Source organism: Schistocerca nitens, chromosome 4 (assembly GCF_023898315.1).
Source record: "Schistocerca nitens isolate TAMUIC-IGC-003100 chromosome 4, iqSchNite1.1, whole genome shotgun sequence".
NCBI lineage: Eukaryota > Metazoa > Arthropoda > Insecta > Orthoptera > Acrididae > Schistocerca > Schistocerca nitens.
In genome coordinates, this window is record NC_064617.1 from 3,106,545 (window position 1) to 3,178,633 (window position 72,089).

General features: G+C 41.8%; 3 non-coding genes across 3 annotated transcripts; all 3 read left to right on the forward strand.

Annotated features, from left to right (window-relative positions):
- Positions 1–6,315: 6,315 nt before the first annotated feature.
- Trnap-ugg (transfer RNA proline (anticodon UGG)) lies at positions 6,316–6,400 on the forward strand. Its single transcript has one exon. It is a non-coding gene; the product is annotated as a tRNA-Pro (tRNA).
- Positions 6,401–13,459: 7,059 nt separating this feature from the next.
- On the forward strand, positions 13,460–13,544 carry Trnap-ugg (transfer RNA proline (anticodon UGG)). Its single transcript has one exon. It is a non-coding gene; the product is annotated as a tRNA-Pro (tRNA).
- An 8,190-nt stretch (positions 13,545–21,734) lies between these two features.
- Positions 21,735–21,819, forward strand: Trnap-ugg (transfer RNA proline (anticodon UGG)). Its single transcript has one exon. It is a non-coding gene; the product is annotated as a tRNA-Pro (tRNA).
- The last annotated feature ends 50,270 nt before the right edge of the window (positions 21,820–72,089 follow it).

A 72,089-nucleotide genomic window follows, 5' to 3' on the forward strand; every position in this document is an offset into this window, starting at 1 on the left:
TTCATCGTGAATGGGAAGGTCCAAGGGATATAGTAAACCTGCAGAGGTGCATCGGAAAGTAAAACTGATGACACAGGAAACGCTCAAAACATAGATTGTAGGAAGACTCAGTATTCCTGTACTTAAGTCGGCATTGTGTCTCTTATATTTTATTCCGATGCAATTTCTGTGTTTCATCGTCAATGGGAAGATCCAGGGGATACAGTAAACCTGCAGAGGTGCATCGGAATGTAAAACTGGTGTAACAGGAAACGCTCAAATTATAGACACTAGGAAGACTCAGTCTTCCTGTACTTAAGTCGGCATTGTGTCTCTTATATTTAATTCCGATGCAATGTCTGTGTTTCATCGTCAATGGGAAGGTCCAAGGGATACAGTAAACCTGCAGAGGTGCATCAGAATGTAAAACTGGTGACTCAGGAAACGCTCAAAACATACATTGTAGGAAGACTCAGTATTCCAGTACTTAAGTCGGCATTGTGTCTCTTATATTTTAATCCGATGCAATTTCTGTGTTTCATCGTCAATGGGAAGGTCCAAGGGATGCAGTTATCCTGCAGAGGTGCATCGGAATGTAAAACTGGTGACACAGGAAACGCTCAAAACATAGACAGTAGGAAGACTCAGTCTTCCTGTACTTAAGTCGGCATTGTGTCTCTTGTATTTAATTCCGATGAAATTTCTGTGTTTCATCGTGAATGGGAATGTCCAAGGGATATAGTAATCCTGCAGAGGTGCATCGGAAAGTAAAACTGATGACACAGGAAACGCTCAAAACATAGACAGTAGGAAGACTTAGACTTCCTGTACTTCAGTCGGCATTGTGTCTCTTATATTTAATTCCGATGCAATTTTTGTTTTTCATCGTCTTGGGAAGGTCCAAGGGATACAGTAAACCTGCAGAGGTGCATCTGATTGTAAAACTGATGACACAGAAAACGCTCAAAACATAGACAGTAGGAAGACTCAGTCTTCCAGTACTTAAGTCGGCATTGTGTCTCTTATATTTACTTCCGATGCAATTTCTGTGTTTCATCGTCAATGGGAAGGTCCAAGGCATACAGTAAGCCTGCAGAGGTGCATCAGAATGTAAAACTGGTGACACAGGAAACGCTCAAAGCATAGAAAGTAGGGAGACTCAGTCTTCCTGTACTTCAGTCGGCATTGTGTCTCTTATATTTAATTCCGATGCAACTTCTGTGTTTCATCGTCAGTGGGAAGGTCCAAGGGATACAGTAAACCTGCAGAGGTGCATCGGAATGTAAAACTGGTGACTCAGGAATCCCTCAAAACATAGACAGTAGGAAGACTCAGTCTTTCTGTACTTAAGTCGGCATTGTGTCTCCTATATTTAATTCCGATGCGATTTCTGTGTTTCATCGACAATGGGAAGGTCCAAGGGATACAGTTAACCTGCAGAGGTGCATCGGAATGTAAAACTGGTGACACAGGAAACGCTCAAAACATTGTCCGTACATAGACTGTTATCTTGTACTTATGTAGGCATTGTGTCTCTTATATTTAATTCCGATGCGATTTCTGTGTTTCATCGACAAGCGGAAGGTCCAAGGGATACAGTAAACCGGCAGAGGTGCATCGGAATGTAAAACTGGTGACACAGGAAACGCTCAAGACATTGACCGTACGAAGACTGTTTTCTTGTACTTAAGTCGGCATTGTGTCTCTTATATTTAATTTCGATGCAATTTCTGTTTTTCATCGTCAATGGGAAGGTCCAAGGGATAAAGGAAACCTGCAGAGGTGCATCGGAATGTCAACCTGGTAACACAGGAAACGCTCAAAACATAGACAGAGGAAGACTCAGTCTTCCCACACTTAAGTCGGCATAGTGTCTCTTATATTTATTTCCTATGAAATGTCTGTGTTTCATCGTGAATGGGAAGGTCCAAGGGATATAGTAAACCTGCAGAGGTGCGTCAGAAAGTTAAACTGATGACACAGGAAACGCTCAAAATATAAACAGTAGGAGGACTTAGTCTTCCTGTACTTAAGTCGGCATTGTGTCTCTTATATTTAATTCCGATGCAATTTCTGTGTTTCATCGTCAATGGGAAGGTCCAAGGGATACAGTAAACCGGCAGAAATGCATCGGAATGTAAAACTGGTGACACAGGAAACGCTCAACACATAGACAGTAGGAAGACTCATTCTTCCTGTACTTAAATCGGCATTGTGTCTCTTATATTTAATTCCGATGCAATTTCTGTGTTTCATCGTCAATGGGAAGGTCCAAGGAATACAGTAAACCTGCAGAGGTGCATCGAAATGTAAAGCTAGTGACACAGGAAACGCTCAAAACATAGACAGTAGGAAGACTCTGTCTTCCTGTACTTAAGTCGGCATTGTGTCTCTTATATTTAATTCCGATGCAATTTCTGTGTTTCATCGTCAATGGGAAGGTCCAAGGCATACAGTAAGCCTGCAGAGGTGCATCAGAATGTAAAACTGGTGACAAAGGAAACGCTCAAAGCATAGAAAGTAGGGAGACTCAGTCTTCCTGTACTTCAGTCGGCATTGTGTCTCTTATATTTAATTCCGATGCAACTTCTGTGTTTCATCGTCAATGGGAAGGTCCAAGGGATACAGTAAACCTGCAGAGGTGCATCGGAATGTAAAACTGGTGACACAGGAATCGCTCAAAACATAGACAGTAGGAAGACTCAGTCTTTCTGTACTTAAGTCGGCATTGTGTCTCCTATATTTATTTCCGATGCGATTTCTGTGTTTCATCGACAATGGGAAGGTCCAAGGGATACAGTAAACCTGCAGAGGTGCATCGGAATGTAAAACTGGTGACACAGGAAACGCTCAAAGCATTGTCCGTACGTAGACTGTTATCTTGTACTTATGTAGGCATTGTGTCTCTTATATTTAATTCCGATGCGATTTCTGTGTTTCATCGACAAGCGGAAGGTCCAAGGGATACAGTAAACCGGCAGAGGTGCCTCGAAATGTAAAACTAGTGACACAGGAAACGCTCAAAACATAGACAGTAGGAAGACTAAGTCTTCCTGTACTTATGTTGGCATTGTGACTCTTATATTTAATTCCGATGCAATTTCTGTGTTTCATCGTCAATGGGAAGGTCCAAGGGATACAGTAAACCTGCAGAGTTGCATCGGAATGTAAAACTGGTTATACAGGAAACGCTCAAAACATAGACAGTAGAAAGACACGGTCTTCCTGTACTTAAGACGTCATTCTGTCTCTTATATTTCATTCCGATGCAATTTCTGTGTTTCATCGTCACTGTGAAGGTCCAAGGGATACGGTTATCCTGCAGAGGTGCATCGGAATGTAAAACTGGTGACACAGGAAACGCTCAAATTATAGACACTAGGAAGACTCAGTCTTCTTGTACTTAAGTCGGCATTGTGTCTCTTATATTTAATTCAGAAGCAATGTCTGTGTTTCATCGTCAACGAGAAGGTCCAAGGGATACAGTAAACCTGCAGAGGTGCATCAGAATGTAAAACTGGTGACTCAGGAAACGCTCAAAACATAGACTGTAGGAAGACTCAGTCTTCCTGTACTTAAGTTGGCATTGTGTCTCTTATATTTAATTCCGATGAAATTTCAGTGTTTCATCGTGAATGGGAAGGTCCAAGGGATATAGTAAACCTGCAGAGGTGCATCGGAAAGTAAAACTGATGACACAGGAAACGCGCAAAACATAGACAGTAGGAACGCTTAGTCTTCCTGTACTTAAGTCGGCATTGTGTCTCTTAAATTTAATTCCGATGCAATTTCTGTGTTTCATCGTCAATGGGAAGATCCAAGGGATACAGTAAACCAACAGAGGTGCATCGGAATGTAAAACTGGTGTAACAGGAAACGCTCAAATTATAGACAGTAGGAAGACTCAGTCTTCCTGTACTTAAGTCGGCATTGTGTCTCTTATATTTAATTCCGATGCAATGTCTGTGTTTCATCGTCAATGGGAAGGTCCAAGGGATACAGTAAACCTGCAGAGGTGCATCAGAATGTAAAACTGGTGACTCAGGAAACGCTCAAAACATAGATTGTAGGAAGACTCAGTCTTCCTGTACTTAAGTCGGCATTGTGTCTCTTATATTTTATTCCGATGCAATTTCTGTGTTTCATCGTCAATGGGAAGGTCCAAGGGATGCAGTTATCCTGCAGAGGTGCATCAGAATGTAAAACTGCTGACACAGGAAACGCTCAAAACATAGACAGTAGAAAGACTCAGTCTTCCTGTACTTAAGTCGGCATTGTGTTTCTTATATTTAATTCCGATGCAATTTCTGTGTTTCATCGTCAATGGGAAGGTCCAATGGATACAGAAAACCTGCAGAATTTCATCAGAATGTAAATCTGGTGACACAGGAAACGCTCAAAGCATAGAGAGTAGGAAGACTCAGTCTTCCTGTACTTAAGTCGGCATTGTGTCTCTTGTATTTAATTCCGATGAAATTTCTGTGTTTCATCGTGAATGGGAAGTTCCAAGGGATATAGTAATCCTGCAGAGGTGCATCGGAAAGTAAAACTGATGACAAAGGACACGCTCAAAACATAGACAGTAGGAAGACTTAGTATTCCTGTACTTCAGTCGGCATTGTGTCTCTTATACTTAATTCCGATGCAATTTCTGTTTTTCATCGTCAATGGGAAGGTCCAAGGGAAACAGTAAACCTGCAGAGGTGCATCAGAATGTAAAACTGTTGACACAGGAAACGCTCAACACATAGACATTAGGAAGACTCATTCTTCTTGTACTTAAGTCGGCATTGTGTCTCTTATATTTATTTCCGATGCAATTTCTGTGTTTCATCGCCAATGGGAAGGTCCAATGAATACAGTAAACCTGCAGAGGTGCATCGGAATGTAAAACTAGTGACACAGGAAACGCTCAAACATACGCAGTGGGAAGACTCAGTCTTCCTGTACTTCAGTCGGCAGTGTGTCTCTTATATTTAATTCCGATGCAATTTCTGTGTTTCATCGTCAATGGGAAGGTCCAAGGGAAACAGTGAACCTGCAGAGGTGCATCGGAATTTAAAACTGGTGACACAGCAAACGCTCCAAACATAGACAGTAGGAAGACTCAGTCATCCTGTACTTAAGTCGGCATTGTGTCTCTTATATTTCATTCCGATGCAATTTCTGTGTTTCATCGTCAATGGGAAGGTCCAAGGGAAACAGTAAACCTGCAGAGGTGCATCGGAATGTAAAACTGGTGACACAGGAAACGCTCAAAACATAGACAGTAGGAAGACTCAGTCTTCCTGTACTTAAGTCGGCATTGTGTCTCTTGTATTTAATTCCGTTGAAATTTCTGTGTTTCATCGTGAATGGGAAGGTCCAAGGGATATAGTAATCCTGCAGAGGTGCATCGGAAAGTCAAACTGATGACACAGGAAACGCTCAAAACATAGACAGTAGGAAGACTTAGTCTACCTGTACTTCAGTCGCCATTGTGTCTCTTATATTTAATTCCGATGCAATTTCTGTGTTTCATCGCCAATGGGAAGGTCCAAGGAATACAGTAAACCTACAGGGGTGCATCGGAATGTAAAACTAGTGACACAGGAAACGCTCAAAACATAGACAGTGGGAAGACTCTGTCTTCCTGTACTTAAGTCGGCATTGTGTCTCTTATATTTAATTCCGATGCAATTTCTGTGTTTCATCGTCAATGGGAAGGTCCAAGGAATTCAGTAAGCCTGCAGAGGTGCATCAGAATGTAAAACTGGTGACACAGGAAACGCTCAAAGCATAGAGTGTAGGAAGACTCAGTCTTCCTGTACTTCAGTCGGCAGTGTGTCTCTTATATTTAATTCCGATGCAATTTCTGTGTTTCATCGTCAATGGGAAGGTCAAAGGGAAACAGTGAACCTGCAGAGGTGCATCGGAATTTAAAACTGGTGACACAGGAAACGCTCAAAACTTAGACAGTAGGAAGACTCAGTCTTCCTGTACTTAAGTCGGCATTGTGTCTCCTATATTTAATTCCTATGCGATTTCTGTGTTTCATCGACAATGGGAAGGTCCAAGGGATACAGTAAACCTGCAGAGGTGCATCGGAATGTAAAACTGGTGACACAGGAAACGCTCAAATCATTGTCCGTACGTAGACTGTTATCTTGTACTTAAGTAGGCATTGTGTCTCTTATATTTAATTCCGATGCAATTTCTGTGTTTCATCGTCAATGGGAAGGTCCAAGGGATACAGGAAACCTGCAGAGGTGCATCAGAATGTAAAACTGGTGACACATGAAACGCTCAAATCATAGACAGTAGGAAGACTCAGTCTTCCTGTACTTAAGTCGGGCCGCCCGAAGTGGCCGAGCGGTTAAAGGCGCTGCAGTCTGGAACCGCAAGTCCGCTACGGTCGCAGGTTCGAATCCTGCCTCGGGCATGGATGTTTGTGATGTCCATAGGTTAGTTAGGTTTAACTAGTTCTAAGTTCTAGGGGACTAATGACCTCAGCAGTTGAGTGCTCAGAGCCAATTTTTTTTTACTTAAGTCGGCATTGTCTGTCTTATTTTTAATTCCGATGCAATTTCTGTGTTTCATCGTCAATGGGAAGCTCCACGGGATACAGTAAACCTGCAGAGGTGCATCGGAATGTAAATCTGGTGACACAGGAAACGCTCAAAGCATAGAGAGTAGGAAGACTCAGTCTTCCTGTACTTAAGTCGGCATTGTGTCTCTTGTATTTAATTCCGATGAAATTTCTGTGTTTCATCGTGAATGGGAAGTTCCAAGGGATATAGTAATCCTGCAGAGGTGCATCGGAAAGTAAAACTGAGGACATAGGAAACGCTCATAACATAGACAGTAGGAAGACTTAGTCTTCCTGTACTTCAGTCGGCATTGTGTCTCTTATATTTAATTCCGATGCAATTTCTGTTTTTCATCGTCAATGGGAAGGTCCAAGGGATACAGTAAACCTGCAGAGGTGCATCAGAATGTAAAACTATTGACACAGGAAACGCTCAACACATAGACATTAGGAAGACTCATTCTTCCTGTACTTAAGTCGGCATTGTGTATCTTATATTTAATTCCGATGCAATTTCTGTGTTTCATCGCCAATGGGAAGGTCCAAGGAATACAGTAAACTTGCAGAGGTGCATCGGAATGTAAAACTAGTGACACAGGAAACGCTCAAAACATAGACAGTGGGAAGACTCAGTCTTCCTGTACTTCAGTCGGCAGTGTGTCTCTTATATTTAATTCCGATGCAATTTCTGTGTTTCATCGTCAATGGGAAGGTCCAAGGGAAACAGTGAAACTGCAGAGGTGCATCGGAATTTAAAACTGGTGACACAGGAATCGCTCAAAACATAGACAGTAGGAAGACTCAGTCTTCCTGTACTTAAGTCGGCATTGTGTCTCTTATATTTATTTCCGATGAAATTTCTATGTTTAATCGTCAATGTGAAGGTCCAAGGAATACAGCAAACTGCAGAGGTGCATCGGAATGTAAGACCAGTGACACAGGAAACGCTCAAAACATAGACAGTAGGAAGACTCAATCATCCTGTACTTAAGTCGGCATTGTGTCTCTTATATTTCATTCCGATGCAATTTCTGTGTTTCATCGTCAATGGGAAGGTCCAAGGGAAACAGTAAACCTGCAGAGGTGCATCGGAATGTAAAACTGGTGACACGGGAAACGCTCAAAACATAGACATTAGGAAGACTCAGTCTTCCTGTACTTAAGTCGGCATTGTGTCTCTTGTATTTAATTCCGTTGAAATTTCTGTGTTTCATCGTGAATGGGAAGGTCCAAGGGATATAGTAATCCTGCAGAGGTGCATCGGAAAGTCAAACTGATGACACAGTAAACGCTCAAAACATAGACAGTAGGAAGACTTAGTCTACCTGTACTTCAGTCGCCATTGTGTCTCTTATATTTAATTCCGATGCAATTTCTGTGTTTCATCGTGAATGGGAATTTCCAAGGGATATAGTAATCCTGCAGAGGTGCATCGGAAAGTACAACTGATGACACAGGAAACGCTCAAAACAGAGACAGTAGGAAGATTTAGTCTTCCTGTACTTCAGTCGGCATTGTGTCTCTTATATTTAATTCCGATGCAATTTCTGTGTTTCATCGTCAATGGGAAGGTCCAAGGGATGCAGTTATCCTGCAGAGGTGCATCAGAATGTAAAACTGCTGACACAGGAAACGCTCAAAGCATAGAAAGTAGGGAGACTCAGTCTTCCTGTACTTCAGTCGGCATTGTGTCTCTTATATTTAATTCGGATGCAACTTCTGTATTTCATCGTCAGTGGGAAGGTCCAAGGGATACAGAAAACCTGCAGAGGTGCATCGGAATGTAAAACTGGTGACACAGGAATCGCTCAAAACATAGACAGTAGGAAGACTCAGTCTTTCTGTACTTAAGTCGGCATTGTGTCTCCTATATTTAATTCCGATGCGATTTCTGTGTTTCATCGACAATGGGAAGAAGGTCCAAGGGATACAGTAAACCTGCAGAGGTGCATCGGAATGTAAAACTGGTGACACAGGAAACGCTCAAAACATTGTCCGTACGTAGACTGTTATCTTGTACTTATGTAGGCATTGTGTCTCTTATATTTAATTCCGATGGGTTTTCTGTGTTTCATCGACAAGCGGAAGGTCCAAGGGATACAGTAAACCGGTAGAGGTGCATCGGAATGTAAAACTGGTGACACAGGAAACGCTCAAGACATTGACCGTACGAAGACTGTTTTCTTGTACTTAAGTCGGCATTGTGTCTCTTATATTTAATTTCGATGCCATTTCTGTTTTTCATCGTCAATGGGAAGGTCCAAGGGATAAAGGAAACCTGCAGAGGTGCATCGGAATGTCAACCTGGTAACACAGGAAACGCTCAAAACATAGTGAGTAGGAAGACTCAGTCTTCCTGTACTTATGACGGCATTGTGACTCTTATATTTAATTCCGATGCAATTTCTGTGTTTCATCGTCAATGGGAAGGTCCAAGGGATACAGTAAACCTGCAGAGTTGCATCGGAATGTAAAACTGGTGACACAGGAAACGCTCAAAACATAGACAGAGGGAGAATCAGTCTTCCCACACTTAAGTCGGCATAGTGTCTCTTATATTTATTTCCGATGAAATGTCTGTGTTTCATCGTGAATGGGAAGGTCCAAGGGATATAGTAAACCTGCAGAGGTGCGTCAGAAAGTTAAACTGATGACACAGGAAACGCTCAAAACATAGACAGTAGGAAGACTCAGTCTTCCTGTACTTAAGTTGGGCCGCCCGAAGTGGCCGTGCGGTTAAAGGCGCTGCAGTCTGGAACCGCAAGTCCGCTACGGTCGCAGGTTCGAATCCTGCCTCGGGCATGGATGTTTGTGATGTCCTTAGGTTAGTTAGGTTTAACTAGTTCTAAGTTCTAGGGGACTAATGACCTCAGCAGTTGAGTCCCATAGTGCTCAGAGCCATTTTTTTTTACTTAAGTCGGCATTGTCTGTCTTATATTTAATTCCGATGCAATTTCTGTGTTTCATCGTGAATGGGAAGCTCCACCTGATACAGTAAACCTGCAGAGGTGCATCGGAATGTAAATCTGGTAACACAGGAAACGCTCAAAGCATAGAGAGTAGGAAGACTCAGTCTTCCTGTACTTAAGTTGGCATTGTGTCTCTTGTATTTAATTCCGATGAAATTTCTGTGTTTCATCGTGAATGGGAAGTTCCAAGGGATATAGTAATCCTGCAGAGGTGCATCGGAAAGTAAAACTGATGACAAAGGACACGCTCAAAACATAGACAGTAGGAAGACTTAGTATTCCTGTACTTCAGTCGGCATTGTGTCTCTTATATTTAATTCCGATGCAACTTCTGTATTTCATCGTCAGTGGGAAGGTCCAAGGGATACAGTAAACCTGCAGAGGTGCATCGGAATGTAAAACTGGTGACACAGGAATCGCTCAAAACATAGACAGTAGGAAGACTCAGTCTTTCTGTACTTAAGTCGGCATTGTGTCTCCTATATTTAATTCCGATGCGATTTCTGTGTTTCATCGACAATGGGAAGAAGGTCCAAGGGATACAGTAAACCTGCAGAGGTGCATCGGAATGTAAAACTGGTGACACAGGAAACGCTCAAAACATTGTCCGTACGTAGACTGTTATCTTGTACTTATGTAGGCATTGTGTCTCTTATATTTAATTCCGATGGGTTTTCTGTGTTTCATCGACAAGCGGAAGGTCCAAGGGATACAGTAAACCGGTAGAGGTGCATCGGAATGTAAAACTGGTGACACAGGAAACGCTCAAAACATTGACCGTACGAAGACTGTTTTCTTGTACTTAAGTCGGCATTGTGTCTCTTATATTTAATTTCGATGCCATTTCTGTTTTTCATCGTCAATGGGAAGGTCCAAGGGATAAAGGAAACCTGCAGAGGTGCATCGGAATGTCAACCTGGTAACACAGGAAACGCTCAAAACATAGTGAGTAGGAAGACTCAGTCTTCCTGTACTTATGACGGCATTGTGACTCTTATATTTAATTCCGATGCAATTTCTGTGTTTCATCGTCAATGGGAAGGTCCAAGGGATACAGTAAACCTGCAGAGTTGCATCGGAATGTAAAACTGGTGACACAGGAAACGCTCAAAACATAGACAGAGGGAGAATCAGTCTTCCCACACTTAAGTCGGCATAGTGTCTCTTATATTTATTTCCGATGAAATGTCTGTGTTTCATCGTGAATGGGAAGGTCCAAGGGATATAGTAAACCTGCAGAGGTGCGTCAGAAAGTTAAACTGATGACACAGGAAACGCTCAAAACATAGACAGTAGGAAGACTCAGTCTTCCTGTACTTAAGTTGGGCCGCCCGAAGTGGCCGTGCGGTTAAAGGCGCTGCAGTCTGGAACCGCAAGTCCGCTACGGTCGCAGGTTCGAATCCTGCCTCGGGCATGGATGTTTGTGATGTCCTTAGGTTAGTTAGGTTTAACTAGTTCTAAGTTCTAGGGGACTAATGACCTCAGCAGTTGAGTCCCATAGTGCTCAGAGCCATTTTTTTTTACTTAAGTCGGCATTGTCTGTCTTATATTTAATTCCGATGCAATTTCTGTGTTTCATCGTGAATGGGAAGCTCCACGGGATACAGTAAACCTGCAGAGGTGCATCGGAATGTAAATCTGGTGACACAGGAAACGCTCAAAGCATAGAGAGTAGGAAGACTCAGTCTTCCTGTACTTAAGTTGGCATTGTGTCTCTTGTATTTAATTCCGATGAAATTTCTGTGTTTCATCGTGAATGGGAAGTTCCAAGGGATATAGTAATCCTGCAGAGGTGCATCGGAAAGTAAACCTGATGACAAAGGACACGCTCAAAACATAGACAGTAGGAAGACTTAGTATTCCTGTACTTCAGTCGGCATTGTGTCTCTTATATTTAATTCCGATGCAACTTCTGTATTTCATCGTCAGTGGGAAGGTCCAAGGGATACAGTAAACCTGCAGAGGTGCATCGGAATGTAAAACTGGTGACACAGGAATCGCTCAAAACATAGACAGTAGGAAGACTCAGTCTTTCTGTACTTAAGTCGGCATTGTGTCTCCTATATTTAATTCCGATGCGATTTCTGTGTTTCATCGACAATGGGAAGAAGGTCCAAGGGATACAGTAAACCTGCAGAGGTGCATCGGAATGTAAAACTGGTGACACAGGAAACGCTCAAAACATAGACAGTAGGAAGACTTAGTCTACCTGTACTTCAGTCGCCATTGTGTCTCTTATATTTAATTCCGATGCAATTTCTGTGTTTCATCGCCAATGGGAAGGTCCAAGGAATACAGTAAACCTACAGAGGTGCATCGGAATGTAAAACTAGTGACACAGGAAACGCTCAAAACATAGGCAGTGGGAAGACTCTGTCTTCCTGTACTTAAGTCGGCATTGTGTCTCTTATATTTAATTCCGATGCAATTTCTGTGTTTCATCGTCAATGGGAAGGTCCAAGGAATTCAGTAAACCTGCAGAGGTTCATCGGAATGTAAAACTAGTGACACAGGAAACGCTCAAACATAGACAGTGGGAAGACTGAGTCTTCCTGTACTTCAGTCGGCAGTGTGTCTCTTATATTTAATTCCGATGCAATTTCTGTGTTTCATCGCCAATGGGAAGGTCCAATGAATACAGTAAACCTGCAGAGGTGCATCGGAATGTAAAACTAGTGACACAGGAAACGCTCAAACATAGACAGTGGGAAGACTCAGTCTTCCCACACTTAAGTCGGCATAGTGTCTCTTATATTTCATTCCGATGCAATTTCTGTGTTTCATCGTCAATGGGAAGGTCCAAGGGAAACAGTAAACCTGCAGAGGTGCATCGGAATGTAAAACTGGTGACACAGGAAACGCTCAAAACATAGACAGTAGAAAGACTCAGTCTTCCTGTACTTAAGTCGGCATTGTGTCTCTTGTATTTAATTCCGTTGAAATTTCTGTGTTTCATCGTGAATGGGAAGGTCCAAGGGATATAGTAATCCTGCAGAGGTGCATCAGAAAGTCAAACTGATGACACAGGAAACGCTCAAAACATAGACAGTAGGAAGACTTAGTCTACCTGTACTTCAGTCGCCATTGTGTCTCTTATATTTAATTCCGATGCAATTTCTGTGTTTCATCGCCAATGGGAAGGTCCAAGGAATACAGTAAACCTACAGAGGTGCATCGGAATGTAAAACTAGTGACACAGGAAACGCTCAAAACATAGGCAGTGGGAAGACTCTGTCTTCCTGTACTTAAGTCGGCATTGTGTCTCTTATATTTAATTCCGATGCAATTTCTGTGTTTCATCGTCAATGGGAAGGTCCAAGGAATTCAGTAAGCCTGCAGAGGTGCATCAGAATGTAAAACTGGTGACACAGGAAACGCTCAAAGCATAGAGTGTAGGAAGACTCAGTCTTCCTGTACTTCAGTCGGCAGTGTGTCTCTTATATTTAATTCCGATGCAATTTCTGTGTTTCATCGTCAATGGGAAGGTCAAAGGGAAACAGTGAACCTGCAGAGGTGCATCGGAATTTAAAACTGGTGACACAGGAAACGCTCAAAACATAGACAGTAGGAAGACTCAGTCTTCCTGTACTTAAGTCGGCATTGTGTCTCCTATATTTAATTCCTATGCGATTTCTGTGTTTCATCGACAATGGGAAGGTCCAAGGGATACAGTAAACCTGCAGAGGTGCATCGGAATGTAAAACTGGTGACACAGGAAACGCTCAAATCATTGTCCGTACGTAGACTGTTATCTTGTACTTAAGTAGGCATTGTGTCTCTTATATTTAATTCCGATGCAATTTCTGTGTTTCATCGTCAATGGGAAGGTCCAAGGGATACAGGAAACCTGCAGAGGTGCATCAGAATGTAAAACTGGTGACACATGAAACGCTCAATTCATAGACAGTAGGAAGACTCAGTCTTCCTGTACTTAAGTCGGGCCGCCCGTAGTGGCCGAGCGGTTAAAGGCGCTGCAGTCTGGAACCGCAAGTCCGCTACGGTCGCAGGTTCGAATCCTGCCTCGGGCATGGGTGTTTGTGATGTCCATAGGTTAGTTAGGTTTAACTAGTTCTAAGTTCTAGGGGACTAATGACCTCAGCAGTTGAGTCCCATAGTGCTCAGAGCCAATTTTTTTTTACTTAAGTCGGCATTGTCTGTCTTATTTTTAATTCCGATGCAATTTCTGTGTTTTATCGTCAATGGGAAGCTCCACGGGATACAGTAAACCTGCAGAGGTGCATCGGAATGTAAATCTGGTGACACAGGAAACGCTCAAAGCATAGAGAGTAGGAAGACTCAGTCTTCCTGTACTTAAGTCGGCATGGTGTCTCTTGTATTTAATTCCGATGAAATTTCTGTGTTTCATCGTGAATGGGAAGTTCCAAGGGATATAGTAATCCTGCAGAGGTGCATCGGAAAGTAAAACTGATGACATAGGAAACGCTCAAAACATAGACAGTAGGAAGACTTAGTCTTCCTGTACTTCAGTCGGCATTGTGTCTCTTATATTTAATTCCGATGCAATTTCTGTTTTTCATCGTCAATGGGAAGGTCCAAGGGATACAGTAAACCTGCAGAGGTGCATCAGAATGTAAAACTGTTGACACAGGTAACGCTCAACACATAGACATTAGGAAGACTCATTCTTCCTGTACTTAAGTCGGCATTGTGTATCTTATATTTAATTCCGATGCAATTTCTGTGTTTCATCGCCAATGGGAAGATCCAAGGAATACAGTAAACTTGCAGAGGTGCATCGGAATGTAAAACTAGCGACACAGGAAACGCTCAAAACATAGACAGTGGGAAGACTCAGTCTTCCTGTACTTCAGTCGGCAGTGTGTCTCTTATATTTAATTCCGATGCAATTTCTGTGTTTCATCGTCAATGGGAAGGTCCAAGGGAAACAGTGAACCTGCAGAGGTGCATCGGAATTTAAAACTGGTGACACAGGAATCGCTCAAAACATAGACAGTAGGAAGACTCAGTCTTCCTGTACTTAAGTCGGCATTGTGTCTCTTATATTTATTTCCGATGAAATATCTATGTTTAATCGTCAATGTGAAGGTCCAAGGAATACAGCAAACTGCAGAGGTGCATCGGAATGTAAGACCAGTGACACAGGAAACGCTCAAAACATAGACAGTAGGAAGACTCAATCATCCTGTACTTAAGTCGGCATTGTGTCTCTTATATTTCATTCCGATGCAATTTCTGTGTTTCATCGTCAATGGGAAGGTCCAAGGGAAACAGTAAACCTGCAGAGGTGCATCGGAATGTAAAACTGGTGACACGGGAAACGCTCAAAACATAGACATTAGGAAGACTCAGTCTTCCTGTACTGAAGTCGGCATTGTGTCTCTTGTATTTAATTCCGTTGAAATTTCTGTGTTTCATCGTGAATGGGAAGGTCCAAGAGATATAGTAATCCTGCAGAGGTGCATCGGAAAGTCAAACTGATGACACAGTAAACGCTCAAAACATAGACAGTAGGAAGACTTAGTCTACCTGTAATTCAGTCGCCATTGTGTCTCATATATTTAATTCCGATGCAATTTCTGTCTCATCGTGAATGGGAATTTCCAAGGGATATAGTAATCCTGCAGAGGTGCATCGGAAAGTAAAACTGATGACCCAGGAAACGCTCAAAACACAGACAGTAGGAAGATTTAGTCTTCCTGTACTTCAGTCGGCATTGTGTCTCTTATATTTAATTCCGATGCAATATCTGAGTTTCATCGTCAATGGGAAGGTCCAAGGGATACAGTAAGCCTGCAGAGGTGCATCAGAATGTAAAACTGGTGACACAGGAAACGCTCAAAGCATAGAGTGTAGGAAGACTCAGTCTTCCTGTACTTCAGTCGGCAGTGTGACTCTTATATTTAATTCCGATGCAATTTCTGTGTTTCATCGTCAATGGGAAGGTCCAAGGGAAACAGTGAACCTGCAGAGGTGCATCGGAATTTAAAACTGGTGACACAGGAACCGCTCAAAACATAGACAGTAGGAAGACTCAGTCTTCCTGTACTTAAGTCGGCATTTTGTCTCTTATTTTTAATTCCGATGCAATTTCTGTGTTTCATCGTCAATGGGAAGGTCCAAGGGATACAGTAATCCTGCAGAGGTGCATCAGAATTTAAAACTGCTGACACACTAAACGCTCAAAACATAGACAGTAGAAAGACTCAGTCTTCCTGTACTTAAGTCGGCATTGTGTTTCTTATATTTAATTCCGATGCAATTTCTGTGTTTCATCGTCAATGGGAAGGTCCAATGGATACAGAAAAGCTGCAGAGATGCATCAGAATGTAAAACTGGTGACACAGGAAACGCTCAAAACATAGACATTAGGAAGACTCAGTCTTCCTGTACTTAAGTCGGCATTGTGTTTCTTATATTTAATTCCGATGCGATTTCTGTGTTTCATCGACAATGAGAAGGTCCAATGGATACAGTAAACCGGCAGAGATGCATCGGAATGTAAAACTGGTGACACAGGAAACGCTCAAAACATTGACCGTACGAAGACTGTTTTCTTGTACTTAAGTCGGCATTGTGTCTCTTATATTTAATTTCGATGCAATTTCTGTGTTTCATCGTCAATGGGAAGGTCCAAGGGATACAGGAAACTTGCGGAGGTGCATCGGAATGTCAAACTGGTAACACAGGAAACGCTCAAAGCATAGAGAGTAGGAAGACTCAGTCTTCCTGTACTTAAGTCGGCATTGTGCCTCTTATATTTAATTCCGATGCAATTTCTGTGTATCATCGTCAATGGGAAGGTCCAAGGGATTCAGTAGACCTGCAGAGGTGCATCGGAATGTAAAACTGGTGACACAGGAAACGCTCAAAACATAGACAGTAGGAAGACTCATTCTTCCTATACTTAAGTCGGCATTGTGTCTCTTATGTTTATTTCCGATGAAATTTCTGTGTTTCATCGTGAATGGGAAGGTCCAAGGGATATAGGAACCCTGTAGAGGTGCATCGGAAAATAAAACTGGTGACACAGGAAACGCTCAAATTATAGACAGTAGGAAGACTCAGTCTTCCTGTACTTAAGTCGGCATTATGTCTCTTATATTTAATTCCGATGCAATTTCTGTGTTTCATCGTCAATGGGAAGGTCCAAGGCATACAGTAAGCCTGCAGAGGTGCATCAGAATGTAAAACTGGTGACACAGGAAACGCTCAAAGCATAGAGAGTAGGAAGACTAAGTCTTCCTGTAGTTCAGTTGGCATTGTGTCTCTTATATTTAATTCCGATGCAATTTCTGTGTTTCATCGTCAACGGGAAGGTCCAAGGGATACAGTAAACCTGCAGAGGTGCATCGGAATGTAAAACTGGTGACACAGGAAACGCTCAAACCATAGACAGTAGGAAGACTCAGTCTTTCTGTACTTAAGTCGGCATTGTGTCTCCTATATTTAATTCCGATGCGATTTCTGTGTTTCATCGACAATGGGAAGGTCCAAGGGATACAGTAAACCTGCAGAGGTGCATCGGAATGTAAAACTGGTGACACAGGAAAAGCTCAAATCATTGTCCGTAAGTAGACTGTTATCTTGTACTTATGTAGGCATTGTGTCTCTTATAATTAATTCTGATGCGATTTCTGTGTTTCATCGACAAGGGGAAGGTCCAAGGGATACAGTAAACCGGCAGAGGTGCATCGGAATGTAAAACTGGTGACACAGGAAACGCTCAAGACATTGACCGTACGAAGACTGTTTTCTTGTACATAAGTCGGCATTGTGTCTCTTATATTTAATTTCGATGCAATTTCTGTGTTTCATCGTCAATGGGAAGGTCCAAGGGGAACAGTAAACCTGCAGAGATGCATCGGAATGTAAAACTGGTGACACAGGAAACGCTCAAAACATAGACAGTAGGAAGACTCAGTCTTCCTGAACTTAAGTCGGCATTGTGGCTCTTATATTTATTTCCGTGAAATTTCTATGTTTCATCGTCAATGGGAAGGTCCAAGGGATACAGTAAACCTGCAGAGGTGCATCAGAATGTAAAACTGGTGACACAGGAAACGCTCAACACATAGACAGTAGGAAGACTCATTCTTCCAGTACTTAAGTCGGCATTGTGTCTCTTATATTTAATTCCGATGCAATTTCTGTGTTTCATCGTCAATGGGAAGGTCCAAGGAATACAGTAAACCTGCAGAGGTGCATCGGAATGTAAAACTAGTGACACAGGAAACGCTCAAAACATAGACAGTAGGAAGACTCAGTCTTCCTGTACTTAAGTCGGCAATGTGTCTCTTATATTTAATTCCGATGCAATTTCTGTGTTTCATCGTCAATGGGAAGGTCCAAGGGAAACAGTAAACCTGCAGAGGTGCATCGGAATGTAAAACTGGTAACACAGGAAACGCTCAAAACATAGACTGTAGGAAGACTCAGTCTTCCTGTACTTAAGTCGGCATTGTGTATCTTATATTTAATTCCGATGCAATTTCTGTGTTTCATCGTCAATGGGAAGGACGAAGGGATACAGTAAACCTGCAGAGGTGCATCAGAATGTAAAACTGGTGACACAGGAAACGCTCAACACATAGACAGTAGGAAGACTCATTCTTCCTGTACTTAAGTCGGCATTGTGTATCTTATATTTAATTCCGATGCAATTTCTGTGTTTCATCGTCAATGGGAAGGTCCAAGGAATACAGTAAACTTGCAGAGGTGCATCGGAATGTAAAACTAGTGACACAGGAAACGCTCAAAACATAGACAGTAGGAAGACTCTGTCTTCCTGTACTTAAGTCGGCATTGTGTCTCTTATATTTAATTCCGATGCAATTTCTGTGTTTCATCGTCAATGGGAAGGTCCAAGGCATACAGTAAGCCTGCAGAGGTGCATCAGAATGTAAAACTGGTGACACAGGAAACGCTCAAAGCATAGAGAGTAGGAAGACTAAGTCTTCCTGTAGTTCATTCGGCATTGTGTCTCTTATATTTAATTCCGATGCAATTTCTGTGTTTCATCGTCAATGGGAAGGTCCAAGGGATACAGTAAACCTGCAGAGGTGCATCTGAATGTAAAACTGGTGACACAGGAAACGCTCAAAACATAGACAGTAGGAAGACTCAATCTTTCTGTACTTAAGTCGGCATTGTGTCTCCTATATTTAATTCCGATGCGATTTCTGTGTTTCATCGACAATGGGAAGGTCCAAGGGATACAGTAAACCTGCAGAGGTGCATCGGAATGTATAACTGGTGACACAGGAAACGCTCAAAACATTGTCCGTACGTAGACTGTTATCTTGTACTTATGTAGGCATTGTGTCTCTTATATTTAATTCCGATGCGATTTCTGTGTTTCATCAACAAGGGGAAGGTCCAAGGGATACAGTAAACCAGCAGAGGTGCATCGCAATGTAAAACTGGTGACACAGCAAAACGCTCAAGGCATTTACCGTACGAAGACTATTTTCTTGTTCTTAAGTCGGCATTGTGTCTCTTATATTTAATTTCGATGCAATTTCTGTGTTTCATCGTCAATGGGAAGGTCCAAGGGAAACAGTAAACCTGCAGAGATGCATCGGAATGTAAAACTGGTGATACAGGAAACGCTCAAAACATAGACAGTAGCAAGACTCTGTCTTCCTGTACTTAAGTCGGCATTGTGTCTCTTATATTTATTTCCGTGAAATTTCTACGTTTCATCGTCAATGGGAAGGTCCAAGGGATACAGTAAACCTGCAGAGGTGCATCAGAATGTAAAACTGGTGACACAGGAAACGCTCAACACATAGACAGTAGGAAGACTCATTCTTCCAGTACTTATGTCGGCATTGTGTCTCTTATATTTAATTCCGATGCAATTTCTGTGTTTCATCGTCAATGGGAAGGTCCAAGGAATACAGAAAACCTGCAGAGGTGCATCGTAATGTAAAACTAGTGACACAGGAAACGCTCAAAACATAGACAGTAGGAAGACTCAGTCTTCCTGTACTTATGTCGGCAATGTGTCTCTTATATTTAATTCCGATGCAATTTGCTGTGTTTCATCGTCAATGGGAAGGTCCAAGGGAAACAGTAAACCTGCAGAGGTGCATCGGAATGTAAAACTGGTGACACAGCAAACGCTCAAAACGTAGACAGTAGGAAGACTCAGTCTTCCTGTACGTAAGTCGGCATTGTGTCTCTTGTATTTAATTCCGATGAAATTTCTGTTTTTCATCGTGAATGGGAAGGTCCAAGGGATATAGTAATCCTGCAGAGGTGCATCGGAAAGTAAAACTGATGACACAGGAAACGCTCAAAACATAGACAGTAGGAAGACTTAGTCTTCCTGTACTTCAGTCGGCATTGTGTCTCTTATATTTAATTCCGATGCAATTTCTGTTTTTCATCGTCAATGGGAAGGTCAAAGGGATACAGTAAACCTGCAGAGGTGCATCAGAATGTAAAACTGTTGACAAAGGAAACGCTCAACACATTGACAGTAGGAAGACTCATTCTCCCTGTACTTAAGTCGGCATTGTGTCTCTTATATTTAATTCCGATGCAATTTCTGTGTTTCATCGTCGATGGGAAGGTCCAAGGAATACAGTAAAGCTACAGAGGTGCATCGGAATGTAAAACTAGTGACACAGGAAACGCTCAAAACATAGACAGTAGGAAGACTCTGTCTTCCTGTACTTAAGTCGGCATTGCGTCTCTTATATTTAATTCCGATGCAATTTCTGTGTTTCATCGTCAATGGGAAGGTCCTAGGGATACAGTAAGCCTGCAGAGGTGCATCAGAATGTAAAACTGGTGACACAGGAAACGCTCAAAGGATAGAGTGTAGGAAGACTCAGTCTTCCTGTACTTCAGTCGGCAGTGTGTCTCTTATATTTAATTCCGATGCAATTTCTGTGTTTCATCGTCAATGGGAAGGTCCAAGGGAAACAGTAAACCTGCAGAGGTGTATCGGAATGTAAAACTAGTGACACAGGAAACGCTCAAACATAGACAGTGGGAAGACTGAGTCCTCCTGTACTTCAGTCGGCAGTGTGTCTCTTATATTTAATTCCGATGCAATTTCTGTGTTTCATCGCCAATGGGAAGGTCCAATGAATACAGTAAACCTGCAGAGGTGCATCGGAATGTAAAACTAGTGACACAGGAAACGCTCAAACATAGACAGTGGGAAGACTCAGTCTTCCCACACTTAAGTCGGCATAGTGTCTCTTATATTTCATTCCGATGCAATTTCTGTGTTTCATCGTCAATGGGAAGGTCCAAGGGAAACAGTAAACCTGCAGAGGTGCATCGGAATGTAAAACTGGTGACACAGGAAACGCTCAAAACATAGACAGTAGAAAGACTCAGTCTTCCTGTACTTAAGTCGGCATTGTGTCTCTTGTATTTAATTCCGTTGAAATTTCTGTGTTTCATCGTCAATGGGAAGGTCCAAGGAATACAGTAAACCTACAGAGGTGCATCGGAATGTAAAACTAGTGACACAGGAAACGCTCAAAACATAGGCAGTGGGAAGACTCTGTCTTCCTGTACTTAAGTCGGCATTGTGTCTCTTATATTTAATTCCGATGCAATTTCTGTGTTTCATCGTCAATGGGAAGGTCCAAGGAATTCAGTAAGCCTGCAGAGGTGCATCAGAATGTAAAACTGGTGACACAGGAAACGCTCAAAGCATAGAGTGTAGGAAGACTCAGTCTTCCTGTACTTCAGTCGGCAGTGTGTCTCTTATATTTAATTCCGATGCAATTTCTGTGTTTCATCGTCAATGGGAAGGTCAAAGGGAAACAGTGAACCTGCAGAGGTGCATCGGAATTTAAAACTGGTGACACAGGAAACGCTCAAAACATAGACAGTAGGAAGACTCAGTCTTCCTGTACTTAAGTCGGCATTGTGTCTCCTATATTTAATTCCTATGCGATTTCTGTGTTTCATCGACAATGGGAAGGTTCAAGGGATACAGTAAACCTGCAGAGGTGCATCGGAATGTAAAACTGGTGACACAGGAAACGCTCAAATCATTGTCCGTACGTAGACTGTTATCTTGTACTTAAGTAGGCATTGTGTCTCTTATATTTAATTCCGATGCAATTTCTGTGTTTCATCGTCAATGGGAAGGTCCAAGGGATACAGGAAACCTGCAGAGGTGCATCAGAATGTAAAACTGGTGACACATGAAACGCTCAATTCATAGACAGTAGGAAGACTCAGTCTTCCTGTACTTAAGTCGGGCCGCCCGTAGTGGCCGAGCGGTTAAAGGCGCTGCAGTCTGGAACCGCAAGTCCGCTACGGTCGCAGGTTCGAATCCTGCCTCGGGCATGGGTGTTTGTGATGTCCATAGGTTAGTTAGGTTTAACTAGTTCTAAGTTCTAGGGGACTAATGACCTCAGCAGTTGAGTCCCATAGTGCTCAGAGCCAATTTTTTTTTACTTAAGTCGGCATTGTCTGTCTTATTTTTAATTCCGATGCAATTTCTGTGTTTCATCGTCAATGGGAAGCTCCACGGGATACAGTAAACCTGCAGAGGTGCATCGGAATGTAAATCTGGTGACACAGGAAACGCTCAAAGCATAGAGAGTAGGAAGACTCAGTCTTCCTGTACTTAAGTCGGCATGGTGTCTCTTGTATTTAATTCCGATGAAATTTCTGTGTTTCATCGTGAATGGGAAGTTCCAAGGGATATAGTAATCCTGCAGAGGTGCATCGGAAAGTAAAACTGATGACATAGGAAACGCTCAAAACATAGACAGTAGGAAGACTTAGTCTTCCTGTACTTCAGTCGGCATTGTGTCTCTTATATTTAATTCCGATGCAATTTCTGTTTTTCATCGTCAATGGGAAGGTCCAAGGGATACAGTAAACCTGCAGAGGTGCATCAGAATGTAAAACTGTTGACACAGGTAACGCTCAACACATAGACATTAGGAAGACTCATTCTTCCTGTACTTAAGTCGGCATTGTGTATCTTATATTTAATTCCGATGCAATTTCTGTGTTTCATCGCCAATGGGAAGATCCAAGGAATACAGTAAACTTGCAGAGGTGCATCGGAATGTAAAACTAGTGACACAGGAAACGCTCAAAACATAGACAGTGGGAAGACTCAGTCTTCCTGTACTTCAGTCGGCAGTGTGTCTCTTATATTTAATTCCGATGCAATTTCTGTGTTTCATCGTCAATGGGAAGGTCCAAGGGAAACAGTGAACCTGCAGAGGTGCATCGGAATTTAAAACTGGTGACACAGGAATCGCTCAAAACATAGACAGTAGGAAGACTCAGTCTTCCTGTACTTAAGTCGGCATTGTGTCTCTTATATTTATTTCCGATGAAATATCTATGTTTAATCGTCAATGTGAAGGTCCAAGGAATACAGCAAACTGCAGAGGTGCATCGGAATGTAAGACCAGTGACACAGGAAACGCTCAAAACATAGACAGTAGGAAGACTCAATCATCCTGTACTTAAGTCGGCATTGTGTCTCTTATATTTCATTCCGATGCAATTTCTGTGTTTCATCGTCAATGGGAAGGTCCAAGGGAAACAGTAAACCTGCAGAGGTGCATCGGAATGTAAAACTGGTGACACGGGAAACGCTCAAAACATAGACATTAGGAAGACTCAGTCTTCCTGTACTGAAGTCGGCATTGTGTCTCTTGTATTTAATTCCGTTGAAATTTCTGTGTTTCATCGTGAATGGGAAGGTCCAAGAGATATAGTAATCCTGCAGAGGTGCATCGGAAAGTCAAACTGATGACACAGTAAACGCTCAAAACATAGACAGTAGGAAGACTTAGTCTACCTGTACTTCAGTCGCCATTGTGTCTCATATATTTAATTCCGATGCAATTTCTGTCTCATCGTGAATGGGAATTTCCAAGGGATATAGTAATCCTGCAGAGGTGCATCGGAAAGTAAAACTGATGACCCAGGAAACGCTCAAAACACAGACAGTAGGAAGATTTAGTCTTCCTGTACTTCAGTCGGCATTGTGTCTCTTATATTTAATTCCGATGCAATATCTGAGTTTCATCGTCAATGGGAAGGTCCAAGGGATACAGTAAGCCTGCAGAGGTGCATCAGAATGTAAAACTGGTGACACAGGAAACGCTCAAAGCATAGAGTGTAGGAAGACTCAGTCTTCCTGTACTTCAGTCGGCAGTGTGACTCTTATATTTAATTCCGATGCAATTTCTGTGTTTCATCGTCAATGGGAAGGTCCAAGGGAAACAGTGAACCTGCAGAGGTGCATCGGAATTTAAAACTGGTGACACAGGAACCGCTCAAAACATAGACAGTAGGAAGACTCAGTCTTCCTGTACTTAATTCGGCATTTTGTCTCTTATTTTTAATTCCGATGCAATTTCTGTGTTTCATCGTCAATGGGAAGGTCCAAGGGATACAGTAATCCTGCAGAGGTGCATCAGAATTTAAAACTGCTGACACACTAAACGCTCAAAACATAGACAGTAGAAAGACTCAGTCTTCCTGTACTTCAGTCGGTATTGTGTCTCTTATATTTAATTCCGATGCAATTTCTGTTTTTCATCGTCAATGGGAAGGTCCAAGGGATACAGTAATCCTGCAGAGGTGCATCAGAATGTAAAACTGCTGACACACTAAACGCTCAAACCATAGACAGTAGAAAGACTCAGTCTTCTTGTACTTAAGTCGGCATTGTGTTTCTTATATTTAATTCCGATGCAATTTCTGTGTTTCATCGTCAATGGGAAGGTCCAATGGATACAGAAAAGCTGCAGAGGTGCATCAGAATGTAAAACTGGTGACACAGGAAACGCTCAAAACATAGACATTAGGAAGACTCAGTCTTCCTGTACTTAAGTCGGCATTGTGTTTCTTATATTTAATTCCGATGCGATTTCTGTGTTTCATCGACAATGAGAAGGTCCAATGGATACAGTAAACCGGCAGAGATGCATCGGAATGTAAAACTGGTGACACAGGAAACGCTCAAAACATTGACCGTACGAAGACTGTTTTCTTGTACTTAAGTCGGCATTGTGTCTCTTATATTTAATTTCGATGCAATTTCTGTGTTTCATCGTCAATGGGAAGGTCCAAGGGATACAGGAAACTTGCGGAGGTGCATCGGAATGTCAAACTGGTAACACAGGAAACGCTCAAAGCATAGAGAGTAGGAAGACTCAGTCTTCCTGTACTTAAGTCGGCATTGTGCCTCTTATATTTAATTCCGATGCAATTTCTGTGTATCATCGTCAATGGGAAGGTCCAAGGGATTCAGTAGACCTGCAGAGGTGCATCGGAATGTAAAACTGGTGACACAGGAAACGCTCAAAACATAGACAGTAGGAAGACTCATTCTTCCTATACTTAAGTCGGCATTGTGTCTCTTATGTTTATTTCCGATGAAATTTCTGTGTTTCATCGTGAATGGGAAGGTCCAAGGGATATAGGAACCCTGTAGAGGTGCATCGGAAAATAAAACTGGTGACACAGGAAACGCTCAAATTATAGACAGTAGGAAGACTCAGTCTTCCTGTACTTAAGTCGGCATTATGTCTCTTATATTTAATTCCGATGCAATTTCTGTGTTTCATCGTCAATGGGAAGGTCCAAGGCATACAGTAAGCCTGCAGAGGTGCATCAGAATGTAAAACTGGTGACACAGGAAACGCTCAAAGCATAGAGAGTAGGAAGACTAAGTCTTCCTGTAGTTCAGTTGGCATTGTGTCTCTTATATTTAATTCCGATGAAATTTCTGTGTTTCATCGTCAACGGGAAGGTCCAAGGGATACAGTAAACCTGCAGAGGTGCATCGGAATGTAAAACTGGTGACACAGGAAACGCTCAAACCATAGACAGTAGGAAGACTCAGTCTTTCTGTACTTAAGTCGGCATTGTGTCTCCTATATTTAATTCCGATGCGATTTCTGTGTTTCATCGACAATGGGAAGGTCCAAGGGATACAGTAAACCTGCAGAGGTGCATCGGAATGTAAAACTGGTGACACAGGAAAAGCTCAAATCATTGTCCGTAAGTAGACTGTTATCTTGTACTTATGTAGGCATTGTGTCTCTTATAATTAATTCTGATGCGATTTCTGTGTTTCATCGACAAGGGGAAGGTCCAAGGGATACAGTAAACCGGCAGAGGTGCATCGGAATGTAAAACTGGTGACACAGGAAACGCTCAAGACATTGACCGTACGAAGACTGTTTTCTTGTACATAAGTCGGCATTGTGTCTCTTATATTTAATTTCGATGCAATTTCTGTGTTTCATCGTCAATGGGAAGGTCCAAGGGAAACAGTAAACCTGCAGAGATGCATCGGAATGTAAAACTGGTGACACAGGAAACGCTCAAAACATAGACAGTAGGAAGACTCAGTCTTCCTGAACTTAAGTCGGCATTGTGGCTCTTATATTTATTTCCGTGAAATTTCTATGTTTCATCGTCAATGGGAAGGTCCAAGGGATACAGTAAACCTGCAGAGGTGCATCAGAATTTAAAACTGGTGACACAGGAAACGCTCAACACATAGACTGTAGGAAGACTCATTCTTCCAGTACTTAAGTCGGCATTGTGTCTCTTATATTTAATTCCGATGCAATTTCTGTGTTTCATCGTCAATGGGAAGGTCCAAGGAATACAGTAAACCTGCAGAGGTGCATCGGAATGTAAAACTAGTGACACAGGAAACGCTCAAAACATAGACAGTAGGAAGACTCAGTCTTCCTGTACTTAAGTCGGCAATGTGTCTCTTATATTTAATTCCGATGCAATTTCTGTGTTTCATCGTCAATGGGAAGGTCCAAGGGAAACAGTAAACCTGCAGAGGTGCATCGGAATGTAAAACTGGTAACACAGGAAACGCTCAAAACATAGACTGTAGGGCCCGCATCTCGTGGTCGTGCGGTAGCGTTCTCGCTTCCCACGCCCGGGTTCCCGGGTTCGATTCCCGGCGGGGTCAGGGATTTTCTCTGCCTCGTGATGGCTGGGTGTTGTGTGCTGTCCTTAGGTTAGTTAGGTTTAAGTAGTTCTAAGTTCTAGGGGACTTATGACCACAGCAGTTGAGTCCCATAGTGCTCAGAGCCATAGACTGTAGGAAGACTCAGTCTTCCTGTACTTAAGTCGGCATTGTGTATCTTATATTTAATTCCGATGCAATTTCTGTGTTTCATCGTCAATGGGAAGGACGAAGGGATACAGTAAACCTGCAGAGGTGCATCAGAATGTAAAACTGGTGACACAGGAAACGCTCAACACATAGACAGTAGGAAGACTCATTCTTCCTGTACTTAAGTCGGCATTGTGTATCTTATATTTAATTCCGATGCAATTTCTGTGTTTCATCGTCAATGGGAAGGTCCAAGGAATACAGTAAACTTGCAGAGGTGCATCGGAATGTAAAACTAGTGACACAGGAAACGCTCAAAACATAGACAGTAGGAAGACTCTGTCTTCCTGTACTTAAGTCGGCATTGTGTCTCTTATATTTAATTCCGATGCAATTTCTGTGTTTCATCGTCAATGGGAAGGTCCAAGGCATACAGTAAGCCTGCAGAGGTGCATCAGAATGTAAAACTGGTGACACAGGAAACGCTCAAAGCATAGAGAGTAGGAAGACTAAGTCTTCCTGTAGTTCATTCGGCATTGTGTCTCTTATATTTAATTCCGATGCAATTTCTGTGTTTCATCGTCAATGGGAAGGTCCAAGGGATACAGTAAACCTGCAGAGGTGCATCTGAATGTAAAACTGGTGACACAGGAAACGCTCAAAACATAGACAGTAGGAAGACTCAATCTTTCTGTACTTAAGTCGGCATTGTGTCTCCTATATTTAATTCCGATGCGATTTCTGTGTTTCATCGACAATGGGAAGGTCCAAGGGATACAGTAAACCTGCAGAGGTGCATCGGAATGTATAACTGGTGACACAGGAAACGCTCAAAACATTGTCCGTACGTAGACTGTTATCTTGTACTTATGTAGGCATTGTGTCTCTTATATTTAATTCCGATGCGATTTCTGTGTTTCATCAACAAGGGGAAGGTCCAAGGGATACAGTAAACCAGCAGAGGTGCATCGCAATGTAAAACTGGTGACACAGCAAAACGCTCAAGGCATTTACCGTACGAAGACTATTTTCTTGTTCTTAAGTCGGCATTGTGTCTCTTATATTTAATTTCGATGCAATTTCTGTGTTTCATCGTCAATGGGAAGGTCCAAGGGAAACAGTAAACCTGCAGAGATGCATCGGAATGTAAAACTGGTGATACAGGAAACGCTCAAAACATAGACAGTAGCAAGACTCTGTCTTCCTGTACTTAAGTCGGCATTGTGTCTCTTATATTTATTTCCGTGAAATTTCTACGTTTCATCGTCAATGGGAAGGTCCAAGGGATACAGTAAACCTGCAGAGGTGCATCAGAATGTAAAACTGGTGACACAGGAAACGCTCAACACATAGACAGTAGGAAGACTCATTCTTCCAGTACTTAAGTCGGCATTGTGTCTCTTATATTTAATTCCGATGCAATTTCTGTGTTTCATCGTCAATGGGAAGGTCCAAGGAATACAGAAAACCTGCAGAGGTGCATCGTAATGTAAAACTAGTGACACAGGAAACGCTCAAAACATAGACAGTAGGAAGACTCAGTCTTCCTGTACTTATGTCGGCAATGTGTCTCTTATATTTAATTCCGATGCAATTTCTGTGTTTCATCGTCAATACGAAGGTCCAAGGGAAACAGTAAACCTGCAGAGGTGCATCGGAATGTAAAACTGGTGACACAGCAAACGCTCAAAACGTAGACAGTAGGAAGACTCAGTCTTCCTGTACGTAAGTCGGCATTGTGTCTCTTGTATTTAATTCCGATGAAATTTCTGTTTTTCATCGTGAATGGGAAGGTCCAAGGGATATAGTAATCCTGCAGAGGTGCATCGGAAAGTAAAACTGATGACACAGGAAACGCTCAAAACATAGACAGTAGGAAGACTTAGTCTTCCTGTACTTCAGTCGGCATTGTGTCTCTTATATTTAATTCCGATGCAATTTCTGTTTTTCATCGTCAATGGGAAGGTCAAAGGGATACAGTAAACCTGCAGAGGTGCATCAGAATGTAAAACTGTTGACAAAGGAAACGCTCAACACATTGACAGTAGGAAGACTCATTCTCCCTGTACTTAAGTCGGCATTGTGTCTCTTATATTTAATTCCGATGCAATTTCTGTGTTTCATCGTCGATGGGAAGGTCCAAGGAATACAGTAAAGCTACAGAGGTGCATCGGAATGTAAAACTAGTGACACAGGAAACGCTCAAAACATAGACAGTAGGAAGACTCTGTCTTCCTGTACTTAAGTCGGCATTGCGTCTCTTATATTTAATTCCGATGCAATTTCTGTGTTTCATCGTCAATGGGAAGGTCCTAGGGATACAGTAAGCCTGCAGAGGTGCATCAGAATGTAAAACTGGTGACACAGGAAACGCTCAAAGGATAGAGTGTAGGAAGACTCAGTCTTCCTGTACTTCAGTCGGCAGTGTGTCTCTTATATTTAATTCCGATGCAATTTCTGTGTTTCATCGTCAATGGGAAGGTCCAAGGGAAACAGTAAACCTGCAGAGGTGTATCGGAATGTAAAACTGGTGACACAGGAAACGCTCAAAACATAGACAGTAGGAAGACTCAGTCTTCCTGTACATAAGTCGGCATTGTGTCTCTTATATTTATTTCCGATGAAATTTCTATGTTTCATCGTCAATGGGAAGGTCCAAGGGATACAGTAAGCCTGCAGAGGTGCTTCGGAATGTAAAACTAGTGACACAGGAAACGCTTAAAACATAGACAGTAGGAAGACTCAGTCTTCCTGTACTTAAGTCGGCATTGTGTCTCTTATATTTAATTCCGATGCAATTTCTGTGTTTCATAGTCAATGGGAAGGTCCAAGGGATACAGTAAACCTGCAGAGGTGCATCAGAATGTAAAACTGTTGACACAGGAAACGCTCAACACATAGACAGTAGGAAGACTCATTCTTCCTGTACTTAAGTCGGCATTGTGTCTCTTATATTTAATTCCGTTGCAATTTCTGTGTTTTATCGTCAATGCGAAGGTCCAAGGAATACAGTAAACCTGCAGAGGTGCATCGGAATGTAAAACTAGTGACACAGGAAACGCTCAAAACATAGACAGTAGGAAGATTCTGTCTTCCTGTACTTAAGTCGGCATTGTGTCTCTTATATTTAATTCCGATGCAATTTCTGTGTTTCATCGTCAATGGGAAGGTCCAAAGGATACAGTAAGCCTGAGGAGGTGCATCAGAATGTAAAACTGGTGACACAGGAAACGCTCAAGGCATAGAGTGTAGGAAGACCCAGTCTTCCTGTACTTAAGTCGGCATTGTGTCTCTTATATTTATTTCCGATGAAATTTCCATGTTTCATCGTCAATGGGAAGGTCCAAGGGATACAGTAAACCTGCAGAGGTGCATCGGAATGTAAAACTGGTGACACAGGAAACGCTCAAATCATAGATAGTAGGAAGACTCAGTCTTCCTGTACTTAAGTCGGCATTGTGTCTCTTGTATTTAATTCCGATGAAATTTCTGTGTTTCATCGTGAATGGGAAGGTCCAAGGGATATAGTAATCCTGCAGAGGTGCATCGGAAAGTAAAAATGATGACACAGGAAACGCTCAAAACATAGACAGTAGGAAGACTTAGTCTTCCTGTACTTCAGTCGGCATTGTGTCTCTTATATTTAATTCCGATGCAATTTCTGTTTTTCATCGTCAATGGGAAGGTCCAAGGGATACAGTAAACCTGCAGAGGTGCATCAGAATGTAAAACTGTTGACACAGGAAACGCTCAACACATAGACAGTAGGAAGACTCATTCTTCCTGTACTTAAGTCGGCATTGTGTCTCTTATATTTAATTCCGATGCAATTTCTGTGTTTCATCGTCAATGGGAAGGTCCAAGGAATACAGTAAACCTGCAGAGGTGCATCGGAATGTAAAACTAGTGACACAGGAAACGCTCAAAACATAGACAGTAGGAAGACTCAGTCTTCCTGTACTTAAGTCGGCAATGTGTCTCTTATATTTAATTCCGATGCAATTTCTGAGTTTCATCGTCAATGGGAAGGTCCAAGGGAAACAGTAAACCTGCAGAGGTGCATCGGAATGTAAAACTGGTAACACAGGAAACGCTCAAAACATAGACTGTAGGAAGACTCATTCTTCCTGTACTTAAGTCGGCATTGTGTATCTTATATTTAATTCCGATGCAATTTCTGTGTATCATCGTCAATGGGAAGGACCAAGGGATACAGTAAACCTGCAGAGGTGCATCAGAATGTAAAACTGGTGACACAGGAAACGCTCAACACATAGACAGTACGAAGACTCATTCTTCCTGTACTTAAGTCGGCATTGTGTATCTTATATTTAATTCCGATGCAATTTCTGTGTTTCATCGTCAATGGGAAGGTCCAAGGAATACAGTAAACTTGCAGAGGTGCATCGGAATGTAAAACTAGTGACACAGGAAACGCTCAAAACATAGACAGTAGGAAGATTCTGTCTTCCTGTACTTAAGTCGGCATTGTGTCTCTTATATTTAATTCCGATGCAATTTCTGTGTTTCATCGTCAATGGGAAGGTCCAAGGCATACAGTAAGCCTGCAGAGGTGCATCAGAATGTAAAACTGGTGACACAGGAAACGCTCAAAGCATAGAGAGTAGGAAGACTAAGTCTTCCTGTAGTTCATTCGGCATTGTGTCTCTTATATTTAATTCCGATGCAATTTCTGTGTTTCATCGTCAATGGGAAGGTCCAAGGGATACAGTAAACCTGCAGAGGTGCATCTGAATGTAAAACTGGTGACACAGGAAACGCTCAAAACATAGACAGTAGGAAGACTCAATCTTTCTGTACTTAAGTCGGCATTGTGTCTCCTATATTTAATTCCGATGCGATTTCTGTGTTTCATCGACAATGGGAAGGTCCAAGGGATACAGTAAACCTGCAGAGATGCATCGGAATGTAAAACTGGTGACACAGGAAACGCTCAAAACATTGTCTGTACGTAGACTGTTATCTTGTACTTATGTAGGCATTGTGTCTCTTATATTTAATTCCGATGCGATTTCTGTGTTTCATCAACAAGGGGAAGGTCCAAGGGATACAGTAAACCAGCAGAGGTGCATCGGAATGTAAAACTGGTGACACAGCAAAACGCTCAAGGCATTTACCGTACGAAGACTATTTTCTTGTACTTAAGTCGGCATTGTGTCTCTTATATTTAATTTCGATGCAATTTCTGTGTTTCATCGTCAATGGGAAGGTCCAAGGGAAACAGTAAACCTGCAGAGATGCATCGGAATGTAAAACTGGTGACACAGGAAACGCTCAAAACATAGACATTAGGAAGACTCAGTCTTCCTATACTTAAGTCGGCATTGTGTCTCTTATATTTATTTCCGTGAAATTTCTACGTTTCATCGTCAATGGGAAGGTGCAAGGGATACAGTAAACCTGCAGAGGTGCATCAGAATGTAAAACTGGTGACACAGGAAACGCTCAACACATAGACAGTAGGAAGACTCATTCTTCCAGTACTTAAGTCGGCATTGTGTCTCTTATATTTAATTCCGATGCAATTTCTGTGTTTCATCGTCAATGGGAAGGTCCAAGGAATACAGAAAACCTGCAGAGGTGCATCGTAATGCAAAACTAGTGACACAGGAAACGCTCAAAACATAGACAGTAGGAAGACTCAGTCTTCCTGTACTTAAGTCGGCAATGTGTCTCTTATATTTAATTCCGATGCAATTTCTGTGTTTCATCGTCAATGGGAAGGTCCAAGGGAAACAGTAAACCTGCAGAGGTGCATCGGAATGTAAAACTGGTGACACAGGAAACGCTCAACACATAGACTGTAGGAAGACTCAGTCTTCCTGTACTTAAGTCGGCATTGTGTCTCTTATATTTAATTCCGATGCAATTTCTGTGTATCATCGTCAATGGGAAGGACCAAGGGATACAGTAAACCTGCAGAGGTGCATCAGAATGTAAAACTGGTGACACAGGAAACGCTCAACACATAGACAGTACGAAGACTCATTCTTCCTGTACTTAAGTCGGCATTGTGTATCTTATATTTAATTCCGATGCAATTTCTGTGTTTCATCGTCAATGGGAAGGTCCAAGGAATACAGTAAACTTGCAGAGGTGCATCGGAATGTAAAACTAGTGACACAGGAAACGCTCAAAACATAGACAATAGGAAGACTCTGTCTTCCTGTACTTAAGTCGGCATTGTGTCCCTTATATTTAATTCCGATGCAATTTCTGTGTTTCATCGTCAATGGGAAGGTCCAAGGCATACAGTAAGCCTGCAGAGGTGCATCAGAATGTAAAACTGGTGACACAGGAAACGCTCAAAGCATAGAGAGTAGGAAGACTAAGTCTTCCTGTAGTTCATTCGGCATTGTGTCTCTTATATTTAATTCCGATGCAATTTCTGTGTTTCATCGTCAATGGGAAGGTCCAAGGGATACAGTAAACCTGCAGAGGTGCATCTGAATGTAAAACTGGTGACACAGGAAACGCTCAAAACATAGACAGTAGGAAGACTCAATCTTTCTGTACTTAAGTCGGCATTGTGTCTCCTATATTTAATTCCGATGCGATTTCTGTGTTTCATCGACAATGGGAAGGTCCAAGGGATACAGTAAACCTGCAGAGGTGCATCGGAATGTAAAACTGGTGACACAGGAAACGCTCAAAACATTGTCCGTACGTAGACTGTTATCTTGTACTTATGTAGGCATTGTGTGTCTTATATTTAATTCCGATGCGATTTCTGTGTTTCATCAACAAGGGGAAGGTCCAAGGGATACAGTAAACCAGCAGAGGTGCATCGGAATGTAAAACTGGTGACACAGCAAAACGCTCAAGGCATTTACCGTACGAAGACTATTTTCTTGTACTTAAGTCGGCATTGTGTCTCTTATATTTAATTTCGATGCAATTTCTGTGTTTCATCGTCAATGGGAAGGTCCAAGGGAAACAGTAAACCTGCAGAGATGCATCGGAATGTAAAACTGGTGACACAGGAAACGCTCAAAACATAGACATTAGGAAGACTCAGTCTTCCTATACTTAAGTCGGCATTGTGTCTCTTATATTTATTTCCGTGAAATTTCTACGTTTCATCGTCTATGGGAAGGTCCAAGGGATACAGTAAACCTGCAGAGGTGCATCAGAATGTAAAACTGGTGACACAGGAAACGCTCAACACATAGACAGTAGGAAGACTCATTCTTCCAGTACTTAAGTCGGCATTGTGTCTCTTATATTTAATTCCGATGCAATTTCTGTGTTTCATCGTCAATGGGAAGGTCCAAGGAATACAGAAAACCTGCAGAGGTGAACCGTAATGCAAAACTAGTGACACAGGAAACGCTCAAAACATAGACAGTAGGAAGACTCAGTCTTCCTGTACTTAAGTCGGCAATGTGTCTCTTATATTTAATTCCGATGCAATTTCTGTGTTTCATCGTCAATGGGAAGGTCCAAGGGAAACAGTAAACCTGCAGAGGTGCATCGGAATGTAAAACTGGTGACACAGTAAACGCTCAAAACGTAGACAGTAGGAAGACTCAGTGTTCCTGTACGTAAGTCGGCATTGTGTCTCTTGTATTTAATTCCGATGAAATTTCTGTGTTTCATCGTGAATGGGAAGGTCCAAGGGATATAGTAATCCTGCAGAGGTGCATCGGAAAGTAAAACTGATGACACAGGAAACGCTCAAAACATAGACAGTAGGAAGACTTAGTCTTCCTGTACTTCAGTCGGCATTGTGTCTCTTATATTTAATTCCGATGCAATTTCTGTTTTTCATCGTCAATGGGAAGGTCAAAGGGATACAGTAAACCTGCAGAGGTGCATCAGAATGTAAAACTGTTGACAAAGGAAACGCTCAACACATTGACAGTAGGAAGACTCATTCTTCCTGTACTTCAGTCGGCATTGTGTCTCTTATATTTAATTCCGATGCAATTTCTGTTTTTCATCGTCAATGGGAAGGTCCAAGGGATTCAGTAGACCTGCAGAGGTGCATCGGAATGTAAAACTGGTGACACAGGAAACGCTCAAAACATAGACAGTAGGAAGACTCATTCTTCCTATACTTAAGTCGGCATTGTGTCTCTTATGTTTATTTCCGATGAAATTTCTGTGTTTCATCGTGAATGGGAAGGTCCAAGGGATATAGGAACCCTGTAGAGGTGCATCGGAAAATAAAACTGGTGACACAGGAAACGCTCAAATTATAGACAGTAGGAAGACTCAGTCTTCCTGTACTTAAGTCGGCATTATGTCTCTTATATTTAATTCCGATGCAATTTCTGTGTTTCATCGTCAATGGGAAGGTCCAAGGCATACAGTAAGCCTGCAGAGGTGCATCAGAATGTAAAACTGGTGACACAGGAAACGCTCAAAGCATAGAGAGTAGGAAGACTAAGTCTTCCTGTAGTTCAGTTGGCATTGTGTCTCTTATATTTAATTCCGATGCAATTTCTGTGTTTCATCGTCAACGGGAAGGTCCAAGGGATACAGTAAACCTGCAGAGGTGCATCGGAATGTAAAACTGGTGACACAGGAAACGCTCAAACCATAGACAGTAGGAAGACTCAGTCTTTCTGTACTTAAGTCGGCATTGTGTCTCCTATATTTAATTCCGATGCGATTTCTGTGTTTCATCGACAATGGGAAGGTCCAAGGGATACAGTAAACCTGCAGAGGTGCATCGGAATGTAAAACTGGTGACACAGGAAAAGCTCAAATCATTGTCCGTAAGTAGACTGTTATCTTGTACTTATGTAGGCATTGTGTCTCTTATAATTAATTCTGATGCGATTTCTGTGTTTCATCGACAAGGGGAAGGTCCAAGAGATACAGTAAACCGGCAGAGGTGCATCGGAATGTAAAACTGGTGACACAGGAAACGCTCAAGACATTGACCGTACGAAGACTGTTTTCTTGTACATAAGTCGGCATTGTGTCTCTTATATTTAATTTCGATGCAATTTCTGTGTTTCATCGTCAATGGGAAGGTCCAAGGGAAACAGTAAACCTGCAGAGATGCATCGGAATGTAAAACTGGTGACACAGGAAACGCTCAAAACATAGACAGTAGGAAGACTCAGTCTTCCTGTACTTAAGTCGGCATTGTGGCTCTTATATTTATTTCCGTGAAATTTCTATGTTTCATCGTCAATGGGAAGGTCCAAGGGATACAGTAAACCTGCAGAGGTGCATCAGAATGTAAAACTGGTGACACAGGAAACGCTCAACACATAGACAGTAGGAAGACTCATTCTTCCAGTACTTAAGTCGGCATTGTGTCTCTTATATTTAATTCCGATGCAATTTCTTTGTTTCATCGTCAATGGGAAGGTCCAAGGAATACAGTAAACCTGCAGAGGTGCATCGGAATGTAAAACTAGTGACACAGGAATCGCTCAAAACATAGACAGTAGGAAGACTCAGTCTTCCTGTACTTAAGTCGGCAATGTGTCTCTTATATTTAATTCCGATGCAATTTCTGTGTTTCATCGTCAATGGGAAGGTCCAAGGGAAACAGTAAACCTGCAGAGGTGCATCGGAATGTAAAACTGGTGACACAGCAAACGCTCAAAACGTAGACAGTAGGAAGACTCAGTCTTCCTGTACGTAAGTCGGCATTGTGTCTCTTGTATTTAATTCCGATGAAATTTCTGTTTTTCATCGTGAATGGGAAGGTCCAAGGGATATAGTAATCCTGCAGAGGTGCATCGGAAAGTAAAACTGATGACACAGGAAACGCTCAAAACATAGACAGTAGGAAGACTTAGTCTTCCTGTACTTCAGTCGGCATTGTGTCTCTTATATTTAATTCCGATGCAATTTCTGTTTTTCATCGTCAATGGGAAGGTCAAAGGGATACAGTAAACCTGCAGAGGTGCATCAGAATGTAAAACTGTTGACAAAGGAAACGCTCAACACATTGACAGTAGGAAGACTCATTCTCCCTGTACTTAAGTCGGCATTGTGTCTCTTATATTTAATTCCGATGCAATTTCTGTGTTTCATCGTCGATGGGAAGGTCCAAGGAATACAGTAAAGCTACAGAGGTGCATCGGAATGTAAAACTAGTGACACAGGAAACGCTCAAAACATAGACAGTAGGAAGACTCTGTCTTCCTGTACTTAAGTCGGCATTGCGTCTCTTATATTTAATTCCGATGCAATTTCTGTGTTTCATCGTCAATGGGAAGGTCCAAGGGATACAGTAAGCCTGCAGAGGTGCATCAGAATGTAAAACTGGTGACACAGGAAACGCTCAAAGGATAGAGTGTAGGAAGACTCAGTCTTCCTGTACTTCAGTCGGCAGTGTGTCTCTTATATTTAATTCCGATGCAATTTCTGTGTTTCATCGTCAATGGGAAGGTCCAAGGGAAACAGTAAACCTGCAGAGGTGTATCGGAATGTAAAACTGGTGACACAGGAAACGCTCAAAACATAGACAGTAGGAAGACTCAGTCTTCCTGTACATAAGTCGGCATTGTGTCTCTTATATTTATTTCCGATGAAATTTCTATGTTTCATCGTCAATGGGAAGGTCCAAGGGATACAGTAAGCCTGCAGAGGTGCTTCGGAATGTAAAACTAGTGACACAGGAAACGCTTAAAACATAGACAGTAGGAAGACTCAGTCTTCCTGTACTTAAGTCGGCATTGTGTCTCTTATATTTAATTCCGTTGCAATTTCTGTGTTTCATAGTTAATGGGAAGGTCCAAGGGATACAGTAAACCTGCAGAGGTGCATCAGAATGTAAAACTGTTGACACAGGAAACGCTCAACACATAGACAGTAGGAAGACTCATTCTTCCTGTACTTAAGTCGGCATTGTGTCTCTTATATTTAATTCCGTTGCAATTTCTGTGTTTTATCGTCAATGCGAAGGTCCAAGGAATACAGTAAACCTGCAGAGGTGCATCGGAATGTAAAAGTAGTGACACAGGAAACGCTCAAAACATAGACAGTAGGAAGATTCTGTCTTCCTGTACTTAAGTCGGCATTGTGTCTCTTATATTTAATTCCGATGCAATTTCTGTGTTTCATCGTCAATGGGAAGGTCCAAAGGATACAGTAAGCCTGAGGAGGTGCATCAGAATGTAAAACTGGTGACACAGGAAACGCTCAAAGCATAGAGTGTAGGAAGACTCAGTCTTCCTGTACTTAAGTCGGCATTGTGTCTCTTATATTTATTTCCGATGAAATTTCCATGTTTCATCGTCAATGGGAAGGTCCAAGGGATACAGTAAACCTGCAGAGGTGCATCGGAATGTAAAACTGGTGACACAGGAAACGCTCAAATCATAGATAGTAGGAAGACTCAGTCTTCCTGTACTTAAGTCGGCATTGTGTCTCTTGTATTTAATTCCGATGAAATGTCTGTGTTTCATCGTGAATGGGTAGGTCCAAGGGATATAGTAATCCTGCAGAGGTGCATCGGAAAGTAAAAATGATGACACAGGAAACGCTCAAAACATAGACAGTAGGAAGACTTAGTCTTCCTGTACTTCAGTCGGCATTGTGTCTCTTATATTTAATTCCGATGCAATTTCTGTTTTTCATCGTCAATGGGAAGGTCCAAGGGATACAGTAAACCTGCAGAGGTGCATCAGAATGTAAAACTGTTGACACAGGAAACGCTCAACACATAGACAGTAGGAAGACTCATTCTTCCTGTACTTAAGTCGGCATTGTGTCTCTTATATTTAATTCCGATGCAATTTCTGTGTTTCATCGTCAATGGGAAGGTCCAAGGAATACAGTAAACCTGCAGAGGTGCATCGGAATGTAAAACTAGTGACACAGGAAACGCTCAAAACATAGACAGTAGGAAGACTCAGTCTTCCTGTACTTAAGTCGGCAATGTGTCTCTTATATTTAATTCCGATGCAGTTTCTGAGTTTCATCGTCAATGGGAAGGTCCAAGGGAAACAGTAAACCTGCAGAGGTGCATCGGAATGTAAAACTGGTAACACAGGAATCGCTCAAAACATAGACTGTAGGAAGACTCAGTCTTCCTGTACTTAAGTCGGAATTGTGTATCTTATATTTAATTCCGATGCAATTTCTGTGTATCATCGTCAATGGGAAGGACCAAGGGATACAGTAAACCTGCAGAGGTGCATCAGAATGTAAAACTGGTGACACAGGAAACGCTCAACACATAGACAGTACGAAGACTCATTCTTCCTGTACTTAAGTCGGCATTGTGTATCTTATATTTAATTCCGATGCAATTTCTGTGTTTCATCGTCAATGGGAAGGTCCAAGGAATACAGTAAACTTGCAGAGGTGCATCGGAATGTAAAACTAGTGACACAGGAAACGCTCAAAACATAGACAGTAGGAAGATTCTGTCTTCCTGTACTTAAGTCGGCATTGTGTCTCTTATATTTAATTCCGATGCAATTTCTGTGTTTCATCGTCAATGGGAAGGTCCAAGGCATACAGTAAGCCTGCAGAGGTGCATCAGAATGTAAAACTGGTGACACAGGAAACGCTCAAAGCATAGAGAGTAGGAAGACTAAGTCTTCCTGTAGTTCATTCGGCATTGTGTCTCTTATATTTAATTCCGATGCAATTTCTGTGTTTCATCGTCAATGGGAAGGTCCAAGGGATACAGTAAACCTGCAGAGGTGCATCTGAATGTAAAACAGGTGACACAGGAAACGCTCAAAACATAGACAGTAGGAAGACTCAATCTTTCTGTACTTAAGTCGGCATTGTGTCTCCTATATTTAATTCCGATGCGATTTCTGTGTTTCATCGACAATGGGAAGGTCCAAGGGATACAGTAAACCTGCAGAGGTGCATCGGAATGTAAAACTGGTGACACAGGAAACGCTCAAAACATTGTCCGTACGTAGACTGTTATTTTGTACTTATGTAGGCATTGTGTCTCTTATATTTAATTCCGATGCGATTTCTGTGTTTCATCAACAAGGGGAAGGTCCAAGGGATACAGTAAACCAGCAGAGGTGCATCGGAATGTAAAACTGGTGACACAGCAAAACGCTCAAGGCATTTACCGTACGAAGACTATTTTCTTGTACTTAAGTCGGCATTGTGTCTCTTATATTTAATTTCGATGCAATTTCTGTGTTTCATCGTCAATGGGAAGGTCCAAGGGAAACAGTAAACCTGCAGAGATGCATCGGAATGTAAAACTGGTGACACAGGAAACGCTCAAAACATAGACATTAGGAAGACTCAGTCTTCCTATACTTAAGTCGGCATTGTGTCTCTTATATGTATTTCCGTGAAATTTCTACGTTTCATCGTCAATGGGAAGGTCCAAGGGATACAGTAAACCTGCAGAGGTGCATCAGAATGTAAAACTGGTGACACAGGAAACGCTCAACACATAGACAGTAGGAAGACTCATTCTTCCAGTACTTAAGTCGGCATTGTGTCTCTTATATTTAATTCCGATGCAATTTCTGTGTTTCATCGTCAATGGGAAGGTCCAAGGAATACAGAAAACCTACAGAGGTGCATCGTAATGCAAAACTAGTGACACAGGAAACGCTCAAAACATAGACAGTAGGAAGACTCAGTCTTCCTGTACTTAAGTCGGCAATGTGTCTCTTATATTTAATTCCGATGCAATTTCTGTGTTTCATCGTCAATGGGAAGGTCCAAGGGAAACAGTAAACCTGCAGAGGTGCATCGGAATGTAAAACTGGTGACACAGGAAACGCTCAACACATAGACTGTAGGAAGACTCAGTCTTCCTGTACTTAAGTCGGCATTGTGTATCTTATATTTAATTCCGATGCAATTTCTGTGTATCATCGTCAATGGGAAGGACCAAGGGATACAGTAAACCTGCAGAGGTGCATCAGAATGTAAAACTGGTGACACAGGAAACGCTCAACACATAGACAGTAGGAAGACTCATTCTTCCTGTACTTAAGTCGGCATTGTGTATCTTATATTTAATTCCGATGCAATTTCTGTGTTTCATCGTCAATGGGAAGGTCCAAGGAATACAGTAAACTTGCAGAGGTGCATCGGAATGTAAAACTAGTGACACAGGAAACGCTCAAAACATAGACAATAGGAAGACTCTGTCTTCCTGTACTTAAGTCGGCATTGTGTCTCTTATATTTAATTCCGATGCAATTTCTGTGTTTCATCGTCAATGGGAAGGTCCAAGGCATACAGTAAGCCTGCAGAGGTGCATCAGAATGTAAAACTGGTGACACAGGAAACGCTCAAAGCATAGAGAGTAGGAAGACTAAGTCTTCCTGTAGTTCATTCGGCATTGTGTCTCTTATATTTAATTCCGATGCAATTTCTGTGTTTCATCGTCAATGGGAAGGTCCAAGGGATACAGTAAACCTGCAGAGGTGCATGTGAATGTAAAACTGGTGACACAGGAAACGCTCAAAACATAGACAGTAGGAAGACTCAATCTTTCTGTACTTAAGTCGGCATTGTGTCTCCTATATTTAATTCCGATGCGATTTCTGTGTTTCATCGACAATGGGAAGGTCCAAGGGATACAGTAAACCTGCAGAGGTGCATCGGAATGTAAAACTGGTGACACAGGAAACGCTCAAAACATTGTCCGTACGTAGACTGTTATCTTGTACTTATGTAGGCATTGTGTCTCTTATATTTAATTCCGATGCGATTTCTGTGTTTCATCAACAAGGGGAAGGTCCAAGGGATACAGTAAACCAGCAGAGGTGCATCGGAATGTAAAACTGGTGACACAGCAAAACGCTCAAGGCATTTACCGTACGAAGACTATTTTCTTGTACTTAAGTCGGCATTGTGTCTCTTATATTTAATTTCGATGCAATTTCTGTGTTTCATCGTCAATGGGAAGGTCCAAGGGAAACAGTAAACCTGCAGAGATGCATCGGAATGTAAAACTGGTGACACAGGAAACGCTCAAAACATAGACATTAGGAAGACTCAGTCTTCCTATACTTAAGTCGGCATTGTGTCTCTTATATTTATTTCCGTGAAATTTCTACGTTTCATCGTCTATGGGAAGGTCCAAGGGATACAGTAAACCTGCAGAGGTGCATCAGAATGTAAAACTGGTGACACAGGAAACGCTCAACACATAGACAGTAGGAAGACTCATTCTTCCAGTACTTAAGTCGGCATTGTGTCTCTTATATTTAATTCCGATGCAATTTCTGTGTTTCATCGTCAATGGGAAGGTCCAAGGAATACAGAAAACCTGCAGAGGTGAACCGTAATGCAAAACTAGTGACACAGGAAACGCTCAAAACATAGACAGTAGGAAGACTCAGTCTTCCTGTACTTAAGTCGGCAATGTGTCTCTTATATTTAATTCCGATGCAATTTCTGTGTTTCATCGTCAATGGGAAGGTCCAAGGGAAACAGTAAACCTGCAGAGGTGCATCGGAATGTAAAACTGGTGACACAGTAAACGCTCAAATCGTAGACAGTAGGAAGACTCAGTGTTCCTGTACGTAAGTCGGCATTGTGTCTCTTGTATTTAATTCCGATGAAATTTCTGTGTTTCATCGTGAATGGGAAGGTCCAAGGGATATAGTAATCCTGCAGAGGTGCATCGGAAAGTAAAACTGATGACACAGGAAACGCTCAAAACATAGACAGTAGGAAGACTTAGTCTTCCTGTCCTTCAGTCGGCATTGTGTCTCTTATATTTAATTCCGATGCAATTTCTGTTTTTCATCGTCAATGGGAAGGTCAAAGGGATACAGTAAACCTGCAGAGGTGCATCAGAATGTAAAACTGTTGACAAAGGAAACGCTCAACACATTGACAGTAGGAAGACTCATTCTTCCTGTACTTAAGTCGGCATTGTGTCTCTTATATTTAATTCCGATGCAATTTCTGTGTTTCATCGTCAATGGGAAGGTCCAAGGAATACAGTAAAGCTACAGAGGTGCATCGGAATGTAAAACTAGTGACACAGGAAACGCTCAAAACATAGACAGTAGGAAGACTCTGTCTTCCTGTACTTAAGTCGGCAATGTGTCTCTTATATTTAATTCCGATGCAATTTCTGTGTTTCATCGTCAATGGGAAGGTCCAAGGGAAACAGTAAACCTGCAGAGGTGCATCGGAATGTAAAACTGGTGACACAGTAAACGCTCAAAACGTAGACAGTAGGAAGACTCAGTGTTCCTGTACGTAAGTCAGCATTGTGTCTCTTGTATTTAATTCCGATGAAATTTCTGTGTTTCATCGTGAATGGGAAGGTCCAAGGGATATAGTAATCCTGCAGAGGTGCATCGGAAAGTAAAACTGATGACACAGGAAACGCTCAAAACATAGACAGTAGGAAGACTTAGTCTTCCTGTACTTCAGTCGGCATTGTGTCTCTTATATTTAATTCCGATGCAATTTCTGTTTTTCATCGTCAATGGGAAGTTCAAAGGGATACGGTAAACCTGCAGAGGTGCATCAGAATGTAAAACTGTTGACAAAGGAAACGCTCAACACATTGACAGTAGGAAGACTCATTCTTCCTGTACTTAAGTCGGCATTGTGTCTCTTATATTTAATTCCGATGCAATTTCTGTGTTTCATCGTCAGTGGGAAGGTCCAAGGGATACAGTAAACCTGCAGAGGTGCATCTGAATGTAAAACTGGTGACACAGGAAACGCTCAAAACATAGACAGTAGGAAGACTCAATCTTTCTCTACTTAAGTCGGCATTGTGTCTCCTATATTTAATTCCGATGCGATTTCTGTGTTTCATCGACAATGGGAAGGTCCAAGGGATACAGTAAACCTGCAGAGGTGCATCGGAATGTAAAACTGGTGACACAGGAAACGCTCAAAACATTGTCCGTACGTAGACTGTTATCTTGTACTTATGTAGGCATTGTGTGTCTTATATTTAATTCCGATGCGATTTCTGTGTTTCATCAACAAGGGGAAGGTCCAAGGGATACAGTAAACCAGCAGAGGTGCATCGGAATGTAAAACTGGTGACACAGCAAAACGCTCAAGGCATTTACCGTACGAAGACTATTTTCTTGTACTTAAGTCGGCATTGTGTCTCTTATATTTAATTTCGATGCAATTTCTGTGTTTCATCGTCAATGGGAAGGTCCAAGGGAAACAGTAAACCTGCAGAGATGCATCGGAATGTAAAACTGGTGACACAGGAAACGCTCAAAACATAGACATTAGGAAGACTCAGTCTTCCTATACTTAAGTCGGCATTGTGTCTCTTATATTTATTTCCGTGAAATTTCTACGTTTCATCGTCTATGGGAAGGTCCAAGGGATACAGTAAACCTGCAGAGGTGCATCAGAATGTAAAACTGGTGACACAGGAAACGCTCAACACATAGACAGTAGGAAGACTCAGTCTTCCTGTACTTAAGTCGGCAATGTGTCTCTTATATTTAATTCCGATGCAATTTCTGTGTTTCATCGTCAATGGGAAGGTCCAAGGGAAACAGTAAACCTGCAGAGGTGCATCGGAATGTAAAACTGGTGACACAGTAAACGCTCAAAACGTAGACAGTAGGAAGACTCAGTGTTCCTGTACGTAAGTCGGCATTGTGTCTCTTGTATTTAATTCCGATGCAATTTCTGTGTTTCATCGTCAATGGGAAGGTCCAAGGAATACAGAAAACCTGCAGAGGTGAACCGTAATGCAAAACTAGTGACACAGGAAACGCTCAAAACATAGACAGTAGGAAGACTCAGTCTTCCTGTACTTAAGTCGGCAATGTGTCTCTTATATTTAATTCCGATGCAATTTCTGTGTTTCATCGTCAATGGGAAGGTCCAAGGGAAACAGTAAACCTGCAGAGGTGCATCGGAATGTAAAACTGGTGACACAGTAAACGCTCAAAACGTAGACAGTAGGAAGACTCAGTGTTCCTGTACGTAAGTCGGCATTGTGTCTCTTGTATTTAATTCCGATGAAATTTCTGTGTTTCATCGTGAATGGGAAGGTCCAAGGGATATAGTAATCCTGCAGAGGTGCATCGGAAAGTAAAACTGATGACACAGGAATCGCTCAAAACATAGACAGTAGGAAGACTTAGTCTTCCTGTACTTCAGTCGGCATTGTGTCTCTTATATTTAATTCCGATGCAATTTCTGTTTTTCATCGTCAATGGGAAGGTCAAAGGGATACAGTAAACCTGCAGAGGTGCATCAGAATGTAAAACTGTTGACAAAGGAAACGCTCAACACATTGACAGTAGGAAGACTCATTCTTCCTGTACTTAAGTCGGCATTGTGTCTCTTATAGTTAATTCCGATGCAATTTCTGTGTTTCATCGTCAATGGGAAGGTCCAAGGGATACAGTAAGCCTGCAGAGGTGCATCAGAATGTAAAACTGGTGACACAGGAAACGCTCAAAGGATAGAGTGTAGGAAGACTCAGTCTTCCTGTACTTCAGTCGGCAGTGTGTCTCTTATATTTAATTCCGATGCAATTTCTGTTTTTCATCGTCAATGGGAAGGTCCAAGGGATACAGTAAACCTGCAGAGGTGCATCAGAATGTAAAACTGTTGACACAGGAAACGCTCAACACATAGACAGTAGGAAGACTCATTCTTCCTGTACTTAAGTCGGCATTGTGTCTCTTATATTTAATTCCGATGCCATTTCTGTGTTTCATCGTCAATGGGAAGGTCCAAGGAATACAGTAAACCTGCAGAGGTGCATCGGAATGTAAAACTAGTGACACAGGAAACGCTCAAAACATAGACAGTAGGAAGATTCTGTCTTCCTGTACTTATGTCGGCATTGTGTCTCTTATATTTAATTCCGATGCAATTTATGTGTTTCATCGTCAATGGGAAGGTCCAAGGGATACAGTAAGCCTGCAGAGGTGCATCAGAATGTAAAACTGGTGACACAGGAAACGCTCAAAGCATAGAGTGTGGGAAGACTTAGTCTTCCTGTACTTCAGTCGGCAGTGTGTCTCTTATATTTAATTCCGATGCAATTTCTGTGTTTCATCGTCAATGGGAAGGTCCAAGGGAAACAGTAAACCTGCAGAGGTGCATCGGAATGTAAAACTGGTGACACAGGAAACGCTCAAAGCATAGACAGTAGGAAGACTCAGTCTTCCTGTACTTAAGTCGGCATTGTGTCTCTTATATTTATTTCCGATGAAATTTCTATGTTTCATCGTCAATGGGAAGGTCCAAGGGATACAGTAAACCGTCAGAGGTGCATCAGACTGAAAAGCTGGTGACACAGGAAATGCTCAACGCATAGACAGTAGGAAGACTCATTCTTCCAGTACTTAAGTCGGCATTGTGTCTCTTATATTTAATTCCGATGCAATTTCTGTGTTTCATCGTCAATGGGAAGGTCCAAGGAATACAGTAAACCTGCAGAGGTGCATCGGAATGTAAAACTAGTGACACAGGAAACGCTCAAAACACAGACTGTAGGAAGACTCAGTCTTCCTGTACTTAAGTCGGCATTGTGTCTCTTATATTTAATTCCGATGCAATTTCTGTGTTTCATCGTCGATGGGAAGGTCCAAGGGAAATAGTAAACCTGCAGAGGTGCATCAGAATGTAAAACTGGTGACACAGGAAACGCTCAAAGCATAGACAGTAGGAAGACTCAGTCTTCCTGTACTTAAGTCGGCATTGTGTCTCTTATATTTAATTCCGATGCAATTTTTGTTTTTCATCGTCAATGGGAAGGTCCAAGGGATACAGTAAACCTGCAGAGGTGCATCTGAATGTAAAACTGATGACACAGAAAACGCTCAAAACATAGACAGTAGGAAGACTCAGTCTTCCAGTACTTAAGTCGGCATTGTGTCTCTTATATTTAATTCCGATGCAATTTCTGTTTTTCATCGTCAATGGGTAGGTCCAAAGGATACAGTTATCCTGCAGAGGTGCATCAGAATGTAAAACTGCTGACACAGGAAACGCTCAAAACATAGACAGTAGAAAGACTCAGTCTTCCTGTACATAAGTCGGCATTGTGTTTCTTATATTTAATTCCCATGCAATTTCTGTGTTTCATCGTCAATGGGAAGGTCCAATGGATACAGAAAACCTGAGGAATTGCATCAGAATGTAAAACTGGTGACACAGGAAAAGCTCAAAACATAGACAGTAGGAAGACTCAGTCTTCCTGTACTTAAGTCGGCATTGTGTTTCTTATATTTAATTCCGATGCGATTTCTGTGTTTCATCGACAATGGGAAGGTCCAAGGGATACAGTAACCCGGCAGAGATGCATCAGAATGTAAAACTGGTGACACAGGAAACGCTCAAAGGATAGAGTGTAGGAAGACTCAGTCTTCCTGTACTTAAGTCGGCATTGTGTCTCTTATATTTAATTCCGATGCAATTTCTGTGTTTCATAGTCAATGGGAAGGTCCATGGGATACAGTAAACCTGCAGAGGTGCATCAGAATGTAAAACTGTTGACACAGGAAACGCTCAACACATAGACAGTAGGAAGACTCATTCTTCCTGTACTTAAGTCGGCATTGTGTCTCTTATATTTAATTCCGATGCAATTTCTGTGTTTCATCGTCAATGGGAAGGTCCAAGGAATACAGTAAACCTGCAGAGGTGCATCGGAATGTAAAACTAGTGGCACAGGAAACGCTCAAAACATAGACAGTAGGAAGATTCTGTCTTCCTGTACTTAAGTCGGCATTGTGTCTCTTATATTTAATTCCGATGCAATTTCTGTGTTTCATCGTCAATGGGAAGGTCCAAGGGATACAGTAAGCCTGCAGAGGTGCATCAGAATGTAAAACTGGTGACACAGGAAACGCTCAAAAATAGACAGTAGAAAGACTCAGTCTTCCTGTACATAAGTCGGCATTGTGTTTCTTATATTTAATTCCCATGCAATTTCTGTGTTTCATCGTCAATGGGAAGGTCCAATGGATACAGAAAACCTGAGGAATTGCATCAGAATGTAAAACTGGTGACACAGGAAAAGCTCAAAACATAGACAGTAGGAAGACTCAGTCTTCCTGTACTTAAGTCGGCATTGTGTCTCTTATATTTATTTCCGATGAAATTTCCATGTTTCATCGTCAATGGGAAGGTCCAAGGGATACAGTAAACCTGCAGAGGTGCATCGGAATGTAAAACTGGTGACACAGGAAACGCTCAAATCATAGACAGTAGGAAGACTCAGTCTTCCTGTACTTAAGTCGGCATTGTGTCTCTTATATTTAATTCCGATGCAATTTTTGTTTTTCATCGTCAATGGGAAGGTCCAAGGGATACAGTAAACCTGCAGAGGTGCATCTGAATGTAAAACTGATGACACAGAAAACGCTCAAAACATAGACAGTAGGAAGACTCAGTCTTCCAGTACTTAAGTCGGCATTGTGTCTCTTATATTTAATTCCGATGCAATTTCTGTTTTTCATCGTCAATGGGAAGGTCCAAGGGATACAGTTATTATGCAGAGGTGCATCAGAATGTAAAAATGCTGACACAGGAAATGCTCAAAACATAGACAGTAGAAAGACTCAGTCTTCCTGTACTTAAGTCGGCATTGTGTTTCTTATATTTAATTCCGAAGCAATTTCTGTGTTTCATCGTCAATGGGAAGGTCCAATGGATACAGAAAACCTGCAGAATTGCATCAGAATGTAAAACTGGTGACACAGGAAAAGCTCAAAACATAGACAGTAGGAAGACTCAGTCTTCCTGTACTTAAGTCGGCATTGTGTCTCTTATATTTAATTCCGATGCGATTTCTGTGTTTCATCGACAATGGGAAGGTCCAAGGGATACAGTAAACCGGCAGAGATGCATCGGAATGTAAAACTGGTGACACAGGAAACGCTCAACACATAGACAGTAGGAAGACTCATTCTTCCTGTACTTAATTCGGCATTGTGTCTCTTATATTTAATTCCGATGCAATATCTGTGTGTCATCGTCAATGGGAAGGTCCAAGGAATACAGTAAACCTGCAGAGGTGCATCGGAATGTAAAACTAGTGACACAGGAAACGCTCAAAACATAGACATTAATAAGACTCTGTCTTCCTGTACTTAAGTCGGCATTGTGTCTCTTATATTTAATTCCGATGCAATTTCTGTGTTTCATCGTCAATGGGAAGGTCCAAGGGAAACAGTAAACCTGCAGAGGTGCATCGGAATCAAAAACTGGTGACACAGGAAACGCTCAAAACATAGACAGTAGGAAGACTCAGTCTTCCTGTACTTAAGTCGGCATTGTGTCTCTTATATTTAATTCCGATGCAATTTTTGTTTTTCATCGTCAATGGGAAGGTCCAAGGGATACAGTAAACCTGCAGAGGTGCATCTGAATGTAAAACTGATGACACAGAAAACGCTCAAAACATAGACAGTAGGAAGACTCAGTCTTCCAGTACTTAAGTCGGCATTGTGTCTCTTATATTTAATTCCGATGCAATTTCTGTTTTTCATCGTCAATGGGAAGGTCCAAGGGATACAGTTATCCTGCAGAGGTGCATCAGAATGTAAAACTGCTGACACAGGAAACGCTCAAAACATAGACAGTAGAAAGACTAAGTCTTTCTGTACTTAAGTCGGCATTGTGTTTTTTATATTTAATTCCGATGCAATATCTGTGTTTCATCGTCAATGGGAAGGTCCAATGGATACAGAAAACCTGCAGAATTGCATCAGAATGTAAAACTGGTGACACAGGAAAAGCTCAAAACATAGACAGTAGGAAGACTCAGTCTTCCTGTACTTAAGTCGGCATTGTGTTTCTTATATTTAATTCCGATGCGATTTCTGTGTTTCATCGACAATGGGAAGGTCCAAGGGATACAGTAAACCGGCAGAGATGCATCGGAATGTAAAACTGGTGACACAGGAAACGCTCAACACATAGACAATAGGAAGACTCATTCTTCCTGTACTTAAGTCGGCATTGTGTCTCTTATATTTAATTCCGATGCAATTTCTGTGTTTCATCGTCAATGGGAAGGTCCAAGGAATACAGTAAACCTGCAGAGGTGCATCGGAATGTAAAACTAGTGACACAGGAAGCGCTCAAAACATAGAGAGTAGGAAGACTCAGTCTTCCTGTACTTAAGTCGGCATTGTGTCTCTTATATTTAATTCCGATGCAATTTCTGTGTTTCATCGTCAATGGGAAGGTCCAAGGAATACAGTAAACCTGCAGAGGTGCATCGGAATGTAAAACTAGTGGCACAGGAAACGCTCAAAACATAGACAGTAGGAAGATTCTGTCTTCCTGTACTTAAGTCGGCATTGTGTCTCTTATATTTAATTCCGATGCAATTTCTGTGTTTCATCGTCAATGGGAAGGTCCAAGGGATACAGTAAGCCTGCAGAGGTGCATCAGAATGTAAAACTGGTGACACAGGAAACGCTCAAAGCATAGAGTGTAGGAAGACTCAGTCTTCCTGTACTTAAGTCGGCATTGTGTCTCTTATATTTATTTCCGATGAAATTTCCATGTTTCATCGTCAATGGGAAGGTCCAAGGGATACAGTAAACCTGCAGAGGTGCATCGGAATGTAAAACTGGTGACACAGGAAACGCTCAAATCATAGACAGTAGGAAGACTCAGTCTTCCTGTACTTAAGTCGGCATTGTGTCTCTTATATTTAATTCCGATGCAATTTTTGTTTTTCATCGTCAATGGGAAGGTCCAAGGGATACAGTAAACCTGCAGAGGTGCATCTGAATGTAAAACTGATGACACAGAAAACGCTCAAAACATAGACAGTAGGAAGACTCAGTCTTCCAGTACTTAAGTCGGCATTGTGTCTCTTATATTTAATTCCGATGCAATTTCTGTTTTTCATCGTCAATGGGAAGGTCCAAGGGATACAGTTATCCTGCAGAGGTGCATCAGAATGTAAAACTGCTGACACAGGAAATGCTCAAAACATAGACAGTAGAAAGACTCAGTCTTCCTGTACTTAAGTCGGCATTGTGTTTCTTATATTTAATTCCGAAGCAATTTCTGTGTTTCATCGTCAATGGGAAGGTCCAATGGATACAGAAAACCTGCAGAATTGCATCAGAATGTAAAACTGGTGACACAGGAAAAGCTCAAAACATAGACAGTAGGAAGACTCAGTCTTCCTGTACTTAAGTCGGCATTGTGTCTCTTATATTTAATTCCGATGCGATTTCTGTGTTTCATCGACAATGGGAAGGTCCAAGGGATACAGTAAACCGGCAGAGATGCATCGGAATGTAAAACTGGTGACACAGGAAACGCTCAACACATAGACAGTAGGAAGACTCATTCTTCCTGTACTTAAGTCGGCATTGTGTCTCTTATATTTAATTCCGATGCAATATCTGTGTGTCATCGTCAATGGGAAGGTCCAAGGAATACAGTAAACCTGCAGAGGTGCATCGGAATGTAAAACTAGTGACTCAGGAAACGCTCAAAACATAGACATTAATAAGACTCTGTCTTCCTGTACTTAAGTCGGCATTGTGTCTCTTATATTTAATTCCGATGCAATTTCTGTGTTTCATCGTCAATGGGAAGGTCCAAGGGAAACAGTAAACCTGCAGAGGTGCATCGGAATCAAAAACTGGTGACACAGGAAACGCTCAAAACATAGACAGTAGGAAGACTCAGTCTTCCTGTACTTAAGTCGGCATTGTGTCTCTTATATTTAATTCCGATGCAATTTTTGTTTTTCATCGTCAATGGGAAGGTCCAAGGGATACAGTAAACCTGCAGAGGTGCATCTGAATGTAAAACTGATGACACAGAAAACGCTCAAAACATAGACAGTAGGAAGACTCAGTCTTCCAGTACTTAAGTCGGCATTGTGTCTCTTATATTTAATTCCGATGCAATTTCTGTTTTTCATCGTCAATGGGAAGGTCCAAGGGATACAGTTATCCTGCAGAGGTGCATCAGAATGTAAAACTGCTGACACAGGAAACGCTCAAAGCATAGACAGTAGAAAGACTAAGTCTTCGTGTACTTAAGTCGGCATTGTGTTTCTTATATTTAATTCCGATGCAATTTCTGTGTTTCATCGTCAATGGGAAGGTCCAATGGATACAGTAAACCTGCAGAATTGCATCAGAATGTAAAACTGGTGACACAGGAAAAGCTCAAAACATAGACAGTAGGAATACTCAGTCTTCCTGTACTTAAGTCGGCATTGTGTTTCTTATATTTAATTCCGATGCGATTTCTGTGTTTCATCGACAATGGGAAGGTCCAAGGGATACAGTAAACCGGCAGAGATGCATCGGAATGTAAAACTGGTGACACAGGAAACGCTCAACACATAGACAGTAGGAAGACTCATTCTTCCTGTACTTAAGTCGGCATTGTGTCTCTTATATTTAATTCCGATGCAATTTCTGTGTTTCATCGTCAATGGGAAGGTCCAAGGAATACAGTAAACCTGCAGAGGTGCATCGGAATGTAAAACTAGTGACACAGGAAACGCTCAAAACATAGAGAGTAGGAAGACTCAGTCTTCCTGTACTTAAGTCGGCATTGTGTCTCTTATATTTAATTCCGATGCAATTTCTGTGTTTCATCGTCAATGGGAAGGTCCAAGGCATACAGTAAGCCTGCAGAGGTGCATCAGAATGTAAAACTGGTGACACAGGAAACGCACAAAGCATAGAAAGTAGGGAGACTCAGTCTTCCTGTACTTCAGTCGGCATTGTGTCTCTTATATTTAATTCCGATGCAATTTCTGTGTTTCATCGTCAATGGGAAGGTCCAAGGGATACAGTAAACCTGCAGAGGTGCATCGGAATGTAAAACTGGTGACACAGGAATCGCTCAAAACATAGACAGTAGGAAGGCTCAGTCTTTCTGTACTTAAGTCGGCATTGTGTCCCCTATATTTAATTCCGATGCGATTTCTGTGTTTCATCGACAATGGGAAGGTCCAAGGGATACAGTAAACCTGCAGAGGTGCATCGGAATGTAAAACTGGTGACACAGGAAACGCTCAAACATTGTCCGTACGTAGACTGTTATCTTGTACTTATGTAGGCATTGTGTCTCTTATATATAATTCCGATGCGATTTCTGTGTTTCATCGCCAATGGGAAGGTCCAAGGAATACAGTAAACCTGCAGAGGTGCATCGGAATGTAAAACTAGTGACACAGGAAACGCTCAAAACATAGACAGTGGGAAGACTCTGTCTTCCTGTACTTAAGTCGGCATTGTGTCTCTTATATTTAATTCCGATGCAATTTCTGTGTTTCATCGTCAATGGGAAGGTCTAAGGGATACAGTAAGCCTGCAGAGGTGCATCAGAATGTGAAACTGGTGACACAGGAAACGCTCAAAGCATAGAGTGTAGGAAGACTCAGTCTTCCTGTACTTCAGTCGGCAGTGTGTCTCTTATATTTAATTCCGATGCAATTTCTGTGTTTCATCGTCAATGGGAAGGTCCAAGGGAAACAGTGAACCTGCAGAGGTGCATCGGAATTTAAAACTGGTGACACAGGAAACGCTCAAAACATAGACAGTAGGAAGACTCAGTCTTCCTGTACTTAAGTCGGCATTGTGTCTCTTATATTTATTTCCGATGAAATGTCTGTGTTTCATCGTGAATGGGAAGGTCCAAGGGATATAGTAAACCTGCAGAGGTGCGTCAGTAAGTTAAACTGATGACACAGGAAACGCTCAAAACATAAACAGTAGGAGGACTTAGTCTTCCTGTACTTAAGTCGACATTGTGTCTCTTATATTTAATACCGATGCAATTTCTGTGTTTCATCGTCACTGTGAAAGTCCAAGGGATACAGTAAACCTGCAGAGGTGCATCGGAATGTAAAACTGGTGACACAGGAAACGCTCAAAACAAAGACAGTAGGAAGACTCAGTCTTCCTGTACTTAAGTCGGCATTGTGTCTCTTATATTTAATTCCGATGAAATTTCAGTGTTTCATCGTGAATGGGAAGGTCCAAGGGATATAGTAAACCTGCAGAGGTGCATCGGAAAGTAAAACTGATGACACAGGAAACGCTCAAAACATAGACAGTAGGAACGCTTAGTCTTCCTGTACTTAAGTCGGCATTGTGTATCTTATATTTAATTCCGATGCAATTTCTGTGTTTCATCGCCAATGGGAAGGTCCAAGGAATACAGTAAACCTGCAGAGGTGCATCGGAATGTAAAACTAGTGACACAGGAAACGCTCAAAACACAGACAGTGGGAAGACTCTGTCTTCCTGTACTTAAGTCGGCATTGTGTCTCTTATATTTAATTCCGATGCAATTTCTGTGTTTCATCGCCAATGGGAAGGTCCAAGGGATACAGTAAGCCTGCAGAGGTGATTCAGAATGTAAAACTGGTGACACAGGAAACGCTCAAAGCATAGAGTGTAGGATGACTCAGTCTTCCTGTACTTCAGTCGGCAGTGTGTCTCTTATATTTAATTCCGATGTAATTTCTGTGTTTCATCGTCAATGGGAAGGTCCAAGGGAAACAGTGAACCTGCAGAGGTGCATCAGAATTTAAAACTGGTTCAGGGAACGCTCAAAACATAGACAGTAGGAAGACTCAGTCTTCCTTTACTTAACTCGGCATTGTGTCTCTTATATTTATTTCCGATGAAATTTCTATGTTTCATCGTCAATGGGAAGGTCCAAGGAATACAGTAAACCTGCAGAGGTGCATCGGAATGTAAAACTAGTGACACAGGAAACGCTCAAAACATAGACAGTAGGAAGACTCAGTCTTCCTGTACTTAAGTCGGCATTGTGTCTCTTATATTTCATTCCGATGCAATTTCTGTGTTTCATCGTCAATCGGAAGCTCCAAGGGAAACAGTAAACCTGCAGAGGTGCATCGGAATGTAAAACCGGTGACACAGGAAACGTTCAAAACATTGTCCGTACGTAAGAGTGTTATCTTGTACTTATGTAGGCATTGTGTCTCTTATATTTAATTCCGATGCGATTTCTGTGTTTCATCGACAAGCGGAAGGTCCAAGGGATACAGTAAACCGGCAGAGGTGCATCGGAATGTAAAACTGGTGACACAGGAAACGCTCAAGACATTGACCGTACGAAGACTGTTTTCTTGTACTTAAGTCGGCATTGTGTCTCTTATATTTAATTTCGATGCAATTTCTGTGTTTCATCGTCAATGGGATGGTCCAAGGGATAAAGGAAACCTGCAGAGGTGCATCGGAATGTCAACCTGGTAACACAGGAAACGCTCAAAACATAGAGAGTAGGACGACTCAGTCTTCCTGTACTTATGTTGGCATTGTGACTCTTATATTTAATTCCGATGCAATTTCTGTGTTTCGTCGTCAATGGAAAGGTCCAAGGGATACAGTAAACCTGCAGAGGTGCATCGGAATGTAAAACTGGTGACACAGGAAACGCTCAAAACATAGACAGAGGAAGACTCAGTCTTCCCACACTTAAGTCGGCATAGTGTCTCTTATATTTATTTCCGATGAAATGTCTGTGTTTCATCGTGAATGGGAAGGTCCAAGGGATATAGTAATCCTGCAGAGGTGCGTCAGAAAGTTAAACTGATGACACAGGAAACGCTCAAAACATAAACAGTAGGAGAACTTAGTCTTCCTGCACTTAAGTCGGCATTGTGTCTCTTATATTTAATTCCGATGCAATTTCTGTGTTTCATCGTCACTGTGAACGTCCAAGGGATACAGTAAACCTGCAGAGGTGCTTCGGAATGTAAAACTGGTGACACAGGAAACGCTCAAATTATAGACACTAGGAAGACTCAGTCTTCCTGTACTTAAGTCGGCATTGTGTCTCTTATATTTAATTCCGATGCAATGTCTGTGTTTCATCGTCAATGGGAAGGTCCAAGGGATACAGTGAACCTGCAGAGGTGCATCAGAATGTAAAACTGGTGACTCAGGAAACGCTCAAAACATAGACTGTAGGAAGACTCAGTCTTCCTGTACTTAAGTCGGCATTGTGTCTCTTATATTTTATTCCGATGCAATTTCTGTGTTTCATCGTGAACGGGAAGGTCCAAGGGATATAGTAAACCTGCAGAGGTGCATCGGAAAGTAAAACTGATGACACAGGAAACGCTCAAAACATAGACAGTAGGAACGCTTAGTCTTCCTGTACTTAAGTCGGCATTGTGTATCTTATATTTAATTCCGATGCAATTTCTGTGTTTCATCGCCAATGGGAAGGTCCAAGGGATACAGTAAACCGGCAGAGGTGCATCAGAATGTAAAACTGGTGACTCAGGAAACGCTCAAAACATAGACTGTAGGAAGACTCAGTCTTCCTGTACTTAAGTCGGCATTGTGTTTCTTATATTTAATTCCGATGCAATTTCTGTGTTTCATCGTCAATGGGAAGGTCCAATGGATACAGAAAACCTGCAGAATTGCATCAGAATGTAAAACTGGTGACACAGGAAAAGCTCAAAACATAGACAGTAGGAAGACTCAGTCTTCCTGTACTTAAGTCGGCATTGTGTTTCTTATATTTAATTCCGATGCGATTTCTGTGTTTCATCGACAATGGGAAGGTCCAAGGGATACAGTAAACCGGCAGAGATGCATCGGAATGTAAAACTGGTGACACAGGAAACGCTCAACACATAGACAGTAGGAAGACTCATTCTTCCTGTACTTAAGTCGGCATTGTGTCTCTTATATTTAATTCCGATGCAATTTCTGTGTTTCATCGTCAATGGGAAGGTCCAAGGAATACAGTAAACCTGCAGAGGTGCATCGGAATGTAAAACTAGTGACACAGGAAACGCTCAAAACATAGAGAGTAGGAAGACTCAGTCTTCCTGTACTTAAGTCGGCATTGTGTCTCATATATTTAATTCCGATGCAATTTCTGTGTTTCATCGTCAATGGGAAGGTCCAAGGCATACAGTAAGCCTGCAGAGGTGCATCAGAATGTAAAACTGGTGACACAGGAAACGCACAAAGCATAGAAAGTAGGGAGACTTAGTCTTCCTGTACTTCAGTCGGCATTGTGTCTCTTATATTTAATTCCGATGCAATTTCTGTGTTTCATCGTCAATGGGAAGGTCCAAGGGATACAGTAAACCTGCAGAGGTGCATCGGAATGTAAAACTGGTGACACAGGAATCGCTCAAAACATAGACAGTAGGAAGGCTCAGTCTTTCTGTACTTAAGTCGGCATTGTGTCCCCTATATTTAATTCCGATGCGATTTCTGTGTTTCATCGACAATGGGAAGTTCCAAGGGATACAGTAAACCTGCAGAGGTGCATCGGAATGTAAAACTGGTGACACAGGAAACGCTCAAAACATTGTCCGTACGTAGACTGTTATCTTGTACTTATGTAGGCATTGTGTCTCTTATATATAATTCCGATGCGATTTCTGTGTTTCATCCACAAGCGGAAGGTCCAAGGGATACAGTAAACCGGCAGAAGTGCATCGGAATGTAAAACTGGTGACACAGGAAACGCTCAAGACATTGACCGTACGAAGACTGTTTTCTTGTACTTAAGTCGGCATTGTGTCTCTTATATTTAATTTCGATGCAATTTCTGTGTTTCATCGTCAATGGGAAGGTCCAAGGGATAAAGGAAACCTGCAGAGGTGCATCGGAATGTCAACCTGGTAACACAGGAAACGCTCAAAACATAGAGAGTAGGAAGACTCAGTCTTCCTGTACTTATGATGGCATTGTGACTCTTATATTTAATTCCGATGCAATTTCTGTGTTTCATCGTCAATGGGAAGGTTTAAGGGATACAGTAAACCTGCAGAGGTGCATCGGAATGTAAAACTGGTGACACAGGAAACGCTCAAAACATAGACAGAGGAAGACTCAGTCTTCCCACACTTAAGTCGGCATAGTGTCTCTTATATTTATTTCCGATGAAATGTCTGTGTTTCATCGTGAATGGGAAGGTCCAAGGGATATAGTAAACCTGCAGAGGTGCATCAGTAAGTTAAACTGATGACACAGGAAACGCTCAAAACATAAACAGTAGGAGGACTTAGTCTTCCTGTACTTAAGTCGACATTGTGTCTCTTATATTTAATACCGATGCAATTTCTGTGTTTCATCGTCACTGTGAAAGTCCAAGGGATACAGTAAACCTGCAGAGGTGCATCGGAATGTAAAACTGGTGACACAGGAAACGCTCAAAACAAAGACAGTAGGAAGACTCAGTCTTCCTGTACTTAAGTCGGCATTGTGTCTCTTATATTTAATTCCGATGAAATTTCAGTGTTTCATCGTGAATGGGAAGGTCCAAGGGATATAGTAAACCTGCAGAGGTGCATCGGAAAGTAAAACTGATGACACAGGAAACGCTCAAAACATAGACAGTAGGAACGCTTAGTCTTCCTGTACTTAAGTCGGCATTGTGTATCTTATATTTAATTCCGATGCAATTTCTGTGTTTCATCGCCAATGGGAAGGTCCAAGGAATACAGTAAACCTGCAGAGGTGCATCGGAATGTAAAACTAGTGACACAGGAATCGCTCAAAACACAGACAGTGGGAAGACTCTGTCTTCCTGTACTTAAGTCGGCATTGTGTCTCTTATATTTAATTCCGATGCAATTTCTGTGTTTCATCGCCAATGGGAAGGTCCAAGGGATACAGTAAGCCTGCAGAGGTGATTCAGAATGTAAAACTGGTGACACAGGAAACGCTCAAAGCATAGAGTGTAGGATGACTCAGTCTTCCTGTACTTCAGTCGGCAGTGTGTCTCTTATATTTAATTCCGATGTAATTTCTGTGTTTCATCGTCAATGGGAAGGTCCAAGGGAAACAGTGAACCTGCAGAGGTGCATCAGAATTTAAAACTGGTTCAGGAAACGCTCAAAACATAGACAGTAGGAAGACTCAGTCTTCCTTTACTTAACTCGGCATTGTGTCTCTTATATTTATTTCCGATGAAATTTCTATGTTTCATCGTCAATGGGAAGGTCCAAGGAATACAGTAAACCTGCAGAGGTGCATCGGAATGTAGAACTAGTGACACAGGAAACGCTCAAAACATAGACAGTAGGAAGGCTCAGTCTTCCTGTACTTAAGTCGGCATTGTGTCTCTTATATTTCATTCCGATGCAATTTCTGTGTTTCATCGTCAATGGGAAGCTCCAAGGGAAACAGTAAACCTGCAGAGGTGCATCGGAATGTAAAACCGGTGACACAGGAAACGTTCAAAACATTGTCCGTACGTAAGAGTGTTATCTTGTACTTATGTAGGCATTGTGTCTCTTATATTTAATTCCGATGCGATTTCTGTGTTTCATCGACAAGCGGAAGGTCCAAGGGATACAGTAAACCGGCAGAGGTGCATCGGAATGTAAAACTGGTGACACAGGAAACGCTCAAGACATTGACCGTACGAAGACTGTTTTCTTGTACTTAAGTCGGCATTGTGTCTCTTATATTTAATTTCGATGCAATTTCTGTGTTTCATCGTCAATGGGATGGTCCAAGGGATAAAGGAAACCTGCAGAGGTGCATCGGAATGTCAACCTGGTAACACAGGAAACGCTCAAAACATAGAGAGTAGGACGACTCAGTCTTCCTGTACTTATGTTGGCATTGTGACTCTTATATTTAATTCCGATGCAATTTCTGTGTTTCGTCGTCAATGGGAAGGTCCAAGGGATACAGTAAACCTGCAGAGGTGCATCGGAATGTAAAACTGGTGACACAGGAAACGCTCAAAACATAGACAGAGGAAGACTCAGTCTTCCCACACTTAAGTCGGCATAGTGTCTCTTATATTTATTTCCGATGAAATGTCTGTGTTTCATCGTGAATGGGAAGGTCCAAGGGATATAGTAATCCTGCAGAGGTGCGTCAGAAAGTTAAACTGATGACACAGGAAACGCTCAAAACATAAACAGTAGGAGAACTTAGTCTTCCTGCACTTAAGTCGGCATTGTGTCTCTTATATTTAATTCCGATGCAATTTCTGTGTTTCATCGTCACTGTGAACGTCCAAGGGATACAGTAAACCTGCAGAGGTGCTTCGGAATGTAAAACTGGTGACACAGGAAACGCTCAAATTATAGACACTAGGAAGACTCAGTCTTCCTGTACTTAAGTCGGCATTGTGTCTCTTATATTTAATTCCGATGCAATGTCTGTGTTTCATCGTCAATGGGAAGGTCCAAGGGATACAGTGAACCTGCAGAGGTGCATCAGAATGTAAAACTGGTGACTCAGGAAACGCTCAAAACATAGACTGTAGGAAGACTCAGTCTTCCTGTACTTAAGTCGGCATTGTGTCTCTTATATTTTATTCCGATGCAATTTCTGTGTTTCATCGTGAACGGGAAGGTCCAAGGGATATAGTAAACCTGCAGAGGTGCATCGGAAAGTAAAACTGATGACACAGGAAACGCTCAAAACATAGACAGTAGGAACGCTTAGTCTTCCTGTACTTAAGTCGGCATTGTGTATCTTATATTTAATTCCGATGCAATTTCTGTGTTTCATCGCCAATGGGAAGGTCCAAGGAATACAGTAAACCTGCAGAGTTGCATCGGAATGTAAAACTAGTGACACAGTAAACGCTCAAAACATAGACAGTGGGAAGACTCTGTCTTCCTGTACTTAAGTCGGCATTGTGTCTCTTATATTTAATTCCGATGCAATTTCTGTGTTTCATCGTCAATGGGAAGGTCCAGGGGATACAGTAAGCCTGCAGAGGTGCATCAGAATGTGAAACTGGTGACACAGGAAACGCTCAAAGCATAGAGTGTAGGAAGACTCAGTCTTCCTGTACTTAAGTCGGCATTGTGTCTCTTATATTTCATTCCGATGCAATTTCTGTGTTTCATCGTCAATGGGAAGGTCCAAGGGAAACAGTAAACCTGCAGAGGTGCATCGGAATGTAAAACTGGTGACACAGGAAACGCTCAAAACATAGACAGTAGGAAGACTCAGTCTTCCCGTACTTAAGTCGGCATTGTGTCTCTTATATTTAATTCCGATGCAATTTCTGTGTTTCATCGTCAATGGGAAGGTCCAAGGGATACAGTAATCCTGCAGAGGTGCATCAGAATGTAAAACTGCTGACACACTAATCGCTCAAAACATAGACAGTAGAAAGACTCTGTCTTCCTGTACTTAAGTCGGTATTGTGTCTCTTATATTTAATTCCGATGCAATTTCTGTTTTTCATCGTCAATGGGAAGGTCCAAGGGATACAGTAATCCTGCAGAGGTGCATCAGAATGTAAAACTGCTGACACACTAAACGCTCAAACCATAGACAGTAGAAAGACTCAGTCTTCCTGTACTTAAGTCGGCATTGTGTTTCTTATATTTAATTCCGATGCAATTTCTGTGTTTCATCGTCAATGGGAAGGTCCAATGGATACAGAAAACCTGCAGAGGTGCATCAGAATGTAAAACTGGTGACACAGGAAACGCTCAAAACATAGACAGTAGGAAGACTCAGTCTTCCTGTACTTAAGTCGGCATTGTGTTTCTTATATTTAATTCCGATGCGATTTCTGTGTTTCATCGACAATGAGAAGGTCCAAGGGATACATTAAACCGGCAGAGATGCATCGGAATGTAAAACTGGTGACACAGGAATCGCTCAAAACATTGACCGTACGGAGACTGTTTTCTTGTACTTAAGTCGGCATTGTGTCCCTTATATTTAATTTCGATGCAATTTCTGTGTTTCATCGTCAATGGGAAGGTCCAAGTTATACAGTAAACCTGCAGAGGTGCATCGGAATGTAAAACTGGTGACACAGGAAACGCTCAAAACATAGACAGAGGAAGACTCAGTCTTCCCACACTTAAGTCGGCATAGTGTCGCTTATATTTATTTCCGATGAAATGTCTGTGTTTCATCGTGAATGGGAAGGTCCAAGGGATATAGTAAACCTGCAGAGGTGCGTCAGAAAGTAAAACTGATGACACAGGAAACGCTCAAAACATAAACAGTAGGAGGACTTAGTCTTCCTGTACTTAAGTCGGCATTGTGTCTCTTATATTTAATTCCGATGCAATCTCTGTGTTTCATCGTCACTGTGAAGGTCCAAGGGATACAGTAAACCTGCATCGGTGCATCGGAATGTAAAACTGGTGACACAGGAAACGCTCAAAACAAAGGCAGTAGGAAGACTCTGTCTTCCTGTACTTAAGTCGGCATTGTGTCTCTTATATTTAATTCCGATGCAATTTCTGTGTTTCATCGTCAATGGGAAGGTCCAGGGGATACAGTAAGCCTGCAGAGGTGCATCAGAATGTGAAACTGGTGACACAGGAAACGCTCAAAGCATAGAGTGTAGGAAGACTCAGTCTTCCTGTACTTAAGTCGGCATTGTGTCTCTTATATTTCATTCCGATGCAATTTCTGTGTTTCATCGTCAATGGGAAGGTCCAAGGGAAACAGTAAACCTGCAGAGGTGCATCGGAATGTAAAACTGGTGACACAGGAAACGCTCAAAACAAAGACAGTAGGAAGACTCAGTCTTCCCGTACTTAAGTCGGCATTGTGTCTCTTGTATTTAATTCCGTTGAAATTTCTGTGTTTCATCGTGAATGGTAAGGTCCAAGGGATATAGTAATCCTGCAGAAGTGGATCGGAAAGTAAAACTGATGACACAGCAAACGCTCAAAACATAGACAGTAGGAAGACTTAGTCTACCTGTACTTCAGTTGCCATTGTGTCTCTTATATTTAATTCCGATGCAATTTCTGTTTTTCATCGTCAATGGGAAGGTACAAGGGATACAGTAAACCTGCAGAGGTGCATCTGAATGTAAAACTGATGACACAGAAAACGCTCAAAACATAGACAGTAGGAAGACTCAGTCTTCCTGTACTTAAGTCGGCATTGTGTCTCTTACTTCTAATTCCGATGCAATTTCTGTGTTTCATCGTCAATGGGAAGGTCCAAGGGATACAGTAATCCTGCAGAGGTGCATCAGAATGTAAAACTGCTGACACACTAAACGCTCAAAACATAGACAGTAGAAAGACTATGTCTTCCTGTACTTAAGTCGGTATTGTGTCTCTTATATTTAATTCCGATGCAATTTCTGTTTTTCATCGTCAATGGGAAGGTCCAAGGGATACAGTAATCCTGCAGAGGTGCATCAGAATGTAAAACTGCTGACACACTAAACGCTCAAACCATAGACAGTAGAAAGACTCAGTCTTCCTGTACTTAAGTCGGCATTGTGTTTCTTATATTTAATTCCGATGCAATTTCTGTGTTTCATCGTCAATGGGAAGGTCCAATGGATACAGAAAACCTGCAGAGGTGCATCAGAATGTAAAACTGGTGACACAGGAAACGCTCAAAACATAGACAGTAGGAAGACTCAGTCTTCCTGTACTTAAGTCGGCATTGTGTTTCTTATATTTAATTCCGATGCGATTTCTGTGTTTCATCGACAATGAGAAGGTCCAAGGGATACAGTAAACCGGCAGAGATGCATCGGAATGTAAAACTGGTGACACAGGAATCGCTCAAAACATTGACCGTACGGAGACTGTTTTCTTGTACTTAAGTCGGCATTGTGTCCCTTATATTTAATTTCGATGCAATTTCTGTGTTTCATCGTCAATGGGAAGGTCCAAGGGATACAGTAAACCTGCAGAGGTGCATCGGAATGTAAAACTGGTGACACAGGAAACGCTCAAAACATAGACAGAGGAAGACTCAGTCTTCCCACACTTAAATCGGCATAGTGTCGCTTGTATTTATTTCCGATGAAATGTCTATGTTTCATCGTGAATGGGAAGGTCCAAGGGATATAGTAAACCTGCAGAGGTGCGTAAGAAAGTAAAGCTGATGACACAGGAAACGCTCAAAACATAAACAGTAGGAGGACTTAGTCTTCCTGTACTTAAGTCGGCATTGTGTCTCTTGTATTTAATTCCGATGCAATTTCTGTGTTTCATCGTCACTGTGAAGGTCCAAGGGATACAGTAAACCTGCAGCGGTGCATCGGAATGTAAAACTGGTGACACAGGAAACGCTCAAAACAAAGACAGTAGGAAGACTCAGTCTTCCAGTACTTAAGTCGGCATTGTGTCTCTTATATTTAATTCCGATGAAATTTCAGTGTTTCATCGTGAATGGGAAGGTCCAAGGGATATAGTAAACCTGCAGAGGTGCATCGGAAAGTAAAACTGATGACACAGGAAACGCTCAAAACATAGACTGTAGGAAGACTCAGTCTTCCTGTACTTAAGTCGGCATTGTGTCTCTTATATTTTATTCCAATGCAATTTCTGTGTTTCATCGTGAATGGGAAGGTCCAAGGGATACAGTAAGCCTGCAGAGGTGCATCAGAATGTGAAACTGGTGACACAGGAAACGCTCAAAACATAGACAGTAGGAACGCTTAGTCTTCCTGTACTTAAGTCGCCATTGTGTATCTTATATTTAATTCCGAATCAATTTCTGTGTTTCATCGCCAATGGGAAGGTCCAAGGAATACAGTAAACCTGCAGAGGTGCATCGGAATGTAAAACTAGTGACATAGGAAACGCTCAAAACATAGACAGTGGGAAGACTCTGTCTTCCTGTACTTAAGTCGGCATTATGTCTCTTATATTTAATTCCGATGCAATTTCTGTGTTTCATCGTCAATGGGAAGGTCCAAGGGATACAGTAAGCCTGCAGAGGTGCATCAGAATGTGAAACTGGTGACACAGGAAACGCTCAAAGCATAGAGTGTAGGAAGACTCAGTCTTCCTGTACTTCAGTCGGCAGTGTGTCTCTTATATTTAATTCCGATGCAATTTCTGTGTTTCATCGTCAATGGGAAGGTCCAAGGGAAACAGTGAACCTGCAGAGGTGCATCGGAATTTAAAACTGGTGACACAGGAAACGCTCAAAACATAGACAGTAGGAAGACTCAGTCTTCCTGTACTTAAGTCGGCATTGTGTCTCTTATATTTATTTCCGATGAAATTTCTATGTTTCATCGTCAATGGGAAGGTCCAAGGAATACAGTAAACCTGCAGAGGTGCATCGGAATGTAAAACTGGTGACACAGGAAACGCTCAAAACATAGACAGTAGGAAGACTCAGTCTTCCTGTACTTAAGTCGGCATTGTGTCTCTTATATTTAATTCCGATGCAATTTCTGTGTTTCATCGTCAATGGGAAGGTCGAAGGGAAACAGTAAACCTGCAGAGGTGCATCGGAATGTAAAACTGGTGACACAGGAAACGCTCAAAACATAGACAGTAGGAAGGCTCAGTCTTCCTGTACATAAGTCGGCATTGTGTCTCTTGTATTTAATTCCGATGAAATTTCTGTGTTTCATCGTGAACGGGAAGGTCCAAGGGATATAGTAATCCTGCAGAGGTGCATCGGAAAGTAAAACTGATGACACAGGAAACGCTCAAATCATAGACAGTAGGAAGACTTAGTCTTCCTGTACTTCAGTCGGCATTGTGTCTCTTATATTTAATTCCGATGCAATTTCTGTTTTTCATCGTCAATGGGAAGGTCCAAGGGATACAGTAAACCTGCAGAGGTGCATCAGAATGTAAAACTGGTAACACAGGAAACGCTCAAAACATAGACTGTAGGGAGACTCAGTCTTCCTGTACTTAAGTCGGCATTGTGTATCTTATATTTAATTCCGATGCAATTTCTGTGTTTCATCGTCAATGGGAAGGTCCAAGGGATACAGTAAACCTGCAGAGGTGCATCAGAATGTAAAACTGGTGACACAGGAAACGCTCTACACTTAGACAGTATGAAGACTCATTCTTCCTGTACTTAAGTCGGCATTGTGTATCTTATATTTAATTCCGAAGCAATTTCTGTGTTTCATCGTCAATGGGAAGGTCCAAGGAATACAGTAAACCTGCAGAGGTGCATCGGAATGTAAAACTAGTGACACAGGAAACGCTCAAAACATAGACAGTACGAAGACTCATTCTTCCTGTACTTAAGTCGGCATCGTGTCTCTTATATTTAATTCCGATGCAATTTCTGTATTTCATCGTCAATGGGAAGGTCCAAGGCATACAGTAAGCCTGCAGAAGTGCATCAGAATGTAAAACTGGTGACACAGGAATCGCTCAAAGCATTGAGAGTAGGAAGACTAAGTCTTCCTGTAGTTCAGTCGGCATTGTGTCTCTTATACTTAATTCCGATGCAATTTCTGTGTTTCATCGTCAATGGGAAGGTCCAAGGGATACAGTAAACCTGCAGAGGTGCATCGGAATGTAAAACTGGTGACACAGGAAACGCTCAAAACATTGTCCGTACGTAGACTGTTATCTTGTACTTATGTAGGCATTGTGTCTCTTATATTTAATTCCGATGCGATTTCTGTGTTTCATCGACAAGGGGAAGGTCCAAGGGATACAGTAAACCGGCAGAGGTGCATCGGAATGTAAAACTGGTGACACAGGAAACGCTCAAGGCATTGACCGTACGAAGACTGTTTTCTTGTACTTAAGTCGGCATTGTGTCTCTTATATTTAATTTCGATGCAATTTCTGTGTTTCATCGTCAATGGGAAGGTCCAAGGGAAACAGTAAACCTGCAGAGATGCATTGGAATGTAAAACTGGTGACACAGGAAACGCTCAAAACATAGACAGTAGGAAGACTCAGTCTTCCTGTACTTAAGTCGGCATTGTGTCTCTTATATGTATTTCCGTGAAATTTCTATGTTTCATCGTCAATGGGAAGGTCCAAGGGATACAGTAAACCTGCAGAGGTGCATCAGAATGTAAAACTGGTGACACAGGAAACGCTCTACACATAGACAGTAGGAAGACTCATTCTTCCAGCACTTAAGTCGGCATTGTGTCCCTTATATTTAATTCCGATGCAATTTCTGTGTTTCATCGTCAATGGGAAGGTCCAAGGAATACAGTAAACCTGCAGAGGTGCATCGGAATGTAAAACTAGTGACACAGGAAACGCTCAAACATAGACAGTAGGAAGACTCAGTCTTCCTGTACTTAAGTCGGCATTGTGTCTGTTATATTTAATTCCGATGCAATTTCTGTGTTTCATCGTCAATGGGAAGGTCCAAGGAATACAGTAAACCTGCAGAGGTGCATCAGAATGTAAAACTGGTGACACAGGAAACGCTCTACACATAGACAGTAGGAAGACTCATTCTTCCTGTACTTAAGTCGGCATTGTGTATCTTATATTTAATTCCGATGCAATTTCTGTGTTTCATCGTCAATGGGAAGGTCCAAGGAATACAGTAAACCTGCAGAGGTGCATCGGAATGTAAAACTAGTGACACAGGAAACGCTCAAAACATAGACAGTAGGAAGACTCTGTCTTCCTGTACTTAAGTCGGCATTGTGTCTCTTATATTTAATTCCGATGCAATTTCTGTATTTCATCGTCAATGGGAAGGTCCAAGGCATACAGTAAGCCTGCAGAGGTGCATCAGAATGTAAAACTGGTGACACAGGAATCGCTCAAAGCATTGAGAGTAGGAAGACTAAGTCTTCCTGTAGTTCAGTCGGCATTGTGTCTCTTATACTTAATTCCGATGCAATTTCTGTGTTTCATCGTCAATGGGAAGGTCCAAGGGATACAGTAAACCTGCAGAGGTGCATCGGAATGTAAAACTGGTGACACAGGAAACGCTCAAAACATTGTCCGTACGTAGACTGTTATCTTGTACTTATGTAGGCATTGTGTCTCTTATATTTAATTCCGATTCGATTTCTGTGTTTCATCGACAAGGGGAAGGTCCAAGGGATACAGTAAACCGGCAGAGGTGCATCGAAATGTAAAACTGGTGACACAGGAAACGCTCAAGGCATTGACCGTACGAAGACTGTTTTCTTGTACTTAAGTCGGCATTGTGTCTCTTATATTTAATTTCGATGCAATTTCTGTGTTTCATCGTCAATGGGAAGGTCCAAGGGAAACAGTAAACCTGCAGAGATGCATTGGAATGTAAAACTGGTGACACAGGAAACGCTCAAAACATAGACAGTAGGAAGACTCAGTCTTCCTGTACTTAAGTCGGCATTGTGTCTCTTATATTTAATTCCGATGCAATTTCTGTGTATCATCGTCAATGGGAAGGTCCAAGGGATACAGTAAACCTGCAGAGGTGCATCGGAATGTAAAACTGGTGACACAGGAAACGCTCAAAACATAGACAGTAGGAAGACTCATTCTTTCTATACTTAAGTCGGCATTGTGTCTCTTATATTCAATCCCGATGCAATTTCTGTGTTTCATCGTCAATGGGAAGGTCCAAGGGATATAGTAACCCTGTGGAGGTGCATCGGAAAATAAAACTTGTGACACAGGAAACGCTCAAATTATAGACAGTAGGAAGACTCAGTCTTCCTGTACTTAAGTCGGCATTGTGTCTCTTATATTTAATTCCGATGCAATTTCTGTGTTTCATCGTCAACGGGAAGGTCCAAGGGATACAGTAAACCTGCAGAGGTGCATCAGAATGTAAAACTGGTAACACAGGAAACGCTCAAAACATAGACTGTAGGAAGACTCAGTCTTCCTGTACTTAAGTCCGCATTGTGTATCTTATATTTAATTCCGATGCAATTTCTGTGTTTCATCGTCAATGGGAAGGTCCAAGGGATACAGTAAACCTGCAGAGGTGCATCAGAATGTAAAACTGGTGACACAGGAAACGCTCAACACATAGACAGTAGGAAGACTCATTCTTCCTGTACTTAAGTCGGCATTGTGTAACTTATATTTAATTCCGATGCAATTTCTGTGTTTCATCGTCAATGGGAAGGTCCAAGGGATACAGTAAGCCTGCAGAGGTGCATCACAATGTAAAACTGGTGACACAGGAATCGCTCAAAGCATAGAGAGTAGGAAGACTAAGTCTTCCTGTAGTTCAGTCGGCATTGTGTCTCTTATATTTAATTCCGATGCAATTTCTGTGTTTCATCGTCAATGGGAAGGTCCAAGGGATACAGTAAACCTGCAGAGGTGCATCGGAATGTAAAACGGGTGACACAGGAAACGCTCAAAACATTGTCCGTACGTAGACTGTTATCTTGTACTTATGTAGGCATTGTGTCTCTTATATTTAATTCCGATGCGATTTCTGTGGTTCATCGACAAGGGGAAGGTCCAAGGAATACAGTAAACCTGCAGAGGTGCGTCAGAAAGTTAAACTGATGACACAGGAAACGCTCAAAACATAAACAGTAGGAGGACATAGTCTTCCTGTACTTAAGTCGGCATTGTGTCTCTTATATTTGATTCCGATGCAATTTCTGTGTTTCATCGTCACTGTGAAGGTCCAAGGGATACAGTAAACCTGCAGAGGTGCATCGGAATGTAAAACTGGTGACACAGGAAACGCTCAAAACAAAGACAGTAGGAAGACTCAGTCTTCCTGTACTTAAGTCGGCATTGTGTCTCTTATATTTAATTCCGATGAAATTTCAGTGTTTCATCGTGAATGGGAAGGTCCAAGGGATATAGTAAACCTGCAGAGGTGCATCGGAAAGTAAAACTGATGACACAGGAAACGCTCAAAACATAGACAGTAGGAACGCTTAGTCTTCCTGTACTTAAGTCGGCATTGCGTCTCTTAAATTTAATTCCGATGCAATTTCTGTGTTTCATCGTCAATGGAAAGGTCCAAGGGATGCAGTAAACCTGCAGAGGTGCATCGGAATGTAAAACTGGTGACACAGGAAACGCTCAAATTATAGACACTAGGAAGACTCAGTCTTCCTGTACTTAAGTCGGCATTGTGTCTCTTATATTTAATTCCGATGCAATATCTGTGTTCCATCGTCAATGGGAAGGTCCAAGGGATACAGTGAACCTGCAGAGGTGCATCAGAATGTAAAACTGGTGACTCAGGAAACGCTCAAAACATAGACTGTAGGAAGACTCTGTCTTCCTGTACTTAAGTCGGCATTGTGTCTCTTATATTTCATTCCGATGCAATTTCTGTGTTTCATCGTCAATGGGAAGGTCCAAGGGAAACAGTAAACCTGCAGAGGTGCATCGGAATGTAAAACTGGTGACACAGGAAACACTCAAAACATAGACAGTAGGAAGACTCAGTCTTCCCGTACTTAAGTCGGCATTGTGTCTCTTGTATTTAATTCCGTTGAAATTTCTGTGTTTCATCGTGAATGGGAAGGTCCAAGGGATATAGTAATCCTGCAGAGGTGCATCGCAAACTAAAACTGATGACACAGGAAACGCTCAAAACATAGACAGTAGGAAGACTTAGTCTACCTGTACTTCAGTCGCCATTGTGTCTCTTATATTTAATTCCGATGCAATTTCTGTTTTTCATCGTCAATGGGAAGGTCCAAGGGATACAGTGAACCTGCAGAGGTGCATCTGAATGTAAAACTGATGACACAGAAAACGCTCAAAACATAGACAGTTGGAAGACTCAGTCTTCCTGTACTTAAGTCGGCATTGTGTCTCTTATTTCTAATTCCGATGCAATTTCTGTGTTTCATCGTCAATGGGAAGGACCAAGGGATACAGTAATCCTGCAGAGGTGCATCAGAATGTAAAACTGCTGACACACTAAACGCTAAAACATAGACAGTAGAAAGACTCAGTCTTCCTGTACTTAAGTCGGTATTGTGTCTCTTATATTTAATTCCGATGCAATTTCTGTGTTTCATCGTCAATGGGAAGGTCCAAGGGATACAGTAATTCTGCAGAGGTGCATCAGAATGTAAAACTGCTGACACACTAACCGCTCAAACCATAGACAGTAGAAAGACTCAGTCTTCCTGTACTTAAGTCGGCATTGTGTTTTTTTTATATTTAATTCCGATGCGATTTCTGTGTTTCATCGACAATGAGAAGGTCCAAGGGATACAGTAAACCGGCAGAGATGCATCGGAATGTGAAACTGGTGACACAGGAAACGCTCAAAACATTGACCGTACGAAGACTGTTTTCTTGTACTTAAGTCGGCATTGTGTCCCTTATATTTAATTTCGATGCAATTTCTGTGTTTCATCGTCAATGGGAAGGTCCAAGGGATACAGGAAACTTGCAGAAGTGCATTGGAATGTCAAACTGGTAACACAGGAAACGCTCAAAGCATAGAGAGTAGGAAGACTCAGTCTTCCTGTACTTAAGTCGGCATTGTGTCTCTTATATTTAATTCCGATGCAATTTATGTGTATCATCGTCAATGGGAAGGTCCAAGGGATACAGTAAACCTGCAGAGGTGCATCGGAATGTAAAACTGGTGACACAGGAAACGCTCAAAACATAGACAGTAGGAAGACTCATTCTTCCTATACTTAAGTCGGCATTGTGTCTCTTATATTTATTTCCGATAAAATTTCTGTGTTTCATCGTCAATGGGAAGGTCCAAGGGATATAGTAACCCTGTAGAGGTGCATCGGAAAATAAAACTGGTGACACAGGAAACGCTCAAATTATAGACAGTAGGAAGACTCAGTCTTCCTGTACTTAAGTCGGCATTGTGTCTCTTATATTTAATTCCGATGCAATTTCTGTGTTTCATCGTCAACGGGAAGGTCCAAGGGATACAGTAAACCTGCAGAGGTGCATCAGAATGTAAAACTGGTAACACAGGAAACGCTCAAATCATAGACTGTAGGATGACTCAGTCTTCCTGTACTTAAGTCGGCAGTGTGTATCTTATATTTAATTCCGATGCAATTTCTGTGTTTCATCGTCAATGGGAAGGTCCAAGGGATAAAGTAAACCTGCAGAGGTGCATCAGAATGTAAAACTGGTGACACAGGAAACGCTCAACACATAGACAGTAGGAAGACTCATTCTTCCTGTACTTAAGTCGGCATTGTGTAACTTATATTGAATTCCGATGCAATTTCTGTGTTTCATCGCCAATGGGAAGGTCCAAGGGATACAGTAAGCCTGCAGAGGTGCATCAGAATGTAAAACTGGTGACACAGGAATTGCTCAAAGCATAGAGAGTAGGAAGATTAAGTCTTCCTGTAGTTCAGTCGGCATTGTGTCTCTTATATTTAATTCCGATGCAATTTCTGTGTTTCATCGTCAATGGGAAGGTCCAAGGGATACAGTAAACCTGCAGAGGTGCATGGGAATGTAAAACTGGTGACACAGGAAACGCTCAAAACATTGTCCGTACGTAGACTGTTATCTTGTACTTATGTAGGCATTGTGTCTCTTATATTTAATTCCGATGCGATTTCTGTGTTTCATCGACAAGGGGAAGGTCCAAGGGATACAGTAAACCGGCAGAGGTGCATCGGAATGTGAAACTGGTGACACAGGAAACGCTCAAGGCATTGACCGTACGAATACTGTTTTCTTGTACTTAAGTCGGAATTGTGTCTCTTATATTTAATTTCGATGCAATTTCTGTGTTTCACCGTCAATGGGAAGGTCCAAGGGAAACAGTAAACCTGCAGAGATGCATCGGAATGTAAAACTGGTGACACAGGAAACGCTCAAAACATAGACAGTAGGAAGACTCAGTCTTCCTGTACTTAAGTCGGCATTGTGTCTCTTATATTTAATTCCGATGCAATTTCTGTGTTTCATCGTCAATGGGAAGGTCCAAGGAATACAGTAAACCTGCAGAGGTGCATCGGAATGTAAAACTAGTGACACAGGAAACGCTCAAAACATAGACAGTAG